We start from the raw sequence: 72,089 nt of genomic DNA on the forward strand, positions 1-72,089 counted from the left end.
ATATATTTTTTTGAAAGAAGGATGCGCATTAATAGACACATTAATTTTTTGAAAGAAGGACTCACATTAATATGAGCATTAATTTTTATTGAAAGGTAGGATAGACGCACGCATTAACTGTTTCTACCATTAGAATGAGAGTAAACCAGAGATGAAAACAGCCACCTATACCAAGAAGTTATCTCATAAAATGAGTTTTTGCCCCTTCCAAATAGATCCATGGTACAAGATATACACCCACCGATCACATATATAAGAAAAAATTCATGTTTTAGATCCATTCAATAAATGATGTATGTGATATTTATTGTAGAATCATTTATTAAATAAATCTAAAATATTAATTTTTGCTTATATTTATGACTAGAGGGTGTTTGTGCATGCTCCGATCAATATTATAAACAAAAATTTACATTCTATGTTCATTTAATAAATTATGTATGTGGTTTATAATATAGATCACATACATCATCAATTTATTAAATAAATTTAAAATATATATTTTTATTTATAATAGTGATCGGATGGTGTATAAGCTATAAATCGTACAAAGACATAATATAAGCTATAAATAAATATACAAGTAAAACTATACATACAAATATTTTTTTTCTTTCAAATCAATACAAATAAGTTACTATTATAACCCTCCAATCACTATTATAAATAAAAATTAATATTTTTTATTCATTCATTAAATGATATATATGGTCTATAATAAATATCATAGATATCAATAATTGAATGAATATATCTAAAATACTATATTTTTGCTTATAATTAATAGTGATTATATGGTGTATTAAAAAATGACATATATTGTACAAAGACACATGTATTAATTATAAATAAATATACATCTAGAATAAATAAATAGTCAAACAAAATAAATAAATATACATCTAGAATAAATATTGATTTATTAATTGAGAAAGAAAAAAGGAATAAAAATAAACTTTAAATAAAACTATGACATCATATTTTTTAGAGGTTTACAGTTCATATCCTCCATGATGAATATAAGTAAAAATATTCAACAAGTCTAATGTATTTGGTCCAAAATTTAGACCAAACACATTTGACTAAAAATCAATTGTAAATTTGGACCAAATATATGCATTGATTGTTTTTACCTTTAGAATGAGAGTAAAGCACAAATGAAAACAACCTATATCAATATGTTATCTCATAAAATGAGCATTGTTAGATAGATGAAATCACATTATCTATTGAAAATTCATACACACAATTGCAGTAGTTTTGATTCAAACTTCAGTCACAACATTCGACATGATAATTTCTAACACTTTTATCAATTGAACTAGGACATAAAATAAGTTTTTTAATAACCCCCAAAATAAGTTAAAACAACATATAAGATATCATAAAAAAAAAAATGAATGATTGTATAATGATAATTTTAGGGACATAAAATGTCCGATAAATGTAGTTCAATTCGTAGCTATCAACTATATTATTTGTATGAGTCGGTTTTCGAATCTTGAATTCTCCATTTCTCCACACATAAAGTGTGTGAATTTAGTCACTAAACAATTTAAAAAAAAAAATCTTAAACAATCAATGTGATGGAGAATAATCAATTTAAAAAATGATTTCAGCATTTTGCTAATTCCAACTATTTAAAAATCAATTTGGGATTTCAAGATCCGAAATGACCGAGAAACAAAACCAATTATACGTAATTATATAATAAAACTACATGCATCAAATCTAATATCTCAAATCAACCATGAGTTTAAGTAAATATCGAATAGATTGAAAGCATCAAAATTTGATTCTTGATTGATTGAAACACTTACTGATCAACTTAAATTATTGAATAATGAATATCAAAGTGTGAAAATTGAAAATTGAAGGAAAAAAAAAAAGAAGAAAAGTAAATCATAAAGGACAAACTTACCATCAGAGACATCATTTGAGCAGTAAATATCAAAATTTGTGACATCAGATCCTAAAATGGGTAATCTCCCTTGACGTGCATAAGATTTGAGACTTTTCTCAATAACATCACAAACAGCATCATCCTCATTCACCACCATTGTTAACGGTCCCGAGCTACCCACAATATTGATCGATATCAAGATCCTATTGATGTTGTTTTTGTTGTTGTTCTTCTTCTTCTTACTTTTCACCTCATCATCATCAATTCTCCAATTTTTGTTCTTGCACACCACAACTTTCTCAAGCTTGCGTAATTTATTCACCATATCTCGGCGTTTCTTAGTTGACATGGGAATAATGAAAATCATGTTTGTGTGTGTGATGATTGTTCACTAACCTATAGTTTATATAGTAGAATAGTGCATGAACATTGATAAAAAAAATAAGATGCACCTCCCCCTTTTCAGTTTAATTTTCCAAATATTTTTAATAGGGGAATTTAATAAATTTTGAAAAAAATAATCTTGTAATATTCTTCGCTCCCTTGTTTTAAAAGGAAAATTTATTGGATTTGAATATTTAATACAAAAGTAGGGGAAAATAAATTGTGGGATAAATGAAAGCTTTTATGCTACTCTCGCAGATTGAATTGTGCATGTGTCATCGTGAGCTTAACTCAGTTGGTAGGGACAATGCATAATATATGCAAGGTCAGAGTATAAACCACGGACACCACAAAAAAATTTGAAGTGTACATGTGCATTTTTTTTTAGTAAAGTGTACATGTACACTTGTTATATAAATTATTAAATTAACGATTATTTTTATGAAATAAAGAGTTATTTGTTGACTTTTATATTTTAAAAAATTATTTCATAAGCAAAAACATTATTTCATATTGTTTATAAGGATCATAATAATTATTTTTTCCATTTTATCAATGAAAATACTCGGTGTTCATTTTTTTTTACAAGAAACTCAATATTCATTATTATTAGCAATAAAAATTAAAAAAAATATTTCGTCAACACTTTTGATAAATAATAAGATTTAGGTATTGTATATATTTTTTAAAAAGTTATTTTTATATTATAAATGATAGAAACTATTTTTTTTTCTTCAAAACACAACACATTAAACTATTAATTTAAAGAAAACAATATACTCAAATTTTTTAGTCTACTATAAAAACTGTTAGATAACTTCGGAATTATCAAAGAGTTGTGTTATTTGAATAACTATTTTTATGATAACTTTTGGTACAACCATAAATTTATAAAGAAAATGAGGTATTTGATACAAAAACCAAAACAATATAATGAGAAAATAAAAACATAATGTAAGAATAAGATAAAAAATTGCCAGAATAATTATCAAAAAATGGTCGTACAACTATCATTTCTTTTATTAAATGAGTAATCTCATATCCTATTGTGATAGAATTCGTGACAAACTAAACTGCAACAACTTCTCAACAAAAAAAAAACAAAAACTAAAGGGAGTGTATTAGATTAGGATTTTAAAGGACAATTTTTGTTTAAAAAAGTCTTGAGGATTTTAAAAGACTTTGCAAGATTTTGATGACTTTGATGATTTTAAAAGACTATTAAGGATTTCAATGGATTTAATTCATAAGATTTTAAAGGATTTGAAATGATTTTATGGATTTTAAGAGATTTCAACAGATTTTATGAATTTTAAGAAATAATTGAAAAAAAATATCATAACACACTCTCTTTCACAAAATCTTAATAAAGACTCTTTTATTTATTTTATTTTATTTTTTACGGGAGAGCTAGAGCTAGAGAGAGAGAGAGAGAGAGAGAGTGAAGGAATCAGAGAGAGAGAGAGGTTTTTTACGGGAGAGCTAGAGAGATGTTTTTTACGAGAGAGAGAGAGAGAGAGAGAGAGAGAGAGAGGAGGAGAGAGAGAGATAGTAAAATCTTAAAAGAAAAAACAATCCTAAGAAATCTCATATTTTCATGAAAGACTTTTTCATGCTAAAATTTCACTAGAAAATCCCACAAAATCCATCAAAATCTGATTTATTAAACAATCCTTCGAAATTTGAATGATTTTGAATACCATTAGATTTTTTTTAAGTGATTAAGAGTCTTGATTGAATACCACAAGACTTTTTTTAAATGACAAAAAGAATCTTGATTGAATAACACAAGACTTTTTTTAAATTGAAAAGAGTCTTGATTGAATACCACAAGACTTTTTCATGATAAAAAAATCTTTTAAAATCCCTTAAAATCATGATCCAATACACCCTCCTAAATTGCAACAAGAATACACACTGAGTTTTTTCACAAAGAGAAGCCACACCATTTCTGATTTTATTTTTTTGTTGATGAAATAACGGGTCAAACATCCAATCACACGATCTTAATTTTTTACCAATTCGTACCATCACATTTGATTTTTTTTTTCTTTCGGGAACCATCGCATTTGATAATGATGAGCATTTTTCATATCAAACATGTGGTGCCATTTTTTTTAAGCAATGCGTGCGCTCAATTCTTTTTTACATAATGTTGGTTTTTTTTCTTTACGATGTTTTAATGTCATAACTCTAAGGGTATATATGGTTTAGAAGAGAAGTTGTGAAAAAAGAAATAGGTAAGAGAGAGTATGAAAGAAAGAGGTGAGAAATAGAGTAGATTTGAAGAACTGTTTGGTATAAGAGAAAGATAAAAGAAATAGAGAAGAGATAAGTTTTGATTATATCTAAAAGTACAAAAATAGCCATGTGATAAAAAATCCCATAAAAATAATTTAATTAATTTAATCACTTGAGATAATTTAGAATAATTTAAATAACTAGATTAATTTGACTACCTATTATATTACTTATTAATTATTAGTTTAAATAGTTTAGTTATTTTAATTATTAACTAATTTGACTAATTTAATGTGTAATAAAAAAATGAACTCACGTAGCTTCAAAAGAAAAAAATAACTCACGCCTTCGAGAAAAATATGAAAGGAACTCACACCTTGAAAAAGAAAATATGAAAGGAGAAAAAAGCTCCCTAAATAAAAAGGTAGGAAAAAAAGGAAGAAAAAAATGCTCAGTACTACCATTACCAATCAAATCACCCACCCTCGTAATTAAATAGGAGAAGTGTCTGGAATTAAAGTTTCAAGGGGGATGCAATCTTAAATTTTATGCAATTTTTGAGAAGTTTGAAACAAGGAAGAAGATAAGGGCAAATATGGAATTTTGAAAAATATACCCATTTCTCAACTATTTCTTCGCTCCTGTGAAGAGAAATAAAAAACATGTGGGTCCCACGTGTTTTAACTCTCTCCCCCCTATTTCTTTAGCTTTCAAACAAGAGAAATAACCAACTTCGCTTCAATCTCTCCCCTCAACTTCTCTCTTCCCTATTTCTTCTCTACCAAACACAGTGTAAACATGCAAAGGGCTTCATAAATCTCTCCCACATTCAATGTCTCTAGAGCAAAGAATACACTCTATGAATGAAGTTGTATGCAAAGGCTAAACCTCTGTCACAAAACTCCAATCACCAAATCACTTAGGTGAAACCTGCTACAGACGTCCTAAATTGTAACGTTGGTGCAACAATTTTCAACAACAACACCATGGCAAGTTATGGCATGTGCTTCCGAAATTCTATGGGACATTTTGTATTGGGGAAGTCAACGCACCTTTCATATGGTTTTGTTCTTGAAGCTGAAGTATTTTCAATGCTAGACTCAATTCGTACGCTCATCTCAACTGGTATGCACTCAGTTGTGTTTGAAACAGAGTGTAAAACCCTTGCTCACTCCATTAACTCTACACATGTCCACAACAACGAGTTTGGTGACATTGTATCTCAGTGCCATATGTCTTACTTAGCAATTCCAACTTTGCAGTGTCATACATTCAAAAACAAGTAAATAGAGTCGCTCACAATATACCTCGAGCATCCGTGTCACATACTATCCCGCATATCTTCTATAGTGTACCTCATGATGATATGTACTCTTTAATTATTAATGAAATACATTGATTTTGCTTTTACTAAAAAAAAATATATTACACATTTTGGGAGATATTCCTTCGCTTTAAACTTTCAATATTTGTTTTTTAAGTAGATATTAAATTTAACCAAAAAAATAAACAAACAAAACTAACATATTTATTCAAACAAAATTTCGACATTATCTTAAATGTGAGGACGCATGGCCATATATCTCCCATAATTCTTGCACAACAGATGGAGACCTTCATATTTGACTATGAAACTATCTATCATGAATCCATAACTGGCCAATAATTGATAGATTCAAATCAATCTCGACATATATTCTTGCAAACCTTCCACAATACACATCCATTGTTTGAATATCAACTTTAATTGGTTGATCTAATGTTTCTCCTAACACAAATAAAACACTCTCGCCGTAGTACTCCATACCGAGTTCGACCAGTAATAAGAATCCAAATCGATGTGCAGTCGATATTATCTACCGCTTAATCAAAATCTGGAGACCACAAAGCGCCAAATAATAATCAAATGTCATATAACAACGATATATAGTCCACCTGAAGGTTTCCAAATAACTTCAGTTTATCCATCAACTCAAAATAACCAATGGACTTACCCAAGAGCTTGATAATCACTGCCTCTTTGAAGCGGCTTTCATAACCCTTCTACGACCCATTCATCCAAGAAACACCTAGGTTTCAAATGATTACCATCAATTTTTTTTTTTTTTTTTAAGGAAGCAATCACCATCTTGTAATTTAATCTTAAAAATATTATTTTTTAAGGTTAATAGGTCTTTACCCCCCTGTAATATAGGTCATTTCCGGTTTTCCCCCCTGTAAAATATTTTTTTTGATTTACCCCCCTGTAATTATTTTTTGTTTTGATTTACCCCCCTAATAGGCCAAACAAAAACGAAAAATTCTTAAAAAATAAAATAAAATTGGTTTTTGTTTGGCTTATTAGGGGGTAAATCAAAACAAAACAAAATTACAGGGGGGTAAATCAAAAAAAATATTTTACAGGGGGAAAACCGGAAATGACCTATATTACAAGGGGGTAAATACCTATTAACCCTATTTTTTAATAGGTTCATCCTTTTCAACCTTGGAAGAAGAACTTGGCCTCTTATGAGTTTGTCACAAAAAGAGACACCATTTTGAGTAGTATTGTCCGATGGTTTTTGTTGATTTATTGAGAACTCAATAAACCTTAATAGAGCTCAAAAGATTTTTTTTTTCTTCTTTAAATAGGTGCACAAGATGTGTGACTGTTGCAAACTATGAGACTCATGATTAAATTAAAAAATAATTAAATGTTAATATTACAATACTCCAACCAATATATGACATATCATTAACGATCAATATTGTAATGAATTGATATCTTCATCACAGTTTTAAAAATTAGTCAAATATGTATCAACTTCTATATATATGAGGAACTTAATATTACAAAACTAAATTCTTACTTTTAAAAATCGTGATTGAACCTAACACTTATCATCAAATAGGAGGATGAGTAGTTCAGTTGAACTTAACATGCTAACATTTACCATTAAAAAAAGTTGTTACCAAAAAAATAAAAACTTCTTTTGGGAATCAAATTAACAACTTAAGTAAGTATTGAAAAATGTGAAATAAAAAACTTCTACAATTTAAAATGATAACCCATATTCAACTTTCTCATCTATATCGATTTTCATGCTATCCATTATTCTATACATACTTTAAATCCAAATTAAATTTTACCTTCATTAAACTAAGTTCAAAAGTTCAATGAATACCATGCAAAAGACCAATACATTTTCTTTCATAAACTTGGAGTCCAAAAGAGTTACAGTAAAATATAATTTTGAATAAACATCATCTCTCATCTAAAAAACCAGGGTTCGTTTATTATAGTTTTTTTTTTAATTATTTCAATAGTGTTTCATATTTTTGTTATAAATATCTTTTCAGAAAATTTTTCAAATGAAAAATTGGTTTAAACAACTTATCTTAAAAAGTAATTTCAAGTGTTTCATCTTTTTGCTACATCTTTTTTGGATGATAAAATTTTTACAAAAAAGAGAAGAAAATTTGAATAGCTTCTCATAAAAATCATATTTGAAACACATATTTTGAAAGAATATGCAATTTTTATCATGCCAATTATGCTAAATGGCTAACAATGAATGTCTAAGTTTCTGAATGTCAAACTTACCCTTTTTAACTTATACCAAATAAGTTCAAAACAACTTCTATTATTTCTGAGCAAGTTCCCATAAAAATCATTCTAAAAATACAAAGTTAAAATAATTATTTTTAAATCTATAACCCAATACCAAAGTTCATTCACCTAGCCTGATACATCCTTAAGAATAGTTCTTAAATAAGATCAAAATCTCTCTTATCATTGAGTTTCGCCAAAACTTGAAGTATTCTAATAAGTGTAAAAAATGGTCACATCAATGAAAATTGCTCTTTAGACAATCATTGTTTGCTCTCAACCATTCTAATCTGACAAAAATATCCCAAACGACAATTAACTATCATTCAACAGCAAACGATAGCTAACTTTCATTCACCTATGTACAATAGTCAGGAACCGTTGGAACTCAACATGTATATTAATGATAGTTAACTATCGTTCGTTCAGTGAGCACGAGAGCAAATTATAAGTGTCTAAAGAACAATTTTCTACATCGATTTAGTAAAAAATAAAATGGGCTTGTGACAAAGACTGACCCAAGAAATAACCCAGGCCCAAAAAAGACCCAACCAAACTCTTCTCACAGAACCCTGTAAAACCCTACGCGCGTTTCTGCAACGAATTATCGAAGCTTAAGAAGAAAACCATGGAATCTCCAATGAAGAAAACGAAGAAGATGAAGAAGAAAACACCAAAACAACACAGCATAACTGAAATCAAAACCCTAGGTCAAGAACTTCTCTCCTCTGCCTCACACATCAACAACCTCCCTCTCCTTCTCACCTTCATCTCCCCTTCTTCTCCACCTCACCACATCCTCGAATCGATTCTCTCTCTTCACTCCTTCTTCCTCCCTCTCCTCCCTCAACTCCCTTCCTCCGCCGCCACCAGCAGCAGTTCCTCCGCTGACTCCGATCAATCCGAATTCATTTACCTCACGTGGCTCCGTTCGAAATTCGATGAGTTTCTCAAATTGCTTATCGATGTTCTCGTTGCGGATGAATCCGATGAAACGATTAAGGAAGTTGTGCTTGATACGTTGATGGAGTTTGTTAAGGTTGCTAATGGTGGAGCGTTTCATTCTTCATTGTATAACAGAATTCTTCGTAGTATTGTAAGTTATTATTATTTATTTTAATTGTAATGCTAATTTTGTTTATTTTTGTGATATAGTTTGATTAATGTTGATTGTTTTTGACTAATTTGTTGGTTATTGATTTTTATTTTTTTTGTTGCAGATTCACTCCACTAGTAATGCTGAATTTTTGATTGATTTACTAATATCGAAGTATTTCAAGTATATTGATGTTCGGTATGATTATTATTCTTCCTTTGATTTTTTATATGCCAGCTGTTTCGTTTCTTTCATATGTTTTACATGATTTTATTTTTACCTAGAATTTGTATTTTGCTTAGCGCCTTTTATAAGTTCTTAGGATGAATTTGTCATCGTCAATGTTGTTAAATAGTGGTTATAGCTTAGTAAGGCTGTAGCGTAACGGAATTTGAACAAAATTACTATTGTTCCGCTATCCGTGATATGCTATTTAGTACTGTACAAAGTGTTGTTAAATGGAGGTGCTATAGCACTGTTGCATAAGGGAATTTGAATGAACAGCTATTTTCTGCAATTTGTGTTTGACAACACTGGTGGTTTTATTTCCCTATTTTACTTTTGTTTTGTGCATGTGTGTGTTGAGTTAATGAATTATGAGTCATGTCATATGCGGGGTTTATCTTTTTTACTGAATTAGTTTGTTACTTGGTGCAGTTATTTTACATTCATAAGCCTAGAAAAGCTCACAAGAAATCTGGATGGCAAAGATGCTTCAGGTGATTTTCATCCTTAGCTTGCTTTTCTTAATCTTTCAAGTTTTGACATGCAAAATTGCAGACAAGAAATTTATGTGTTCTTTTCAATTCCAAATATTTGGTTATTCTCATTGGATAACACGTTTCCTTATCATTGTTAGATGATAAAACTGCAAGCGCAGATGGCACCGATGAAAGTCAATTAAGCTCAAGGTTAGTAAGACTGTAGCCACTGGTTAATTTTATTCTTGCTCATGTCCTTTATAAAGAGATCAAGATGACCATAGCTGGTCGACTATAAGTAGTATTAAAAGGTTATGTTCTTTGGTCTTAAATGATCTGTATCTCATATTTTTATAGACAAAAATTACGTGCCATGTCATACAATATAGTATAAGCAATATGTTTAGCTTTGCAGCTCAATGTATAATGTAAGAAAACATCACTACCTTTTCTGCTAGGCAGACCTGGTCCTAGTTTTGAAACTAGATGTATAATTTTTTAGAAAATGTATTTATTTAGTTCTATTGATAACTTGTAAATGTATCTTTTGCAGTACCGAGTTCATCATCCACAATATGTACTACACCATATCACATATTCCCCCTCTTGAAAAATCAGACGATACATCTCATTTAGAAATGTGGAGTTTAACAGGTGACTGCTTACTTGTCACTTTTAGACTCGAAATTTTTTACAAAATTATATTTCATAATCAATTGGCGATCTTGACTTGATCCTTATGAGCTCTATATTTTATGCATGTAATGCACTATTTAGTATTTTGCTCTACTTTTCTTTAGGAAATTGCGTAAAATACTTCTGTTTAGATCAAGTAAGAAGTATTTTTGGAACCAATAAATGCCAGCTTTATAGCTTTGATCGATCCATATAACTGATCCCACTTAAACAGGCTTTTGGTTATTCTTGTTGTTCTAGGGAAAAATTGAAGTGTGCATTTATATTTTGTAATTTGGTTATAGCTTTGATCGATCCATATAACTGATCCCACTTAAACAGGCTTTTGGTTATTCTTGTTGTTCTAAGGAAAAATTGAAGTGTACATTTATATTTTGTAATTTGGTCATAGCTGATCCCAATGAAAGAGGCTTTTGGTTATTGTTGTTGTTCTAAGGAAAAATCAAAGTGTACATTTATATTTTGTAATTTGGTTAATTTTCCATAGAAAATGATCATAAAATGCTTTCTGTAAATGTGGATGCAGATGATAAGCAGCTTAAGTCCAAGAAACGTAACAATAATGTAAGTATTATCCCATACTCGTTAATATTTTGCTTCCCATTTTTTTTCCCATTAATGAGGACCTCTTATCCTTTGATTTCATTGTAATTTTCTTCTGTTAAATTTATCTGTTCTTACATAAAAAAACTTTTCATTTCAGAACTGCTGTAATTATCTGTCTGCACCTTCACTTTTCTATATCCATTACATCATTGTTATGCATACAGGTATTGTCTGCAGCCAGAATTGCGAAGAAGATGAAGTTAAAATTTACTAAAGCTTGGATTGCGTATCTTAGGTTGCCACTTCCATTGGATTTGTTCAAAGAGGTATTTTGCAAGTGTATGTGTTTGAAATATGGTTGCCATTATATTCTGGAAATTGATGTTCATGTTTTAATTATGCTATAAGATATAATATGTTTATTAATATGTTTTAATTGATGTTCATGTTTTAATTATGCTATGGTAATGGTAATATTTTATAGATATGCTATTTCTGGGTAGTGTAAGTTATGAACTGTATATCTAAGTATTTGTTTGGTTTGGGAAATTGTTCTGTGTTCATTTCCTATTTTAATATATGCTACCTTGTTTTCATTTCATTTCATTTCCTAATCAAATCTTTGAAAATAAGAAATCAAGTCAAATCAATGTGGCAATTTTGTCATTAAAAGTGTAAACAGGAATGAATGTATGAAAAATTTCTCAAGCTATTTCCACTTGAATACAACTGTACATACATGTATATATGTGGTTGTGTGAACAAGAGTCTTGATATAACATTTTGGTAGTAGTCCTGAAATGTGGACATCTTTTTGCTATTAAAGCCCCTGTCATGGCAGGGTTCAAGGGTCAAAGTTAAATCCATTGTCTATAGTAGGAAGCCTTATCTTGCATTTGCTAGACTTTTGCTTTAATGGCTCAAACCTGTGACCTTCTGGTCACACAATAGCAATTCCAACCATTGCACCAAGGCCCCCGTTCGACTTTTTTGTTTTAAACATAAATTATCGATAAGCATGTCAATAGACTCATTAGAACACTAACCGAACATTTCTCCACTTGGCGGGTTTGGCTACATGGATCAATCGATGTCGTAAATCCCCATCATGTATTTTGTCTAAGGATATACCATTTATCTTTTCTTCTTTCTTAACAATACACAAACTTTTTTCTTCTCTAAAGCCTTAAACAAACCCTCTGTAGACTTCATTATACATTTTTTTTCTTATTCAATGAAAATTATTTGTACTTCTTTTTTTCTTTTCATGTATCTTTTAATCAATCTTTATAGTAGGTATGTTACTTTTATAGCTGATCTCCATTACATAACACCAAATTGATTTTCTGTGATGTGTGGCTTCTTGTCTTAATCTCTGCCTAATCACACTCCCCCAGATTCGTTGTATCCCTTAAGTTCATTTTTTTTTAATTACAAAGAAGGCTTAACGCCCATCCCTTAAGTTCAATTTTATATAATGTGAAAAGTTTTGTATCTACTAGAAATCAATGGACTAACAAAGAACCCTTTGACTAGATTCATTTTATGAATGTTTGATATAAAGTGAATTCTATTTGTTTTAGGGGTGATTGTAAATTAACATTCTTGTTTTTATGTTCTGTTTAATATGAATGGAACTACATTATCATACTTATAAGTTTCTTCCCCTTTTTGATTTTGCATTTTCTTTTTTACTAGGTTCTTGTAAACCTTCACCAAGCAGTGATTCCTCATCTGTCCAATCCCATCATGTTATGGTAAACACCTGTGCTACAGAAATTGACATTTTATTATGGTAACTAGATTTTGAATCTGATGTGTTGCTTTTTTGTGTGCAGTGATTTCTTGACAAGGTCGTATGATGTAGGTGGTGTAGTCAGCGTGATGGCTCTTAATAGTCTTTTTATCCTAATGACCCAGCATGGATTGGAATACCCAAAATTTTATGAAAAACTCTATGCACTATTAGTTCCATCTATCTTCATGGCAAAACATCGTGCAAGGTTTTTCCAGGTAAAGCTTATAAAATGACTTTGTTACATGTAAAACTAACCAAAGGGGAATATCAAGCAAAAATAATGCCATCAGCTCAGTTATACAAAGATATGTTGCTTAGTTATTAAGTTATTATATTTTAAATGTAACATTAATATGCCAGTTTGGATAAAACGATTTAAGCATGCTGGCGTGCCAAATTTGTAGATGATTAAGTTTCAACAAGGCAACAAGAATAGGACTATAGTATAATTTGCACTTCTAGAACTCTGACTCAACACAGCATCGATAATATGAAACGGAAGAAGTATAAAACTTTTTTTTCAACAATGATCAGGTCCAATTAGAACCCATCAAGAATAAATCTGCTGTGAGTGATGCTGCGTGTTTTACATCTGCACTCCGCAACGAGTCTAGTTTGATTAGAGAGAAATTTTGAACATTGATGCTGCAAAATTAATTTATCAGTTAAATGATTAATCTGTTTGAATGTCATGTTTTTTGTTTGGGTGGGGGTTAAAAGAAAAACTATTCTATTTGGCGCATAGATGTATATGGAATACGATTGAGGGATCCTCTATTGCAATACAGAAAGAGCTAAGACAGTAAGCTGGCAAAAATCAAGGACACAACAGTACACCCTCTAATCTATGCGCCAAATAGAATAGTTTTTCTTTTAACCCAAACAAAAAACATGACACATTCAACAGTACACCCTCTAATCTCTTTTTTGCACACTAATAAACCTAGAGTACTCCTTTATCCAGTGTTCCTGATGGCCCATGAAAATACAGTAAAATCAAGATTGTATAATTATGTGACATAGGCCTAAATATAACCAAATATCATGATAAGATAATCTTGTTCTATATTGGAATAAGATAATGCGATACAGGATAGCCAGCCGATATTATACCTCTCTTCGCTAAGTGGACAAGGAAAACCCAAAGAAATAGTCAATTAGGCTAACTGAGTAGTTTCTGTAATGGGAAAACTAAAGCATTGAATGTTATTGAGTGATGATGAAAAGATATTCAAATGATAGAGTACTAGAGTGAATGTTACGAAAAATATTCCCCATATTATACCTCTCTTTTCAAAGTGGCAAGGAAACCCCAAATAAATAGTGAATTAGGCTAATTGAGTGGTTTCTGTCATGGAAAACCAAAGCATTGAATGTTATCGAGTGATGATGAAAAGATATTCAAATGAAAGAGTACTGGAGTGAATGTCACGAAAAATATTCACATATGCAAGTCTTTCATTTTCTGACAATATGCAATTTGCTTTTTGCAGCTTCTTGATTCTTGCCTAAAGTCACCCCTTCTTCCAGCTTACCTGGCTGCCTCATTTGCAAAGAAATTGAGTAGGCTGTTGCTTTCAGTTCCACCTTCTGGTGCATTGGTTATTACATCTCTGGTTCACAATATTTTGCGTAGACATCCTTCGATCAACTGTTTGGTGCATCGGGTAAAGATAGTCTTGTGTCTATATTTTGTTTTTGCAATCACTTCATTAGTAAATTTTGTTTCCTGGATTACTATATCTTGGATGTGCTAATTGAGATCACATGAATATATACGGAGTCAAGAGAACGGAGGACTGATCTTGAAATCATAATCTGTTGTTCTTTGTAAACTTTTCCATTTAGAAAATGATCTATGCTGTGTTCAGGAAATACTTTTCTATTCATCTTATTCAGTATCATTGCAGTAGCAGTTAAAGTAATACTTATTTACTACACTCAATGGATAATATAAATATTAAATAGTTGCATACTTGCATGTTTCTAATATGGCTGTATAGTGAATTATTGCCATTTTGTATCTATGTTTGGTAAGAGTAGACAGTAGAGAATTAGAAATGACAACATTAACGAGAGTTGGGGTAGCACCTATAGTAGAAAAGATGGTAGAAACTAGACTTAGGTGGTTTGGGCATGTAGAGAGAAGACCTGTGGATTATGGCCCCGTTTGGTATGAGCTTATTTTGAGCTTATGAAAAATAACTTATGTAAATAAATTAGCTTTTATTTTAATTTATAAGCTCCCACTTGCGAAAATCGTATCTTCATATACTATTTTGTCATAAACTACCTTAAAAACTTGTAAATAATACATAAAAACTTATTTATTTGCATAAGCTGTTTTATATAAGCTCTAAAATAAGCTAATCCAAACGGGCCCTATGTGGTAAAGAGAGTAGATCAGATTAGGTCAAATCACTAGATGTAGGGGAAGACCTAGAAAAACTATAAGAGAAGTTATTAAGAAGGATCTAGAGATTAATGAGTTGGAGAAAGACATGGTTTTTGATAGAACACTTTGGCGTTGTTTGATTCGTGTAGCCAACCCCACTTATTGGGATAAGGCTTGGTTGTTGTTTGCTGTATCTATGTTTCTCAAATTAGTTTTCTATTGGTAGAGCCAGGAGATTGATTTGATTCCTGGTTCAAGGATGGTCTAAGGTGGCTCACCTGTTGGATTGCAGATTTGTGTAGGCCAGACAAAAATCTGCAATATAATTATGGCATAGGAGGAAACATGGCGGATGTAATAGGCTCTGTGGCCTGTAGCAGCTGTAAATCTGGCGCAGAATCAGCACTGCCATAATCCATGGTGCCATGCCACCACGGCTGCAATTTGTCAACATTTACTATGATCAGAGAAATGCAGGGATTGGAAGAAAGATTTGTTAACTTAAATGGCCTACAAAATACTACTGTCCGATCTCTTGTATGGAAAGACATTAAACACATGAAGTTACAACTTCTTTTTTACTCTAGTGGTCATACTGTCCGATGTCACTTTTGGGTTCTGTTTGGGAACTTTTTAATTAGCAAACATCTGCTTCATTCTACATTTAGATACAATTTACAGAACTGCAATTGAAAACCAAATACAGGCGTTAGTTAGTTCCTTATTATCCCTAATCAAGTTGCATGTTTGCGATTGCGTTAAATTTCAAAAATTGTTGCCCTGGCAAATTTGTACGATGTATGTTGCTCTGATAACTGCCTTCTTTCTGTTTAATTGGAGAGCTAATTTCTGATATTTTAACAGGAAGAAGTTAATGAAGACAGTGAACATAGAACAGACGAAGAGACCAATTCTAACTTGGATAATGCTCATAATGTTGCAAAGCCCTGCCAGAAATCAGGCCTTGACCATTTTAACATTGAGGAATCTGATCCTATGAAGTCAGGCGCCATGAGTAAGCATCTCTTTTGTTGTCTATTGCCCAATATAACCTGAAGTCTGTTATTTTTCCTAAACCAGACCTGGAGAAAATTGGGAAACTGTATAATTGTGATTTTTTATCTCATTAATTTGTGTACTATACATACATATTGCATGAGGTAAGAGGAGCTAATTTTTACCATTTAGTTTTACATGTATTGTTAATGTTATATGGTCAAGGTCAGCTCTTTTTATGCTCTTGATATGCTCCCTTACATGAAAAATTAGATGAACAAATAAATTTTAAAATATATATTTTAAAATGCTTGAGTATCACATAAATTAGTTGCATTCATTTTTATTGTCAGGAAGGTTAAAAATATATAGGTTAACAGCTTCTTGTCACAAAATATATAGGTTAACTTTATCACATGACTATATTAATGAGTTAACCTTCCTATTCGTTTTTAAAATATATAGGTTAACTTTATCACATAAATTTTGCAAATTTTCCTCTTATTCCCAAAATTTTTGTTTGTTTCTTTCTTTTCAAATGACCCAAACACATGAGCCAAATAAGATGCAATGTCGATCTAACTTGCTCTGAGAATCCTCCTAAATAACCAAATTGTATACGGTGATCCAAGATGTATCCCGGGTTCACCGTGTCAAAACCTAACCAAGTGAATGCCTGCTCGGTTGGAACTTAATGATCATTATAAATTTAACATGCATGTATTTAATAGTGTAAATAAAATATGTATGCACCGCATGTCCTGTTCTATATTGCGTCTTATAGCTTACAATATTGGATCACATAGTATATCTCGAGTCAACTATTTTTGTTCCATATTTGTTTTGCTGATGAAGATTTCTTGATCAGGAAGCTCTCTTTGGGAAATTGATACTGCTCTTCACCACTACTGTCCTCCTGTCTCACGGTAAGTGATTTGATCTTTGGCGCATTGCTCCTTGTTTTCCTTTTCTTCATTGTTTTATTTAATCTTTGATTGTGGATCTTGACATAATACCTTAAACATTATATGCTTTTACTTGTGCTTTTAGGTTTGCTTTGTCTCTTGGGACTGATTTGACAGTCAGAGCAAAAACAAGTGAAGTTAATATTGGTGATTTTAGTGCTGGTTCTTATGCAACAATACTTGGAGCGGAGGTGAATTACCTTTATTTTTTTCGTCCTTTACAGTAATGTGCCTTATATTCCACCAAATTTGCATAATAAGAGAAAGGTTTAAAAAGTTCTTTTTCTTTGTTACAAGAAATATGTTTCTAATTTTTATAAAACTGGCAATGTTTTTCTTTTTTTCTTTCTAGTCCACACATTTGACATAAATAATGTGTTTTTAGCCGTTCACCGTGCCTTATTAATAACTAAAAACACAATTTTTGTACTCCATCCATCCCAAAATGTAAGCAAAAATGGGTCAACATAAGTTAGTGTATCTGGTACAAATTTTAAACCAAATACATTAACTTTTTTTGACCAATTTTTGCTTACATTTTGGGACGGATGGAGTATTTTGTATACTGTCAAATAACTTTTCTCCTTTCCTTCAAAAAAAAAGAAAATTTCTCCTTGTGGGACAAAAATCAAATTTCATGAATTGTATAGAGATGAAAAAAATATATTTAATCTTAAAAAGATAAGAGATGTTCATACTCATCCTTGCATCTTCTGGTGACGACATGCACCATTGCAGATTACACGGAGGGTGAAGCAGGTTCCTCTAGCATTCTACAAAACAACTCCATCCTCTCTCTTTTCAGAGAATGATTTTGCTGGTTGGACTTTCAAATGTGAAGAAAATTCTGAAACGATCATCGACAATAACGAGAATGGGGCTAAAGATTTATTGGACCAGGAACACAGTCCCGCTAAAAGACAACGAATTGAGTGTCAGTGAATCTGATTCATGTTTTGATCACCTGTGAAATTAATGTTTGTTCGGTAAAGATATGGTATTTGTATTTTATATTTTTCTTTTGGGAAAGAAAAAAGGCATGCCCCCGTTGAAAATTTTGATGTTCTTCAATTAAGCTGCAGATACTTGAGGTATATGGTAAATTTGGAAGTGTTTTTAGAGAAAAGAAGTAATACGTCTAGCGAAGGGTAGTTTATGTTGGAAGTTATACCTAAATCCATACTCCTGTTATAGTGATGACTATTGGAGCATAAGCATAACATATTATTTATTTATAGTTTATCTATGGGGGCGATAAGTGTTTACCCAAACTACCAGTTTTGTAGTCTTTACTCCTTATTAATTCTCCATGAGAAATTTTGAGTTTGTTGTCTTAGATTTTTTTATTTATATTGATTAAGAAGAAAAAAGACAATGAGAGAATATTTTGGATTGAAAGTAAGTACAAATATTTAGTGTCCTGTTTAGTATATTTACTTGTATTATACTAACAAGTCCCAACACTCAGGATGGTGAAAATCGTCGTGGATGTTTGTTGTACATAAACCACACGAGAACTCTTCTAACACTCCAAGACTTGGTTAAATAATATCAAGCGATCATGTGAACTATCAAAACTAGGGTTCTACCTCTAACATTTGTGATAACGTAAATCTGAATGTGTTTAGCTCTATGAAATATTGAAAGAGACAGTCGTTATGCATTGTATTTAATTATTACAAATGAGTACACCATGTAGGTAACCCCTTAAATCAAAACTGGTGAAGTAATTTTTCTAGTTCTATGTTCTCACAAATTGCTAATGTAATGACTTATTACACTTTTGAGTTTGACACTCATAATTCTTTCTTTTCTAGGTGATAAAATCGGCTCCAATGAATGTACAATACTTAAAAGATGATCTTTTAGAAGGAAAATCTATTCTATCAACATTTGAATATCGTACAACTCGTGCGCTCCTTTTCTTTATTTTAGAGAAGACATCATTTTAGAGCTATATCAATATACTTGCACACACAAATTTCTATTGTCCTTCAAACAGTGAGTTCAAATCAAATTTTAATTGTATATTGATTTAGGTTTTTATTTGAAAATGAATTTATTTTACTTGATCTGATTTCTATGATTGTAATTCTTGTTTTGTAGGGATAAAATTAAAACTCCATGCCTCTTTATGATTGAATGATCTTAATCCTTAAAAAAAAAAATGATTGAATGATCTTTATGTTGATCTTTTATTTTCTTTAACTAAGTGATTAGGGCACATAAATGGAGGTACGAGGGTACGTAAGTTGGCGAGCTATTCAGCCAATCTTAGATCAGGCTAATCCCCCTCTCTCTCACACACACAAAAAACCTATAACTTGGTTTCTATTAAGTTCTTCATTCTTGTGATAGCCTAACTTTTTTGTTTGTTTGTTGGCATAAGGCATTAGATAATTTGAAAATATTAAAGGAGATACATTCTAGAGTTTTAGAACATGATCCATTTAGTTTCCTAAAATTTTCTCCATAAAGGCTAACCGGACATTTTAAACCTGCACTTTTATAAGAATGTCTTTTGATAGAGTTTTGGATAGAAAATAGTTGTGCTTGTACTTCGAGAGGAGTCAGTGGTGGACAAAGTTAAACTCTTAGCTTGGAAGTGGTTTCAGGCTCTGTTGTCAGTAGCGGCCTAACGCGGCGCGATCGCTGCTGAAAACAGCCTAGCGCGTCAGAACGCGACCGCATCGCGCGTTAGGCAAAAGCGGCTGAAAACCGGGTTTCGCGGCCGCTTTTTGTTAGAGCGGGAGTGGGTCTAACGCGGCGCGTTTCCGGGTTGAAGCGAAATTACATAATTACCCCTCACTAAGTGACATTAGAAGGGTTAATTTTGTAATTTTCAAAGCCCTATTTCTTCACTTCATTCCATCGTACAGAGAACAGCCGCTTCTTCTCCTCTTCTCCCAATTCAATCGTACAACACAAAGTTTTTCTCCTCTTCTCCCAATTCAATCGTACAACACTATTAGGTTTTCACTTCATCTCTTCACTTCATTCCATCATCTCTTCACTTCATCTCTCAGCTGCTCAGATCTTTCACCTCATCCATCATTCCATATCTCAGCTGCTCATGATTATTGAATTCGAAGTTTTATTTCATGTTTAGTACTTTTGTTACTTTAAGCTTTAGAGGCTTAAAGTGTTTGCTACCTTGAATTTTATTAGTATTTCTTGCAAGTATGTCCTTATGTTTTGCCTAAGACATGTTTTATTTCAAATTATGAATTGAGTAATATTTAAGTTGTTTTAGTATTTCTTTTTCAACATTATAGTATTTTAGTATTAAATATATTAGTGTCCGCGTCATATAATAGTGTCCGCGTCGCGCCCGCATACCGCGCCGCGTCAATTTTTGGGGTGGCCGCGTCGCGCCGCGTTTCTGCTTTGACAACAGAGGTTTCAGGCTAAGTGCCCTGCTAGTTCCTCTCTATGAGTGGGAGGTGCAACCCGTCCCGTGTTTGAGTCGGTAGGGGTTTGTGGTGGTTGGATTTCCTGGGGTTGCCTCTGGGGTTGGTTGGGGTAGTATCCCCCCTTCCTTCTCGGTGTGGCTTTTGGGTTTTTCTTGTTGTTCTTTGTGCTTGCAGGTGTTTGCTGGGCTTGTGCTGCCGTTGCTTCTCGGCTTTTGTGCTCTCCTTTTTGTTTCTTTAGGTGTTTTTGGCTCCTTTTGGGGCTTTTCGTGGGTGTTTCTCAGGCCTCGCATGTGGGGTCTTGAGGTGCTCCTCTTGGTGGCGCTTTGGTGGAGTAGCGCTTGTTGACTCTCCATGTGTATATAGTTCTATCTTTTGTATTCGAATCTTCTTTATATATATATATATATATATATATATATATATATATATATATATATTTTGCCTTTAAAAAAAAAAAGTTGTGCTTGTACTCCATCTACAAGCAACCGTATAGAAAAGTGCATATATGCTCAATATTTGTACAACATATGTAATTTTTTTTTTTTTTTTTTTATAATTAAGTCTGGTTTAGTAAATTTTAATAAAACTTAGAAAACTTGAGGAATACATATAGTAAAAACTTGATGTCAAACAAGAAGTGTCCTTTCTATTTTTAGAATCTTGATCCTTATAGCTGATTTTTCTATCAACAAAAACACTTTTCTTCACTTCTATATGCTCAATACTTTTTTTTAATAAATATATATGCTCAATACGTGTACCATTATTGTCTAAGCAACTTATTACGACTTATCAAATTAAGTTTTATGATACGTGTTTACGCACAATATTTTTATTAGACTTTTTTTTGGGTGAGATTCTTATTAAATTTTTATTATATGAATCCAGGAATTTCTCTCCAGAGTGACAACTGACATATGATTGAAATCATATAGAGTGATAGTGTTGTGTTGTTTCAATTTAATCATGTTGTCACAAGACAAATACTTTTGAATGAAGCAAAAATCTCAATAAGTCTAACGAACATCAACGAAAAAATGATCTTCAATTTAATTTCTTGCAATGCAACATGGTCCCAGTGTTTCTTCTGAAACAGTCCTTTTCACTAGAAATAGTCGACAAATTTCTCACCCATATAAAATCAAATGTCTTGAAAGTAATTGCAAGCATTGTCAACATCCCACATGTAGCATAACTTGATTATTTTATTTTCAATTTATTTTAAAACGCAACAAGTTACTTTGTACTTGTTTATAAAACTACAAATAGAATTAAAAGGTTCTCCCCAACGAGTATCTCTAATTAGTTTTAAAGTACATTGATCTTACGATTTAGTTAGCGTATGTTCGGCATTTTAAAATAAACATGAGGGTAATTTTGTCAAAGTAATTAATACTGTAATAACTCATCTCCCTCGAAAAAAACTTCAATTTGTGGGGAGCAAAAAATCGAGGAATTTGACTCACATTCCCTCCCCTCCCCTCATAAACCAAACATAAAATATACTCTCTCTCCTCCTCTTCCCTCCAAAAAACCCAAACCAACAAACCTTTAGAGTGGAGAGTGCTTCTATTATTTATTTTTTGATAAATGGAACAATGTTTTGCTACAACCTACAACATTATTGTGAGCAAGCTCTCTACCCATTTTCTAAGAAGAGTTGTAGAAAGCACACTCAATCATTTGCTAGAAAGCTAGATTAAAACTAATATACATTATCCATGGCTAATGCAGTTATGATTATGATACATGAAATCAAAGTAAAAAAACAACTAATTGCAACGACGAACACACCTTATAGTGTGGGCAGGCAAGTGCTCCCACTTAGTTCTGATATTTTTTTCTTGGTTCAAGTTAATGGATAAGAAGTTGGAGGTTCTTAGTTTAAATATGGACGAATAAGAAAAAATTAATCTAACAACTAATTACTAACATTTAACATTCAAAAACAAAAGTGTGAGGATATGCCACAATAGTTAATGCATCAAAACCGCAAAACTATATTTAAATATATTTTTTGTTATTTATTTTGAATTTTAAATGAATTTTTTTAAGTTAATGTAGTCTTCAAATGCATTTTTGTCCATAAAATTACAAACAAATGTTAAGTTATATATCTTTTCTATGTCGGACTTGAGCTTCTTTTAACAACAAATAACACACTTTGAAGATTGTTTATAATTTGGGTAAATTTCACTAACCGTCCTCAAAGGTCTTCTAAAATAAATAGATAACTCATTTAAAAAATTTAAAGCCAAATAGCTATAAGGACGTAATCCTTTTGGTCTAAATGAATAGATTAATCCCTAAAAAAAAAATCTATTTGGTCTATTTCCCAGGGTTTTTCCGTACTTTTTAATTCCTCTATCTCTACGTGGACAATTCATATTTTTTTTTTTAATAACTGTCGTACCAAAGACGAAAATCAACACCTTGTATATATGCTTCAATTTTGAAATTTGAGGAAAAATTGTTCCTTCTTCATTTGAAGGATTAACCTAAAATAGTAAAATTCAATGTATCTCTGTACACCAGATGAGGTAAAAGAACGTGGGAAACGTTTGCTTGTAACAACAAAATAATGTTGCCTTCATCTCATTAAAACATTTGTCTTTTTTAAGCTAAAATAATTTATCAAATTATCAATCATTTAGGCAGTAATAAAGTCGATTGTTTGTACATATGATGTTAATGTTATGTGGGACATGTAATGTAATGTTAGACTCTAGACAGTAATGGATGGACGTGAGTGTGCCTGCATGGCTGCATGCTTTTGGTTGGAGGGTCCGGGTCGATTTTCGATCACTGTTGAACAAAGTGCAAGGACAGTTGGATAAATGTCACTCACTCATCACATGATTGACGTGTAAGAAATAGAAATTACGAACACGTGAACCAATATAAGGAAAGGAGTTAATATTATTTGGGTCGTGTTAACAAATATCTAAAGTACATTGTTTAACGAATATTTAAAATAAAACTTTGTCTTCAAAATATAAATCAAAGTTATAATTACATGATTTTGTGTGTAAAAATTATTTTATTTGAATCCTTAAACAATGTCCTTATGATATTTGGTAACATTTTTTTTATTATTATTTTAAGGATCTTGCTAACCAATATGTAAAGATATTGATTAAGGATTCCTTTAACAATTGTTCCTTAGTAATGCGTAAAAATCGTGTGGTCAAATTTCTAAAATTGCAAAAAAAAAAAAACTATTTTCAATATTAAATTTACTTTTTTTTCTTCTTCTTAAAGGGACATTAACTAGCATAATTCTCATATATAAATGAACACATTTTTTTTTTTTTTTTTTACAATATGAACACTTTTTTTTTTTTTTATCATTTATTCAACATTTTTTTTTATCAAATAGTCTATTAATGTTTAACATTTGTTCAACACTCTTTATCACTCTCTTTATATCACATCATTATATATCAATCACATGACTCTTTTTTATTCACTCCCTCTCTTTATATATGCACACACTCATGTTAGTATATATGAAATAACTTTGAGAAAATCATCATATATTAATAGATTCATAATTACTTTTCTGGTTACATTTTCTTTTTTCTTTGGTTATAGATTAAAAAGAAACAATTAGTGAACAACCAATTTGGTCAATATATTTGTAAGTTATTCTTAAATTAATCTATAACTTTATTAATATTTTAAAATAATCACTGTTTTTATCAAAAGTTTTTTCAATTAGATCACTAAATCTATGTTTTTGTCACCAGACGAGCTACACACTTATTAATTGAGAAACTTTTAACAAAAATAGAGACTATTTTAAAATATATCAAAAGTATTTTAATTAAATCTCTGTCTCTATGTTTTTGTCACATGATGAAATACTTAATTGAATTTTTTTTGACAAAGACAATAATTATTTTGAAATAATAATAAAATTAAAGATCAACTTAAAAATTACTTACAAAGACATGTATCAGCACAGCGGTTTACTCAAGAAACAATCCACCATGTTGACATTATTTTTTTTTGTTTTGTTTGTATATGATGTCATGTGGGTTGGGGTCAGTGCAGAGGTAGAATGCGTTACATAGACAACAAAAATATGGCAATGCTCATTTCAAGAACATTAATTACACGTATGGTCTTTTTAAAATAGAGCACTGTGCATGACGTAGTATAAAAAGTGATCAACCGTCTAAAAAAAATCTTTATCATTATCATATAAATAAACAAATGTTTTTGTTTTAAATCAATTGAATAATTAATATATCTAATTAATAATATAAGTCAGATACGTACTTCCTCCGTCTTTAAATATAAGTAAAATTGAATTTTTAGATTCATTTATTTAATGATGTTTGTGGTTCATAGTAAGTAATATAGACCACATACAACAATGAATTTAAAAAGTCAATTTTGCTTATATTAAAAAACTACTAAACAAACTTGAGTTTCCATCAATTACTAGGAAATAGGTTATGAAATTCGTAAATAGCAATAATTATGTTAAGAAATCAATAATTTTTAACATTTTGAAAAATGTATTTAATTGTTAAAAAATTGACAAACTAGTTCTTAACCGTTAAAAACCAACAAATTAGTTTTTAACGTTAAAGAAGTTAGTCTCTTAACTGTTAAAAATTTAATCTCTTCAAAAATCAACAAATTAGTCTCTTATGCCTTAAAAATTTAGTCTCTTAAAAAGTTGACAAATTAGTTTTTAACCGTTAAAAATTAACTAAATAACAGTCCACAAACAAGGAAAATACATAATTTAGTCTCTAAACCATCATAAAAATCAACAAATTAGTTCTTAACCGTTAAAAAATGTAGTAGTAGTTGTTTTTGCACATTTGAAAACAAATTATTCCCCAAACAACAATTTATCACGATTCATCAACAACAAATTTTAAATGTTTAAGAACTAATTTGTTAATTTTGATGACATCAACAAAAATGCGTTCAATACAAAATTTCTACTCATTTGTTAAAAAATTGACAAACTAGTTCTTAACCTTTCAAAATCTACAAATTAGTTTTTAACCGTTAAAAAAGTTAGCCTCTTAACCGTTAAAAATTTAGTCTCTTAAAAAATTGACAAATTAGTCTCTTAATCGTTAAAAATTTAGTCTCTTATAAATAGTTGACAAATTAGTTCTTAACCGTTAAAAATCAACTAAATAGTGCACGAATAAGGAAAATACACAATTTAGTCTCTAAACCATCATAAAAATCAACAAATTAGTTCTTAAGCGTTAAAAAAGGCAAATTCTATGGTACACCCACTATATTTGAGTGTACCGGTACACTCACTCTTTAAATTCATAGTTAAATGAGTTATTTTTTGAAAAAAAATATTATTTTTTTTATCATTTATAATTATAATAACTAAATCTTATTCATCAAAAGTGTCAACGAAATAATTTTTTATTTTTTTAGATTTTTATCACTCATAATTGAGAACATTCATTATTTTTTACGGTAATATGTAAAAAAAGTTACTATGATTCTTATAAATAATTAAATGATGTTTTTTCTTATAAAATGTTGTTCTATAAAATATAAATATTGACAAATAATTATTTACTACATAAAAAATGATCATTCATTTATAAAATTAAGAAGCAGGAGTACCGATACACCTCATTTTGTGAGTGTACCATAGAAGTTCCCGTTAAAAAATGTATTAGTTGTTTTTGTTGCATCTTTGAAAACAAATGATTCCCCAAACAATAATTTATCACAATTCATCAACAACAAATTTTAAACGTTTAAGAACTAATTTGTTGATTTTGATGACGGTCTATGACAAAATTTCTTGAGACATTTGTTAAGAAACTATATAAGAAAACATAATATAAATAGTCTATTCAATACCTTGAAGTTTTTAAAATTGATATTTTCCACATGAAAATTTTCTTTTATTTCTTTTTTTTTTCCCTTAGCAATCGTGCACTTGTTAGCAAGATCCAAAAAATAAATACGTGAGATAACTTCTTTTAAGTTACATGAAATAAATTGTAAGATCCATTTTGAGATGTTATGGAATTCATCATTAAAATAAAAATTAAATGAGTTGCTTTAAACTAACGGAACTTTATAAAATGAAGGATTTTGCTAACGAATATCCTAAGAACACCATTTTAAAATTTTAAGTTATGAAATTATTCATTTAAAAAATCAAACTTTTTAATTTTCAATGAATCAAATACATTTTTATAAAAGTGTTCTTAAAACAATCGATAGCATTTCCATAAAATGAATTATACTAAGCACACAGTCTCTAACTAAAACAATAATCTTAATAGATTGATATTTAAATAGATCCAACTAAATTTACATGAAACTTATTTAATTTAGTGGGATCCATTTAAATTCACTTAAACAATCTTAACATTTTACTCCATTAAAGGCATTCTAAAATTTATTTGCAGGCTTATAGGTGAAAAACTAATTAAAGACCCCAGAGGAATTATTGATATCACAAAGGTTGAAATCCCAAAAGGAATCACTGGCAGTGGAGCCATTAGTAAAAAATTCCTCCACATTCGAAAACTCCAAAGTGAAATTCTCCTCTTGTAATAAAGAGCAAGAGCCATTTTTCTCATTATTTCTTTCTTCATCCACATTTAACAAACTCTCCCACCACATAGTAGAAAGTGGGACATTACCAACACATGGTTGTGCATCACCTATATTTGGGAGTGTTGTCTTATCACACTCTCTTGGAACATTGCCATCTTCACTTGAAATCACTAGTTTTGTTGCACTACCATCACTCACAAAATTACGTTTCTTCTTCAACCATAGTGAATGAGTTGAAAAAGTTCGAGGTCGAGGCTTGATAACTTCATGAGATTTGATCATGCTTTCTTTAGATTTCTCTTTTTCTTCATTTTCTTCTTTTCTTGGAATCACTTTCTTGCGCAAATTTGTGTGCCAATAATTCTTCACATCATTAGCTGTTCTACCCGGAAGCCTCGCAGCAATCAATGACCATCTATACATATATATTATAAATAGTTAAGAAATTCAAGCATCTAGCATTTATGCCATACCGTGTTGATATTTGCAAGCATATGTGAAAATACTACTATTTGCTTGCATAATTAATTAATTCTAGATTACATATACACTAGATCTAAATTAACAAAGATATCCCCTCCCCTAATATGCACAAATAACAATTTAATTATAACTTGCACTGATAACATACCTGTTCCCCAAGAGTTTGTGTAGCCTTAGAATCATATCAATTTCATCATGGGAGAAACTTTCTCTATTGATTGCAGGGTTTAAATAATTCACCCACCTCAATCTACAACTTTTCCGGCATCTATTCAAACCTGCGCATATAGTTTAATAAATTTTGACATAAGTTAATTAGTTTTAACTATAGAATAAAAAAGTAGATAGTTCTATAGAATAAATAAGCTAGGTGGATATAGAGTTGTATAATGTTCGTATTAACAAATCAATTAAATAAATACAAGTACCTGCTCTTTTAGGAACTAAATGCCATTTCCCTTCACCATATTTTTGAATACAGTCCTTGAGTAGATTGTCCTCCTCATATGTCCATGCACCTTTTCTCAAACCTCTGGTCTTTTCCATATGCACTTGCTATTTAGACACTTTCCTTATTTGTCCACAGAAAAATAAAGGCATAATCTCTTGCCCTCATAATATATATTATGTATACATGTGCTTTAAAAGGAAGTGTGCGTGAGAGAGAGACAAAGAAATTGTCTTATTATTACTTAGAGACAAAGAAATTGTCTTATTATACTTACTTTACCCAAAAAAGAAAGAAACAAAAAGAGGGTAATTTCCTCACAAAATAAAGAGGAAATTTGAAAATTTTGACTTGTGTTAGTAAAAAAGGCTGAGATATTGTGTTTCTGCAAGAAAAATTTGATTGTGGTGGTTTTTAAGGAAAATAAAATTGTGGAAATTTGAAATGGAGTTGTTTTTTTTATTTTTTTTAAACTTATCCAGGGTTTTTGTTAAATAACACCAAGAAATAAATTGCAACTTGAGAGAAATAAAAAATGTTTTTTTAGTGTTTAATATTGTTTCTACCGTTGTAAATTGTTTCTTCTATTGTTGTGGATTTTTCATATTTTAATGAGATTTATCTGATTATTTAAAGGAGAATGCTAATGAGTGCCTCCCTTGTTTGACTGCTATCTATAATAGAAAAACCAAAGCATTGAATGCAATCGAGTGATGATGAAAAGATATTCAAATGACAGAGTATTAGAGTAAAAAAGTTACGAAAAATATTCACATATGCAAGTCCTTCATTTTCTGGCAATATGCAATTTGCTTTTTGCAGCTTCTTGATTTTTGCCTAAAGTCACCCCTTCTCCCAGCTTACCTTGCTGCCTCATTTGCAAAGAAATTGAGTAGGCTGTTGCTCTCAGTTCCACCTTCTGGTGCATTGGTTATTACATCTCCGGTTCACAATATTTTGCGTAGACATCCTTCGATCAAACTGTTTGGTGCACCGGGTAAATTAAGATATTCTATTTTCTATATTTTGTTTTTGCAATTACTTCAATAGTAAAATTTGTTTCCTGGATTACTTTATCATTGGAAATGTTAATGGAGATCACATGAAAATATATGGAGTTGAGATAACGGAGGAGTACTGATCTTGAAATCATAATCTGTTGGTCACTATAAACTTTTCCATTTAGAAAATGATATATGTTGTGTTGAGGAAATACTTTTCAATTCATCTTATATTTAGAATTATTGCAGTTTAAAGTAATACTTATTTATTACACTCAATAGATAGTATAAATATTAAATAGTTGCATACTTGCGTGTTTGTGTATTTTGAATTGTTTCCATTTTGTATCTATGTTTCTCAAATTAGTTTTCTATTGATAGAGCCAGGAGATTGATTGGATCCTGGTTCAAGGATGGTCGTCTAATGTGGTTTTACTTTGAAACTCAGAGCTGGTCTGATAGTATATATGATAAGGTTTTCCAATGTTGGATTGCAGATTTGTGTAGGCCAAAAAAAATCTACTATATATTTATGAGAGGAAGAAACATGGCATAGCAGATATAATAGGCTTTGTGGCCTATGCCAGCTGGCAGCCTGGCACATAATCAATGTTGTGAAGAAAATTCTCCCCGATAGTAATTTTGATGGACTAATTTAGCTTCTTAAAAAAACTTCATCCTCTCTCTTTTAGAATGATTTTGCTGATGGACGTTTAAATGTGAAGAAAATTCTGGAACAATCATCGATAATAACAAGAATGAGTGTCTAATTCATGTATGACCACCTCTTAAATTATAATGCTTGTCTGTTCGGTAAAAATATGTTACTCGTATTTTATATTTTTCTCTTGGGAACCAAAAAATGCTTGCTCCCGATGAAAATTTTGTAAAGCTTTGTTTACGAGTTTGGAGGGAAAGGGAGGGGAGTGGTTTGAAAAAAAAAAAAAAAGGAAGGAAGAAATAGATGACATTGAGAGGGGAATTACTTTGGGGGGGGGGGGGGGGGGGGGGGGGGAGTTTAGAGGGTTTATATGAATTCTTCAAATTTAATCTACGTAAATATAATATTCTAAAAATTTAAAATATATTAATTATAAGCATTAATTTTTCATTTTCTAAAAAATTACTCTATAAAAAAATGTGAAAGATTTTACCATTTTCTTCTATATTTCCGACCCTCCAAAGTGTCTTCCCTTCCCATCCCCTCCCCTCCAAACTCCCAAAAAAAGCCTAAGGATTTTTTGCGGCTTTCAGTTTTTTTCGATTGGTTTGCCGTTTAATTTTCGATCGGTTAGAATTTGAACACCCCTACAGTGAACAGTTCTGAAGCATAATAAGCATAACATTTTATATTTATTCATAGTCTATCTATAGGGGCGATAAGTGTTTACTTAAACTACCAATTTTGCGTCCTCGTGAGCTTAACTTCATTGGTAGGGACAATACATAATATTAGCGAGATTCAAGATTCAAACCCGTTGAACAGAAAAAACTACCAGTTTTGCATTGTTTACTGTTTGTCCGGCCATGGGAAATTGTGAGGTGTTGTCTTAGATTTTTCTTATTTTATATTGTTAAGTAAGAAGAAAAAGGACAGACCAATGCATTTTTTGGATTGAAAATAATACCAGTATTAACTTTGTCCGGTTCAGTATATTTACTTGTAGGCTCAGGCTAGTGTGGGAGACCAAATCAGGTCTCTCACGATAGGAAGGGAGAAAATACCTGCAATTGCAGGTCACCATTAGTTTTAATAGTTTTATATTATTTTTGCTATTTATACTTTTGACCCACCTAAGTTAATTATAAATATTCCACTCGAGTTTTTTTATTTATGAAATTGGCATGTCCCTTTTTTTTTTTTGTTATTATTATTTAAAAAACAAAATAAGTTACTACCATTAATTATTATTTTCTTTCTTCTTTATTCTCTCCTTGTTCTGATTTCCCTGCATCTCTTTCGAGCACCATCATCACAACAATAGTGCTCATGGCACTGGTAAAAACTATTTTTTCTGATATTCATCCTTGTTACTACATGACCAACATCACCATCCCACAAGTTACTACCACCACCATCATCGGTATCATCAATATTCATTAAACAACAACAACCACCGCAACAAGTCAATTTTTTTTATTTAAATAACCATTTATAAATTAAAAGAGCTTTATTTCCCATGACTGAGGTTGGGTATTTTGTTGGAAAACAAAAATATTTCAGTTTTGAGTGTTTAAAGATGCAGAAAATTGCTTGAAATCACAAGGAATTGTTATTTGATTCATGATTCTAGGTTAAAATTGAGATTTCTAAAATGGCATAAAGTTATAGCTTTTTTATTCCGGGTCGCGAGGATTTTCGACTGGGTCGTTTTGACCCTTCTTGAGGTTGAAGATGCAGTAGTAAAAACAAATAAAAAAAATAACTCATACAACGCAGGCAATGGGTATCGAACCGACGACAATTTTTTTCATCAACAGAAACTAATCAAACCAACTGTACCATTAATTCCGTAAAAGGTTAAGCAATAAAAGATTCATATGATTAATTCAATATATTAATTAAGCAATAAAGGAGTCCTATGATTAATGCAATATATTACATCAAATGCTCGCAGCTATACACCATCCGGTAACTATTATAAGCAATAATTCATATTTTAGGTTCATTTAATAATTGTTGTATGTGGTATTTAATAAAGACCATATACATTATTTATTAAATTAAATGAATTTAAAATGTAAATTTTTGCTTATAATAGTGACCTAAGGGTGTGTGTGTGATATTAAAAATTTATACAAAAGATTTCGACCAAGTTGACTACTTTTCTGAAGGAATAGTTTGTCGGATTAACTTATATGAAATATTTAGATTGCCGAAATTTTAATTCTTACTTCGTTCTTAATTTATTTAGATCATATCAAACTAACCGTTAGTTAATTAAGTCCGTCTTGATCGTCGGAGGAATGTCATTTTTAACTAGGTTTCTAAAGTGAAAGTTTGTCAGATTGACTTGTGCCAAAAGAAAAAAAATTTACAAAGTGCTTAAAATTAGATTATTTTTACAAGATATGAAATAAATGTGAATTTCCAAGCGCTTAAAATTTAAAATTCATATAAAATTCATCCCTTTTAAAAAAAAATTAAACTATTGCAGGAGATAATTTTATAATGTATTAAATAAGAGTTCAAAAAATAATTTTAAATTTTGAATGATACACATGAGTTTGCTAAATATGCAGGGATAAAAAATGCAGGGTCTCAATTTACATTAAGTTTACGGATTAAATATGAATTGATTTGAAATCAATTGGTATCAATAAAAATGCTTGGCACAGTTGGTGTAAATTGGATACTTTGATGATTAAGGTTGCCTGTTCGATACTTTTGTTGCATCATTGTCTTTTTATTAATTTTTTTACCTGCATCTTCAACCTCTAGACGGGTCGAAACGACCCGGTTTATGATCCGGAAGAGAAAACCATAACTTTAAGCCATTTTAACACCAAAAACTCAATTTTAACCTAGACTCACGAACCAAATACCATTTCTTTGTGATTTCAAGCAATTTTCTGCATCTTTAAACACTAAAAATTGAAATAATTTTGATTAGTTTCAACAAAACCCAACTTCAGTTATGGATAAAAACCCTCTTGATTTAAAAATGGTTCTGGAAATAAAAAATTGATTTATTGCCGTTGTTGTTGTTATGAATACTAGATATCAGAAAAATATTTTTTAAGTTGTTGTTGTTCTTCAATGAATACTAGATATCAGCAAAATATTTTTTAATGGTGCCATGAACACTGGTGTTGGGTGTAAAGAACTCATGATGCTGGACATGTTGGTAGTAAGGATGGTAATGGGAAGGAAACCAGAAAAAGGAGAGAGGATAAAGAAGAAAGAAAAGAGTGGTCAAGAAATTGTGTGTGAAAAGATTACCATGACCATTGATCATGTCTCACGTTATATTTTGTTAAGTCTAATTTTTTTTTTTAAGTTGTTAAATAAATTTATCTGTAAAATAAAGGTTATAAATAATAATAAAAAAAGAGTTATATCACGTTTACTTTAAATATTTAAGACCGGAGGTATTTATAAATATTATATCCATTAGGGCAAGTTGTGTAATTCTCAAATTTTAGTTATGGGTAAAATCACATGCAAAATAGTACAATTTGCAATTCACCTACTAGGTACTGTAGCAACAGGTCCCTGGTAAGCAATCTGGACCGCATGTTAGTTTTGAGGCACATCCAACGGTTTAAACACGGTCACTCATGGTGAGAGACCTGATTTGGTCTCCCACGCTAGAAGCCGCCTTACTTGTAGGTGGTGTTTAATATGGGGTAGTAGAGTTTTTTTCCCACCATGTAAAAGTTGATTATGTCCATTAGATTAAATGAAGAATATAGTATTATCATGGACTCTTAACACAAGATATTTTCACACTCTTCTCTCTTCTCTATCCCCACTCTCCACCGTAAACAACATCAAACCAACCTCTTTCTCAAATCAAAAATATTTTTTTTCCCTTTCCTTTCTTTTTTCCAAAATCATTTACTAAAAGAAATAAAAGTTAACAATCTTATATTCCGCTCACTAACAGTTAAGCTTTTTTGACTTAAGATCCATTTCCATAATTATTCTCATTTCTTCAAATTTATTTTCAATTTTCCTTTTTATGTTTTCTTAATTTACTTGATGATCTCTGTCTTTGAATTGGTGATTTAATTTGATTTCATTCATTGCTTTGTGCTTATGCTATGAAATGTGGATGATGATGATGGTGGGTACCTGCAAATTAGAAGACAACAATACACCAATAAATAACACATTTACACATAAGGATTAATTCAACAATGATACATCTTAAAGAATAACCCATTTTACAACAAAAAAAAAAGAATGATCTTTACTGGAAAAAAAGGAGGATTGTGATGTTGCTCGTGGTGGGTGGCATGGAGGAGAGACAAAGTGAGAAAATATATTATGTGGGCAGACTATAATATGATTGGTGTTCCTTTTTATCTAATAGTTTTAAGGGTTAAATATGTTTTTGATCCCTATAAATATACCAACTTTTCGTTTTAGTCCCTCTAAAATTTTCCTTCAACTTTTAGTCTCTATAAAATTTTCAATCACTACTTTAAGTCCCTATTTTTAAGTAAATTTTTATATTTTTTAATGAAATTGACCAGAAATTTATGGAATATTGTAAAAAACACTCACAAAAAAAATTAGAATTCTTTAACAAAACATGAATTAAATGAGTTTTTTACCGTCAAAAATATAAAAATTCATATTTAATTCATGTTTTGGTAAAAAATTCTAAATTTTTTTGGGAGCGATCCTTATAATATTATAAATGTTTCTGAAAAATATTTTTTAAAAATATGAATTCTACATATGATTTTACTTTAAATGATGGACCAAAAATAAAGATTGAAAATTTATAGGGACTAAAAGTTGAAGGAAAATTTTAGAGGGACTAAAACGAAAAGTTGGTATATTTATAGGGACCAAAAACATATTTAACCTTAGTTTTAAAGAAACTTTCCCATGATGGGAAAAAACTCTACTATCCCATGTTAAACGCCACCTTACTTGTATTATACTCAACAAACAATATTTTGTTTAAATCATTTCGAAAACTCTTTCAAGATAGTGAAAATCCTCGTGTAGGTAGCTTTTTGTTTATATATTAAGTATACGAGAAATCTTCTAACACTTAAAGACTTGGTTAAATAATATCAAACGATCATTCAAACTATAAAAACTAGGGTAGTACCTTTCTTCAAAAAAATAATAAAAAAACTAGAGTAGTACCTCTAACATTTGTGACAATGTAACAATCTATCTCAATGTGTTCTCATAAAACATCGAAATAGACATAGTCACTATGCATTGTAGTTTAAGAATCAAAATTGAGTCTATGTAGCCGTAGGCACCCCCTCAAATCATTTAATCATTCTAGTTTTTTTTTTTTTTTTTTAGCAAAAAAAGGAAACATTCTAGTTGTATATATGAGCTCACAAAGTTGCTAATGTGATGACGTATTGTACTCTTGGGCATTGCATCATTTTTTTTTTTTTGATTCATTCTTTCTTTTCTAGGTGATGAAATTGTCTCCAAAGAAAATAAAATACTTAAAATATGATCTGTTAGAAGGAAAATATATTCCGTTAGCATCTGAATATCCTAGAATTCAAGTGTGCTCCTTTTCTTTATTATGGGTAGTGATACATAAATCATCTTAGGTGGCATATACCACTTGTACATCCATATATAATTGTGACATGTGTCCATGTGATCTCTACACACACAAGAAACTCATCTTTTGTGTCTCTCAAACACTCTCAGATAAAAGTGGTACAATATGTATATAGAGAAAAGGGAGTTCATGAAACATTATCCAATATTTATAGATAGGACTTATTTAGAGCTACATCAATATACTTACAAAATTATATAGCATTCGATTGTCAACATTGCTTTAAAATCAATTTTAACTATATATCTTAACTATAGCATTCTTATAACTCTTGTTAGCATATAAAAAACTTGATAAGAGTCAGAGTAGAATATTTTAATAGAAATTAGAAAACTTGATGAATGTATATGGAAAAAACTTGATGTCAAACAAGAAGTTAATTCAGTTTCTAGAATCTTTATCGTTAGATGATATTTCTATCAACAAAAACACGTTTCTTCACTTATGCTCAATATTAGAGTATAGTTAGTGATTAAACCATAGTTAGTTAATATGTAAATTATGGTTGGTTAGTTGGTTAGGTATTTAAGAGTTACTAAGACTAACCCACCTCTATTAATAGCTCTCACCATTGTATTCTCTTGTTATCTTTTATCAAATCTAATTCATTCTGTTATGAGTCTTTGAGTATCTCCAACATGAATACTCACTCTTTCTTGCGGATCACTATGACCTTTACCCTTGGGATTTCATGATTCATAACATGGTATTAGAGCGATACCTAGGGATGAAGATGAAAAATATGATGATGTAGCTTCTCCGATTAAGGAACCTTCAGCTTCTCACGATCCCATTGTTTTTGGCAGTTTCGAGTCTCCAATTACTCTGATTTCTAATCCTTTAATCAAACCAGAATTTGATGGATTCTCCATCAAAATTGGGGAAATTTCATGTGTTCTTATTACTTCTTCCAGTAATATTGTTTATGATGATGATTTTGTGTTCGCTATGCACAAAGACGAGAAATTGCAGTTTCTTGAACCAAACATGAAGATCTGCGACTATGTTTTCAATGTCTCTGAAGCATCGGAAAAATTATTCATTCACACACTTCCGGTGAAATTGTGTGGCAGCGAACACCGTCGTGAGGCCGTTCGTCATTCACCACAACAACACATTGTATTCACATTCAACAATCATCCCCTGTTTTTCAAGTTTCATGACGAATCAATAGTCGATTTCAATCCCGGCGGAAGAAATGGTTCGTGTTCGTTGCTCTCCGTCTTTGATGTTCTATGTCTCACCTCTTTCCGTCTGTGGTGGATGTCTTGGGACAAAGGGAGAAAAATGGTTATTCACGGTGGCACTTTTTTGACACAGGTTTCACCTTTTCTGATTAACACCATACCAAGCCTTATGCTTTATCGCGATCATCTCCTTCAGTTTTTCAACAAGGTGATTGTGTTTTCTGCTTGAGATTCCTTGTTTATCAATTTTGATTCCGAATCTCAAAATATCAAGGAAATAATAATGCATGATTTTAGGTTCTCTTTCTTCATTTCAGTTCCATATCAGAGATCATCCATTGTGTTTACGGAAGCATTTTTCAATTCGTACATTGATTCGTTTCCCATAATTTACTGAAAAGCACGTTTTGACAAAGCTGTTTTGGGTTAGACGCGTTTTTGGTCATGAACACGTAATCAATTTAAAGAGTCGTGTTTTGGCAAATGCTATTTTTTGGTTCAGTATTTTTGGATAGTTATGCTTGTGTTGCAGAATCGATTTTCTAGATAAGCCGTGTCTTGAAGAAGCGTGTTTGCAGAAAGCCTATATGGCTTAGAAAAGCATGTTTGCAATAAGTTTTTATGTTTGAAGAAAGTGCATTCCAGTAGCGCGTTTCAGAATAAGCTATTTTTGTAAAGCGCGTTTGGAATAAGCTGTTTTGCAAAAGCATTTATTAAGTGGTTGATTACAGAAGTTAGGGATCAAGAAGGAGAAGAAAACGAAATTGATTCAGACTTCTCATAAGAATTCTCAAAATCCTTGGTTTTCTCACTGATGGGCTTGGCCTTCGGCTTCATGAAGATTGGGGTTGTGTTATAAAATTGTTTTACTTAGTTTACCCTGCATTTACTTAGTTCACAATATAGTGAATAATTTGTCATTTTCATTGTGTTTCAAACTCAAATTGGTGAATTTCCCCATTTTGAGTTTGAGGGGACTATTAGAGTATAATGATTAAACCATAGTTAGTTAATAAGTAAACTATGGATAATTGGTTAGTTAGGTAGTTAAGAGTCAATTAGACTAACTTGCCCTTATAAATAGCTCTCACTATTGTACTATTTTGTTATCTTTTATCAAATCTAATTCACTCTATTATGAGTCTCTATGGGTATCTCCCACATGAATACTCTTGGAGAAATGGTAACTGAGCACACAAAAACAAAACACAATACATACACTGAGTTACTGTTGTTTTATACCCTTCAACCCATCTATCTCGGCCATCCCTCTTTATATCCTTGTCATCCTCTATCACACTCGTTACCACCCACGCCGTCCACACTCTATCTTACAACCACCGGTGACGTCCTCACCGACGTCATTTCACCGGTATGAAGAGAAGATGAAGGGAAGGCGGTGTTTTCGTCTCCGACGTCGTATTTTCTCGATCTGGTCCTTACCGACATCGTCACTTACAGGTCTGCAAATAAGATGAATGGAAGGAGGTCGTCACCGGTGTTGCAGCGGTGATCTAAACGGTCATCTGCGGTGTAAAGGAAAATAGTTCTGAACGAACTCATGGTGGTGAGGGTGATGGTGAGGACGACGGTGCGGGAGGGCGGTGGTGGTGGGGAGGACGGTTGTGTGAGCAAGATGGGATGAGGGGATTTACAAAAGTACCCCTGTTTTATAGTTGAAATGTCAAAATTGTCTATGATATTGTATTTGTATCAAATATTTTATCTAATTATCATTACTCATACTCTTATACACTCTTTCTTATCGATCACTATGACTTTTATCCTTAGATTTCCATGATTCATAACACTCATTAATTTTTTTAACGAATACATATGCTCAATAGTCAATACGTGTACATTTATTGTTTAAACACTTATTACAATTTATTACCTTAAGTTTTATGACATGTGTTTACACAGACATTCTTAGACTTTTGTTACGTGAATCCAGGGATTTCTCATAAGAATGACAGCTGACAAATGATTGAAATCATATAATGTGGTCCTACTGTGTTTCAATCAAGTTGCGCAAGACAAGTAGTTTTGAACGAAGCAAAAATCTCTATCTATAAGTCCATTGAACGTCAACTAAAAATGGATCTTCAAATCCTTCAGAAAAAAAAAAAAGGATCTTCAATTTAATGTCTAGCCATGCAATATGGTCCTAGTGTTTTTTCCGAAACGGTCCTTTTCACAAGAAATAGTCCCCCAGACAACTCTTGCGGATATACAAACAATAATTTGATGTCTTTTAAACAATAATTGATGATATTTTTACCTCAAGAAATTGATGATATTTTTACATGTTTTTAATTTGTTTTTGAGTGCACATTGCTCAAATTTTCAAGTTGTATAAATGTGTTTGATATCCTCATTTAATGAACTAACTTTTATGATAAAATTTAAGTCTATTTAACATGATATTATATTATATGTTAAACGTGAGGACATACAATTGTTTGAAGTCTCATATAACTTAAATTATGAAGCTATTAGATGTATAAACGTATTTGACACTCTCACTCTTTGAACTAACTTTTTTTAAATAAATTTCAAATCTATTTATCAAATTAATTAGTATCCATTGTTTAATCGACACATGTTGGGTAAGAATTGCTCAAATTTCATGTCCCATTCAATGCCCAAAATTTCCAATGTACTTTTGTTTCCATTTTTCTCCCATCAAACGAAAACGTCATTTTCATGTCATTTCACCTCCTTCCATGCTCCATGGAACACTCTCAATCTCCCATTTCTTCTGCTCATGGAAATTCTGGCTGAACTAACATTTATGGAAGCTGTTAGTTCATGTTTTCTAACAACCGAATGGATCATGTAGTTAACAGTAAATTTTATTGTTTGATGTGGGAAGACTTTTTACGATAACGAATTGAAAGATGTACTAGGGTTTGATATTCACGTCAGTCGTCAGTATATCATTCACGAAATAGTTCGGATAATTCATTAAAATAAATTACAAGTGAAGAAGGAGGCGCTTGCGAACTTTCTGACTGACCCCTAGATAGAAGATCGACACTTAAGCCTGCAAATGTTATGGTGTACGGATGGGTTGGAGGAAAACATGCATGTGTGGACTTGACTGAGGTTTCACCACTTGTGGGTTTAGGGGTCGGGGCTTTTACGGTAGGACAGGCAGGCCTAAAAGCTGCGTCAAGCAAAGTGGCCAAACATGACAAAACGTGTTATGACAATCAACATGCTTTTGTACCATTTGCTTTTGACACTTTCGGCTTCTTAGCATCAGAGACTGTTGACCTTCTACATAGTGTCCAAAGGGTATGCATAACAATGTTATGTCTCATAGGTTCATGAATGTTCTGTTTACGATTTGGTTTTTCCATCCAAAAAGATCTAGCGGCGCAGCTTGTTGCCTGCTTGCCTCCTATTCATGTGTAAGTAATATTGATATACCAATTAAAACATTTATAAATCAAATATACAAATTATATTTATTATATATATAAAAAAATAGTTGTAATAAACGTAAAATTGATCATCAAAAGATAAATTACATGACTTTTGTTAAACTATTGGTATATGATCATGGATGAAGTCTAAAATTAATAGTTTTTCTTACGATTACTATTGATTGAACATTCAAAAATTAAGAGTGAAAGCTACTAGTCATTACTGATTATGCAACAAATACAAAAAAGTGTATTTGTACCATGATCAGAGTAACTCCTTAACAAGAAAATTCTTGAAATTTTAAGAACCATTGTGAAAAGATTTTTGGCAATCAACATCGTCTGAGCTATTAATTATATCCTAAGACGTGGTTCCTTTATAAAATGCAAAAAGTGCTAAAAATACTATTTTATTAAATAAAACATTATTGAAAATACTATAAAATATTGGGTTGTCAATCAACATAAAATCAACCATCTTTTTTTTTTCTTCAAGAAGCTTTAGTCCACTCAAATTGACGGGTGAAGATCCTCTCCAAATTGACACTGAAAAGAATCGATCTTGAGAATGAACACTCACAGATCCCAAATCAATACCACTGAACCAACTCAAGTTGATTATCAACCATATTAATATAGACCATGCTAACAAGTGTCTTAAAAATACTTTGTTAAGAAGTCAATTAAAAGAAAATATATTGTTAGAATATATTTATTTATTTTTTTGACAGAAAAAAGTATATTCATTTATTCCACTAGAAAATATATTTATTTATTTTTGAATAACAAATGTTAGTTGTTGGATGTTAGATTAATTATTTATTTATTTATTATTTAATTATTTGGAGATTTCACCGATTTGATCTCCAATACATTTCTTATTTTTATTTTTTAATTTGATGAATCGTAAAACGTAAAACATTGATGCACATTACTAATTTTGATTGTTCGTACATGATGTCATGTGGGATGGGTCATAACATGTACGATAGGGCTGGACAAGAATCCAAAACCCGACCGTAACCCGAAAAACCGAGTTGAAAAATGGATAAACGGTTGGGTTTGAACGGGTCGGCGGGTTATCGGGTGAACAATCACGGTTTTGTGTGAGTATAAATGGACGGTCTCGGATATCAAAAACCAATCCATTGAAATCCGAAACCCGACCGCTAGCAATGCCCATTGTATACATATCTGATTTTTTCAGAGACGTGACATGAAAACAGTGTCTTAAGACCCACACTTTGAAAAAAAGTAACAATATCTTCTTGGAAAGCGTATCAATAGTTCATTACAGCAGCAAGTAACCAACTTACTAATTATTCTTATTTTAATTTTTTGTATGATCTTGTAAAATGAAAATACTCACTCATTCTTGCCAATTGTTCATTAGTTCCTCCATTTTAAAATAAGTGTCTCTTTAGCCAAAAATATTTATTTTAAAATAAATGTCACTTTACATTTTTAATATCACTTTAATTTTTTTCTTCCAATTTTACCTTCCTCAACTTTTTTCTCACACAATTTTCAATGCAACTTTAAGCTTATTATTTTTTTATAAAATAAGGGCAGTTAGTAAAAGTGTTACGTCTAATGATTATTTCATTGCATTCTTTAATATATGTGTAATTGGCTAAAACGACACTTATTTTAAAACGGAAGGAGTATTTTCTCTCACCGTCTCTAAAATTAATTTCTTTATGTAATTGTAAACTAAACCCTTTAAGATTGAGACCTTGCTTCTCCCTTCTTCTCTCTCAAGACAAACCACCCACGTCCCCACCTGCCTTACTTTTCTTATATCTTTTATTATGATTCATGAGACTATGAGATTCACTTCCTCATACTATTGTAGTACCAATCACACTGTTTGAATTTATTTTCGATTTTGCATCTCTTTGTTATCTCTTCATATGTTGTGCAACAGCAATCTTCTCTCTTCATCTCTTTTTTACTCTCTGTCAATTTTTATTATCTTTTCTTCTGTGATGGATTTTTGGTTACAAATAATAATGAAGATAATGACTCAATGAAGTATCCGAAGTAACCCACCCAACATAACCGTCACCCGTCGAAACCGAAATCCGAAAAAAACCGAAGCTGCTAACGGACGAAAATGGGTCTGGAAAGCTCAACCGTGGGTTTGAACGGATTGGCATTTTCGGTCCGTTGCCGACCGAAACCGACCGTTTGTCCACCCCTAATGTACGAAGTGAAAAGATGTGATTCAATTCAAGGGGATAGATGACAAAAGGAGGGTAATGCTCATTTCAGGAACATTAATTGCACGTATACTTTATAAAACACAACGTTATAAATGAAGAATGAATTCTGCAGAGGTCTGTTTGGTAAGGCCAACAAATTAACTTATAGCGGATAATGGATAGTTTATAAATTTATATGTCTAAAAAAATTCTGTTTGGGAATAGTTTTTTACCACGAGCTTATAATTTATTTTACAAGTTTATAAGTTATTTTTCAGACGTTATTCGAAGTAGCGTTTGAGTCTGTAGCTTATAACTTATTGCTTTTTCTTTCACTTTTACCCTTACTATTTTAATCAAAATCCATATTTACCCTTTATAATATTTAATTACGTAGAAACAAAGGTTTACATTTAATTAAACTTCATATTTTAAAGTGGCTAATAAATTAATATCGTAGTTGTGTTTTCCTTAAAAAAAAAAAAAGAGCCTATATGGGGCAGGGGTAATTGTACTAAAATAAAATGAAAATAACTTAAAAAAGTTTTTTTTTATATTATTTTACATTAATTATACTAAAATAAAATGAAAATAAATACTGAAATATAAAATAAAAGATATTCTAAATAATATATAAAAAGATATATTAAATTAATAAATTTAAATTATTAAATTGTAAATACTTAAATATTAATGGATGTTAATTTTTTTATGAAATAAAAATGTCATTTTGCGTCATTTTACATTTATCAGCTAATTAAACCACTAATTTTACCAAACACTTCAACTAGCTTATCAACTATAAGTCATCATTCATCGACTATAAACTATAAATTATCAACTACCAGTCATCCGCTATAAACTATCAGCTAGCTTATCAACTATCCGCTATTTTTACCAAGCAGAGCGTGTATGTAAATTACACATGAGAGTGCACCAAAAAATAAAAATTACACACGAGAAAAAAATATGATCTATTCATTAAGGGAAATACATGAATAATTTTGATGGAGTGAATTTTAACGGTTAGAGATTACACTTTAATATGTAAATAATTTCCTGAAAACAACATTTTCTCTGATCACTGAAATAAATAAAAAAATATTTCAATTTTTAATCAACATTATAAATAAAATTTAACCAATTTTGACCTATTTAATTATGTCATTTCTAATATAAACTTCATTCAATTAAAACCATTCAGTTTGAGCAGTTGAACAAGATTTTCCACTAAAAATAAAAAGGACAGTTTAGTAAAATAATTGCGTTGAACTAAATTTCTAAATAATTGTGAAGATAGTTTTTTTTTGACAAAGATAGTTCTTTTTTTTTGTTATTTACAACTGTTATTTCTTTTGTTTATGTAAAATTTGACATATGTATTCTTTCATTCAACTATTTAGTCCCTTGATCATAGGGGTTGTTTGATGATCAACATAGAGAGACAATATATGATATATATATATATATATATATATATATATATATGGGTTTGCTAGAACAAACTCACTAGTTTTTATGTGGTTGTGTTTTAACAAGCTACACCTTAAGGTGTATTTAACTACTTTTTAGTTATAACATGCTAAAACATAACTTCTAAAAAATAAGTGGGTGTATTCTAGCAAATGCCTATAGGAGTTGCTAACATACACCCACTTATATTTTAGAAGGTGTGTTTTAGCTACATTCACCATAAGGTGTATTTAACAACTTTTTAGTTATATCTTTGTTAAAACACACCTTAATAAAAACTAGTGGGTGTATCCTAACAAATCCCATATATATATATATATATATATATATATATATATATATATATATATATATATATATATATTATATCTTGCTATAATATTTTGTTTGATGCAACAATAAAATTGGATAAATTATTTATTTTCTCAATCATATCTTGTTTGTCAAAAAAAATAATCCTATCATGTTAGTCCTTTGTAATTTTTATCTAAGTTTAGGTTTGATTTGTCAAAACAAAATCAGATCTATTTTTTGGAAATATTAGAAACACCGTAAAAACTCCCCATATCTATCTTTGCGGAAATATAAATTTTCATTGATATATATTTTTTGTTTTCTACAACTAACAGCCGTTAGGCTTAAAGTAAATACTCTCTCCGTCTCAAAATATAAATAAATTTTACTTTTTAGGTTTATTCAATTAATGATGTATGTATGGACCACGTACATCATTAATTGAATGAATGGACCACATACATCATTAATTGAATGAACCTAAAAAGTAAAATTTGCTTATATTTTGAAACGGAGGGAGTATAAGTTATACGTTTTATTTTTTTGTTGTTGTGGAAATGTAAGTTTTCGTTGGTTTCAGAAAATCACAAGTATGGGTTCAGAGTATAGTGGTTTGTTTCATATAAATTGAAAATCGTTTTTAATTTAGTGAGATGTAGATTGGTGTGCGACTAGGAGAAAAATCTAGACTTATCATTTTTGATGCGGAAAGCGAATCGTCCTAGCTTTATTTATTTTTATCATTTTTGGTGGTTGAATCCTTTATCTTGTTTGGGAATTTACCTGTATTAGGGGTCTTGGCACTTTGCCCCATTTTTTGTTTTATTACCTTCTTATTCCGATGTAAATTAATACTCTTTCAACTGATTTTTTTTTTTGCACTTCTTATACTGATTTTTTTACAGGTTTTCAGTAATATATTTCATGGTTAGTTTGCTTTGTTATAACTTGAAAACAACAAACATTTATATTTTTAGTTTTAATCAAAATCAAAATTTAAAAAAAAAATACCGTTCATAATTTTCAAAAGTTAACGCAAAAAAAAAAAGAGCGGAAAGTGATCATTAGTAATCCATAAACAATGAAATTAAAATACATAAATGTTTATCATCTGTGCATCAAACACACATGATAAATGTTTATCCTTTCATGTTCTCATCCAACTCAATTACCATACCTTCAAATGAGTTCCTAAAGTGATCATGAGTAGTCCATAAACATTAAAATTAAATACATAAATTTAGTCCCTACACTATCATGAAAGTCAACAAATTAGCTCTTAAATGTTAAAATTTTGTTGTTGTTGCCATCTTTGAAATCAAATTATTCTCCAAGCAATGATTCATCACGATTCATCAAATTAAAATATAAACATGTGAGATATATAACTCATTTTAAGATATGCATGGAATAATTGTAGGATCCATTTTGAGATGTTATGAAATTCATCATTAAAGTAAAAATTAAAAGAGATGCTTTAAACTAAATGACTTTATTAAAAGAATTATGCTAGCAACATAATCTCTAGCACACTGTTTTTAACACATTAAAATTTAAATAGATCCCACTAAATATAAGTATGAAACTTTAAAGTATATAATTTAGTTGGATCCATTTAAATTCTCTTAAACAATCTTAACTTTTATACGCCATTAGAACTAATTAAAGACCCCAAAGAAATTGAAATCATAAAGATTGGAATCCCAATCGGAATCACTGACCGTGGGACCATTATTAAAAAAATCCTCCACATTTGAAAACTCCAAAGTGAAATTCTCCTTTGGTAATAAAGAGGAAGAATCAATTTTCTCATTGCTTCTTTCTTCATCCATGTTCAACAAACTCTCCCACCATGTTGTAGATGATGGGTCATTGCCAACACATGTTTGTGCATCACCAACATTTGGGAGTGTAGTCTTGTCACACTCTCTTGGAATATTAACATCTTCTCTTGAAGCCATTAGTGTTGTTGGAAGACTATGATTCTTCTTCAACCATGGTGAATGACTTGAAGAAGAATCAATGAGATTTGGGAGTGTAGTCTTGTCACACTCTCTTGGAACATTGCCATCTTCACTTGAAATCACTAGTTTTGTTGCACTACCATTACTCACGAAATTATGTTTCTTCTTCAACCATAGTGAATGAGTTGAAAAAGTTCGAGGTCGAGGCTTGATAACTTCATGAGATTTGATCATGCTTTCTTTAGATTTCTCTTTTTCTTCCTTTTCTTCTTTTCTTGGAATCACTTTTTTGCGCAAATTTGTGTGCCAATAATTCTTCACATCATTAGCTGTCCTACCCGGAAGCCTTGCAGCAATCAAAGACCATCTATACATACATACATACATATATTATACTCTTACTTAGGTCACCAAAAGTTTAACTTGATAGGTAACCAAAACAAAATTAACTTGATAGCTTACTTGTTCCCTAGAAGTTTGTGTAACCTTAGAATCATATCAATTTCATCCTCGGCGAAACTTTCTCTGTTGATTGCGGGGTTTAAATAATTCAACCACCTCAATCTACAACTTTTCCGACACCTATTCAAACCTGTATATATGTAACAAATTTTGACAAACTATACATAATATGATTAAGCATGGTTTCTCATGAGTTACTTCTAGCTAAATACAAATACCTGTTCGTTTAGGAACTAAATGCCATTTTCCTTCACCATACTTGTGGATGCAAGCCTTGAGTAGATTATCTTCCTCATATGTCCATGCACCTTTTCTCAAACCTCTAGCCTTCTCCATATGCACTTTCCTTATTTGTCCACAGAAAAATATAGGCATAATCTCTCTATAACCCGCATGATATATATGTGTGCGCTTTAGAAGAAAGTGTGGGTGAGAGAGACACACACAAATATACCGTCTTATTATTTACCAGAAAAGGAAAGAGACAAAAAGAGGGTAACCCACAATTGATCCTATTATATTCACGTTCGAATAGTCTTGTTTCCCATACTCAAATTCTTTTAAAAAAATAGGCTAAATTGCATTTATGGTCCCTTAACTATTTAGGTAGTATCGTTTTGGTCCTTTAACTAAAATTCGGTTTATTTTGGTCCCTTAACTTCTCTCTGTTACACATTTTGGTCCTTTCCGTTAGTTTTAATTCAAAAACGTTAGTTCTAAATCACTTTTTTGGCCAAATATTTTGAGGTCTAAAGTCCTAAATTGGCTTTTGGGCTGACCTAGGGTGTACTCATTTATCCTATGTAGGCACCTTATAAATTTGACATATGAGGAAGGAGTTTGAATTATATTCGCTTGAAATTTTCGGCTGCTACTTAAACCTTGAGAAGATGTTCAGATATGATGATCTGAAGTTTGTATCAAAATAAATTTGATACAAGAAGAGATTGGTTTAATGTGTTTGCTTCTGAACTATCAAATATAAAGTTAAGGGATAAAGAAGATGACACAAATATATTATATAGGTTCACCCTAACTAGGCTAGTATGGTCTCCACTAACTGTGAGATTTTCCAATATGGTGTCTGAGATACCCTCTCAGATTCTGCACACTTTCTCTTATTTTCTAGTCTAACCAACCTTACAAATTTTGGGCAGCCTCTTCAGACTTTAGCTGCTACACAATCCACCTTTATACCCTAAAGAGGATTAGTGAAGCTTTACAATTGATGACTCAATTGTTCTTGTGATCTTGATCTTACAATAGATCAAGAGTTGTGTTATATGTACAACCAAAATTGAACAACTAATGCAACACCCTTTGATAATGTGAGAAGCACGCAAATCAAAATCATTAAAAATATATTAAAAAATTGCAAAAGAGTTGTTGGTTGTACCAAAATGATGTTCATATATCATTACTCATAGATCAATTTGATCTTATAATAAACTTTCTCTTTCTCTTTCATTTCCCCCATCTCTCTCTCTCTCTCTCTCTCTCTCTCTCTCTCTCTCTATATATATATATATATATATATATATATATATATATAGACACACACCTATCTATGTTCAATCGATCACACTAAGATGAATATGAACTTTTGTTCTCTAAGTTCAACCTGATCAGACCCAGGTGAATCTGAACTTTTTAAATACACTAAAAGGACATTTCAAAGATATAATGGAGACTTTGGTGTATATGTGATTTGTATCTAATGTTTGAGAAGTGAATCTCAAGTTTGAAGACGAATTTAATATTTTTCAAGCAATTTATACTTGTATGTTTTTTATCTTTTTGAGATCTTGTGATTATCTGACAGAAAAGGTTTTTGATGAGATACTGCTTTGTTGATAGTTGTGTTCTTGTTTGAATAATACTGCCATATATAGAGCTTCAATCTTGGTGAGCAAGCTAGGAACTTGCAGTTAGAAACTAACCGTTATTTTGTCGTTTTTTGCTCTGCCTTGTTGACCAAGAAAAACATGAAACTAGTTGTTGTGCACCACTTCTTAGCTTTTGATCTTCTTGTGTACCTTTGATTCTATTTATGTCATCATTGTTTTTTGGTTTCTTGTGAAATTCTCATTCTTAAATCCTTTTTGATCAGCTTCTAATATTTGGGTTTTGAATCTCATGTATCCCTTGACTTGCAATTATGATCTACTTAATTTGCAATCTCGAGTATAGTTGATCTTCATTCCTTTCTTCAAAAGTTTTGATCCTAACTTTTGAGATGAGAAATCTGTCTGAGGAGAATTAATTATGAATTTTCTTGTTTAATTAGTTGTTCTAAAGTGCATCTGATACACCTTAAAGTTCAACATTGCTTGATAATCATGGTTAATGGTAGTTTGTAAACAACTGATGAGTCATTTAATATCTATTTTTATATGTTATTTAGTTTAGTTTTAAATTTATTTTATTTTATATTAGTATTATTTCTTTTTTGAGATAGTTTACTACAAATTGCATTTTATTATATTTCAGGAACGAATATTGGATGGATTGAGTCTTGGAGCAAAAGAAAGGGACTTGGAGCTGATTTAGTACGAAAATACGAAGATTCAGAGACAAAAATATGTCTCCCCAAAGTCAGAAGCTTGGCACGGCCCGTGCTAGCATTGGCACGGCAGTGCCACCCTCCAGAGTCACTTTTGCTGTTTTTGCTTAGATTTTAAGCTACTCTATTTTAGCCCGTAGTTTCTTGTGGAACATTCCAGTAATGTAATTGCTTAGATTTTAAGTCGAATGTATGCTATAAATAGAGTAGCTATCCATCACAAATATTCATCTTTTCTTGGAATTCAATAAGTGACAATTGTCTTTCTAATAAAAATTCTTTTCTTTTCTTTTACTTTCTTGTCATTTACTTTTATGCTTTCTCTCTTCTTCCCCATGTCTACGATGAACATGAGTGAGTAGACTTCTCTTTGTCTTGGGATTGTTGGATAAGTCTAAATGACATAATCCTAATCAAGCCAAGCTCTAAGCGTTAATCTTATGTAACCCTAATTTCTTATCTAAATTCACCGCTTTAACATGGATCAACCATTATCAAACTGTGGAAACGAAAGTGGAGGGTTTGATAATTGTTTATCCATTATCTCAAATATCAATTCATAAAACGAAAGTGGAGCTTTGATATTCGAACAAGTGAATTTAGACAAGGATTGCAAAGGCAGCGAAATAGTCTTTGCAATCTTTGAGACACATAGTTTCGATCTTCAAGGGAACTAATAATGATCAAGTCAGCGAAATAGGCTTGGTTGTTAGAGGAACCAAAATCTAATAGTAATCAAGTCAGCGAAATAGGCTTGGTTGCTAGAGGAACAAAAGAGAAATTGTCTTGAGAAATTAGGTCTAACATAAAGTTATAAGCTTATAGTTTGGTTTGTGAAGGACTTGTTATTTAGATGAACCAATGATCCCAAGGCTCCTTTTATTATATTATCTTTCAATCGCTTGAAAACCCCAACTTACAACTCGTTTCTCTTCTAATCATCATCAAAGGTTAATTGAATTAAACTACTCCCTGTCGGAACGATACTCTTTTCATACTACTTCAGTAAGACCGTGTACTTGCGATTTTATCTCATCAACAACACTCACACTCCTAAATCGAACGAGACACATTTTTATGAAGAAAGAAACCAGGAAGGGGTTGCACTCATTACACACAATACCTCAAAAGGTAATGTGAACTGCGAAGTATAGTTGAGTTGGAATGGAATATTAACATTATGTGCGAAACAAACCTACGAGTTCCCTTAGCCTCAACAAATATTATTTTTACTCTATGATAGATGATGTAAGTTTAGTTGGTGGACGCTATATATTTTTTTTAATAACAAATGTTATGTTATTTATTATGTTCATTTCTCTTTCCTTTTAGTAAAAAACGTCAAGCTTTTTATTTTTTATTTTTTATTATTTATTTTTATTTTATAAAATGTCAAACTTTGGCCGAGTGTCGGTGTCTAGAAATGGGAACCTTATTTTTAGCGGTTATAACCGTTATTTCCTTCTGGGGCTATATTTTAACAATGCACTTTTTTAGATTTGGTGTTCAGACTTTAGCTTGTACATTTTTCAGAGTACTGTTTGTACTCAACAGAAGAAACGATTACTGTCTGTTACATTAAAAATATGTAGAAATAATATTTCTTTCAAGACATTTTTCTTTTGCTAATGTAATGATGTGTCACAAATCATTTTCGTTTTTAAAATTTTTGTGGGACGTGTTCTTCCTTGAACCACACCCCCCTTTAGATTTTCACTTGACTTGGAAATTTGGCCCATGATTACGAATGTTGTGATTGTGTCTCTTTTGTTTGTTTCACGAAATAATAGAAGTGCTCAAGCTCAGAGGAGAAGAAAACGAATACTACTTTTTCCTTATTTTGTCTCATTAATTTGGCTACAATCAGAAACAAACACAAATGCTATGTTTCAATGCAGAAATGGCCTCAGGCGCACGTCTACTTGAAAAATTAGGGATATTTTCTGTTATAAGGACTTATTGTCTTTTTTAATTATTGTCAAATATGAAAATGTTTATTTTTAATTGACACCGGAAAGAGAACCGAACCTGCGGCGTTGTTGTTAGTAGTAGCATTTCCGTTAAATTAATTCTCACTATCTTTTTTTTTTTTTTTTTGAGATAAAGGGACACATCCGATATATATAAGAATCATACACATAACTGTAAGGTCCAAAATCAAACTTGAATGAACGTGTTCAACCTAATAATATCTCAATGTAATTTAAAGAATTGACTGCATTTAGCGCTCCAATGTATCCCATGAACTAAATCATTTGGACTAGCTATGAAATCAAGGGGTCGTTTGTTTGGGAATTTTTTTGAGAAAAAAATCTACATTTCAAACCAAAAAATCACTTTTATCATTTTAATAATATTTGTTTTAGATTAAAAAGGTTGTTTAGAAAATCTTTCTTAACCTTGAAGTATAACTAATTAACTACACCTGCCCTTTAGATTTTCGTTGATGTGGTTGATTATGTATCCTTTGTTTGTTTGCAAAATAATACTAGAGGTTCTCAAGTTCAGGTGAGGAAAAAAACGATTGCATTGGTTTTTCCTTATCTTGTCCCACTCACTTAGCTGCATTGAGAAAAACAAAGAAAATTAAAAGGAAAAATTGGAGAAAAAAAGGACAAATCATTAAAACGTCAATTTATCATTTGACTTTTCCTGCAAATTGATCAATTCTTTTTTTAATGGTCGTGTTGTGTCTATCAAACACTTATTTCTTCACGTGCTCAAATTTTGTTTCCATAACCAATTTTGTGTCCATAACCAATTATTCAGCCCCGTCCATAACCAATTTTGTGTCTATCAAACACTTATTTATTTATTTTATTTTTTTTGCGTTAATCCAACCACCGGTTCTTAAGGGAAAGGGCTCCAATAATTCGGAGTTCGACCGTGAGGTAAGAGTAATCTGACCAATAATTGTTTAACCTAAAACCAAACTCAGGTTTTCACAAACGATTCGTCTTTGATGAAGCTCATTTACCACTTGAGCTCAATTGCTTGGTTTATGATTTCTTGTTTTACAAGTAATAGTGAGAATGAATGAAATTGAAAGGAAGAAGAAGGGAATTTGGAATAAGGAGGTTAGAGAAGAATGAGAGAGTTTTTTTTTTTGCAAGTTTGTTATTTGTTGGTTGATAAAAATATAACAATACAACTATATATATACACCTAACTTATAATTAGGTAACTAACTCACAAAGTTAAAAACTAACTAATGTGACAAACTTATCACTTCTACCTCCACACCAATATGATTATGGATTAGTCATTTAATACAACCCCTTTAATCCATAATCTTACAAGCTTATGAGACCTAACTTGTCCCTTAAGTATAATTGTTTATCCTATCCCTTCTATCTCCACACCAATCTAAGTCAGAATAGCCTACTAGATCAGCTTTTGTCTCTTTGTTCTCAGTGGGAAATAACAATCCTAACTTCATAGTCCCTTTTATGTATTTGAGGATCCTCTTAGCTGCAATAAGATGAGATTTTCACGGATCACTGGTGAAGCACGGGTTTGAATAACGTATTTTTTAAAAATTTAGTTTCGAATGAAAAATCTTATAAATTATAGAAAATTATCGTTCTTTATAAATGTAAAAGTCAAAGCTGCGTAAACCAAAATTTTGCAACAGAGAGTCTAAAGCACTACATAAAAAATAACATAACAACTATTGTAATCTCTTATTCCTTAAAGTTAACCCGAACGCAAAATTTTGCCCTAGATTTAACCTAACTTCTTTGCTTAATTTTACTGTATTAACCCTATTTAATTTAATCAAAATGTTAACGTTAATTGTTAGGGAAATCAAAATAAACAAATCGCTCCTAATTTTTCTCCTTAATTTTACTAAACAAATTATATTAACCCTAGATTTAATTTATGCAAAATGTCATCTCTTATTTTTAAATGTTAACTCGTGACGCAATATTAACCCTAGATTTAACCTAATTTTTTCGTGTGACTTTACTATATTAACCCTAGATTTAATTTATGCAAAATGTCATCTCTTATTTCTAAATGTTAATCCTTGACGCAATATTAACCCTAGATTTAACCTATTTTTTCGCGTGACTTTACTATATTAACCCTAGATTTAATTTATGCAAAATATCATCTCTAATTTTAACCTAATTTTTCCCTCCACACTTTTGCATTTAATGTTTATCTAAAGTAAAATAAAATGATGTTCCCAATTATATGCTGTTTTTTTGGAAAGGAATAACCGTTAACCCGTTTCGCTATACTTAACCTAATCCCTTACTTATAAATGTTAACCCGTCTTTCTATACTTAACCTATTTTATTTCTTAAAGTTAACCCGAACGTAAAATTTTTCCATAGATTAAACCTAACTTCTTTGCTTAATTTTACTGTATTAACCCTATTTAAATAACCATGTTTAATTTAATCAAAATGTAAACGTTAATTGTTAGGGAAATCAAAATAAACAAATCGCTCCTAATTTTTCTCTTTAATTTTACTAAACAAATTATATTAACCTTATATTTAATTTATGCAAAATGGCATCTCTTATTTCTAAATATTAACCCGTGACGCAATATTAACCCTAGATTTAACCTAATTTTTTCGTGACTTTACTATATTAACCCTAGATTTAATTTATGCAAAATGACATCTCTTATTTCTAAATGTTAACCTGTGACGCAATATTAACCCTAGATTTAACCTATTTTTTCGCGTGACTTTACTATATTAACTCTAGATTTAATTTATGCAAAATGTCAGCTCTAATTTTAACCTAATTTTTCCTCCACACTTTTACATTTAATGTTTATCTAAGGTAAAATAATAACCTTAGATAATCACGGCATAAAAAAAATTCTTCGAAAGAAAAGATGTTAAAACGACGGAACATTGTGATTCATCATAAAATATGTATGAGCTGATTTAGAGATCATATAATCAGTTTATGAGATTAGGAATTGAGATAATATTTAGGATGAAAACAATTGGAACAAAAAAGGAACCAATGATGTGTGAATTATGATTACATATTATCCAAAATTATAAAAAAGAGTGTTGTTGTTGCAGAGTTACCAAAAAATGATTGATACCCATATTTACATTAGATGAAATCAAACAAAGAAGTAGCATATGTGATTGAAGATAATCTTGTCTAGGATTAGAGTTAAGGTGATCTGTTGAAATTGCGAATCATGAACACCAAATCTTTATTTGGGAACGACTTGAACGTGCATATTTTTAGGTGGCTTCTCTAGATAAAAAATTAGCTTATCACCTACCTCTAACATATGTTCTCGGCAAAAGTTGAATCATTGACCGCCTAAGTATTTTTTGTAACTTGCTCTCTTTGCCGTTATCAAGCGACACTTATACCTTTTTTGAGTTTGTTTGTCGATGAGTGTGATTTTTTTTCCCTGTTCCTTTTAGAAATGTCCTTGATATCTCATTTGGGAAGTGCTAGGTACAAAACAAATTGCAGTGTTAATTAGATGTTATATATATATAAGTACATTTCTAAAAATTTTACCAAAGCATTATAAAGATTTGTTGTGGGAAAAGAACATGTTCTATTTTGTTCAAGAGATTTGGAAAACAACATTATAATTAACTTGAAACTAATTGGAATTAATGAAGGAACCAACAATGTGCAGATTAACGTTACATAATAGTTAGGTTTATAAAAAAGACTGCAAGTGTCATAGACTAACCAAAAAGGGATTTTTGCCAATATTTACATCAGACAAAATGAAAAGAACAAATGGCATCCCAAAGTCAAGATAGTTTACGATTACAGTCCAAAGCGATGCATCAAAATAGTAGAAGTTAAAATAAAACAAAAAACACAGCTCTTCGTCTTTCCTCTGCACACGCTTCTCATATATCATCCAACTTCTCGATGCTTACTGCTTTTGTTAAAAGATTTCAATAGCCACCTAAATCACATACCCCAATTGAATGTTTTTTTCTATTTTCCATTTTCGTGACCCGTTTCTTATCAATTGATTAAATTTTTTAAAAAAGGTTAATTTAAGTTGGATTTGAGCAATAGTAGAACTAAACTATAATTTCACTCTTAACCAAATCAGCTTGTGATTATTTGTTAGTTTTCTACGAAATTACTCTAACTAATTGGAATTTCTCTCCCAAAGCTATCATAATCTTTCTTTTCTTTGACAAAATCTTATTATGTTTTCTTTCTACAATTTTGAAGAAAAGACATCTACACCTTTTTTGAAGAAAAGACATCTACAATTTTACTTTTATTAAAATCAAAATTTTATAAAAATAATCATATGCATTATGCAACACCAAAAAAAAATTATACGCAGTAGCGTAACAAAAAACCAGACACACATAAAGTATTACTCTAAACACTAATGTGTGTGTGTGTGTATTTGTGAGGTTCAAGAAAGAAAATAAAAATATTTGGTATCATTAAATGACAGCGTGAATAAAAATATTTGTGAGGTTGTGATGATTAAACGATATTGAAATTAAATATATAAATGATAAAAAGATAATAAAATTCCTTTGAAAAAAATGTAATAAAATTAAATGGGACCTCCTTAAAAAAAATTAAATGCAACGGTTAAAAAAAATTAAATGGAAGAAAAAAACATATTGAAATATAATATTAAAAAAATAAAAGAAAAGGTTCCCAACTTGAATTGAAGAGAGATACTTGTGAAATAAATTGTCGAGAAGTAGTTTTTTGAAGTAGCATTCAACAATTTTGGCCAAAGCTCATTCCATTCAAATTTATGCATTAAAAAAAGTATATTTTTTTAGTAAGTATTTAATTGATATTGTATTTGGTCTAACTTCTTCTTAAAAATGTAAAGAAGTTGAAAAAAAATATCGGATCAAACGATATCTTATTCGCCCACAACGGCAGTGTAGAAGTTTTTAAAAATAGTTAAAAATAAAAAATTGTAAAATAGTTAAAAGTTTTTAAAAATATAAAAATTTAAAATTGGTTAAAAAATATGGTGAGGTAGCACCAACCAAGCAACACTAAAAAAATTATATGCATAAGCGTAAAAAAAAAAAACAGACAGACGGATATAAAATATTAATCTAAACGTTAATGTGTGTGTGTATATTCGCGAGGTTGAAGAAAGGAAATAAAAATATTTGAAATCATTAAATGACAGCATGAATAAAAATATTTGTGAGGTTGAGATGATTAAACAATATTGAAATTAAATATTTAAGTGATAAAAAGATAATAAATCTTCTTTGAAAAAAATATAAAATTAAATGGAACCTCCTTAAAAAATTAAATGGAACGGTTGAAAAAAATAAAGTTAAATGGAAGAAAAAAAACATATTGAAATATAATATTAAAAAATAAAGAAAAGATTTCCAGCGTGAGTTGAAAAGAGGTGTTTGTGAAATAAATTGTCGAGAAGTAGTTTTTTAAAGTAACATTCAACAGCTTCTAATCAAAGCTCATTCCATTCAATTTTATGCGTTCAAAAAATGTTCTTTTTTTAGTAAGTACTTAATTGATATTGTGTTTGGCCTAATTTCTCCTTAAAAATGTAGAGAAGTTTGAAAAAAGTCGGGTCAAACGATACCTTAATCTCCCACAACGGCAATGTAGAAGCAACTGAATTTGGGAAAAAAAATTAAAAAATAGTTAAAAATATAAAAATTGGAAAATAATTAAAAGTTATTAAAAATATAAAAATTAAAAAATAATTAAAAAAAATTGGTTAGGATATTTGTGAGGTTGGGATGATTAAACGATATTGAAATTAAATATATAAGTGATAAAAAGATAATACAATTTCTTTGAAAAAAAGATTAAATTAAATGGAACCTCTTATAAAATTAAATTGAATGGTTGAAAAAAATAAAGTTAAATGGAAGAAAAAATATATTGAAATATAATATTAAAAAATAAAGAAAAGGTTCCCAGCGTGAGTTGAAAAGAGGTGTTTGTGAAATAAATTGTCGAGAAGTAGTTTTTTAAAGTAACATTCAACGGCTTCTGGTCAAAGCTCATTCCATTCAATTTTATGCGTTCAAAAAATGTTCTTTTTTTAGTAAGTACTTAATTGATATTGTGTTTGACCTAACTTTTCCTCAAAAATGTTGAGAAGTTTGAAAAAAGTCGGGTCAAACGATACCTTAATTTCCCATAACGGCAATGTAAAAGCAACTGAATTTGGGAGAAAAAAAATTTAAAAATAGTTAAAAATATAAAAATTGGAAAATAATTTTTTTTATATTTTTTTTTTGAAAACACGGTATCCGATCCAAGAATCGACTAATCCGAGGGGACCAATCCCACCGCCCACTTGTGGGGGTCCCGTTTAAAGCCAGAGCTCTCTGTATGGACTTAGCCCACCGAAATTGGCACCAGAGGGAATCGAACTTGAGACCTCTGGAGGAGCAAACTCCAAGATCCCAAGCCAACCACTAGGCCAACCCAAATGGGTTAAATTGAAAAATAATTAAAAGTTATTAAAAATAGAAAAATTAGAAAATAATTAAAAAAATTGGTTAGGAGCAAAAATGGAAATTCATAGGCCAACATTAAAAAAAAAAACTCAACCAATTACTAATTTACCAAATTGCCCTTTATAGGGGTAAAATGGTAAATTCAAGGGACATTAATTTTAATATAAGTATATAGAATTCATGTATCTATTGATGATACTTACTGCAAAATAATTTTTTAATTCTCGACGAGTGTTTGCTTAGGTGCTCTGTGTTATTCTTGATTTATGTATTATTTCTAGGCCACACTTTCATATCATAAGATATGATATGTATCTGAATTCAATCTTTTTAATAAGTGTAGTTTTTTCCCTTAAAAGAGAGGAGTTCTATTATACACCCCTTTCGTTTATGAGAAAGCCAAAGTGTACACTCTTGAGGCGATTAAACCATTTAAATAAAAGACTTCTTGTAATCTAGAGGAGGGGAGAGAATAGATTTTGCACGAAAATCAAAATTGCTTAGCAAGAATCAGATATTTAACAAAGTAGATTTTTCTCTGGAAAAAAAAATTATACAAAAGATACAATTTTTTTGTTGATGTACAAAAAACAATTTTTTCTCTATATGAAATCGCTAATTTTCTGCACCCTTTTGAAAAGCAAGAATTTTTAGGAATAGTTCTAAGTGTTTAACGGTGTAAAAGTTTTCTCAATAATAGAAAGAAAAAAAAAAATTAGATTCAATTGTTAAATTAAATTGTTTAAATTAAAGAGTTTAGGGTTTGAGAAGATTACACCAAGATTTATACTGATGTAGTTACTTTTCCCCTGCTCATGGCCTAGCTCAATTCTATGACAATGTGTGATAGAGTTTATTCCATTATTCATTATTTTGTATGAATGTATGATTATAAGATATTTCCTTGAGTCTATGTTTATAACCTATTTTGAATCAATCGTCGTGGTAATCAAGAAAGCCCACAAATTTGGATCCACATAATTTGGTTTTGCTCTTCAACTTGAGTAGCTAAGCTACAACCTCAACTTTTTAAGCATTTAAACTCCTTGAATTTTCCTTTAATTGATTTGAGATTTTATCACTGCTAGCTTGAAGAGTCTTCAACCTAAAAACCCCATAATCCCCTTCTAAGGTGAAAAGAGCCAAAATCCTTTTCCTTCAATATTTAATAATTTTCTTCAATCCCCTTTAATTCATATGTTTGAACACTCATTGGTACAAAGAAATTATATGTCAATCCCATACAAATTTGACTCACATAGAAGGATCTAAGAGTCTGCGATATAACTTTTTGATGAATGTTTTGAGAGAAAAATGAAGGTTAGACCTCAATGAACGAGTGAATGAGGTTTATAATAGAAGAGGAATGGAAAAATTCAATTATAATGGCATTAAAACATAAAAAGTTGCGCTCATGCTTAGGATCATAATAGTGATTGGGAGTTTGGAGGGGAGGGGAGGGTTTTGGAAAAAAGCAAGGAGCAAGTGGAAGAAATAGAAGACATTGAAAGGAGAGCGCTATGGAAGTTAATTTTTTACTCATAATAAAAAATCCCCCTTATTTGGGGGAACTCAAAAATTGTATTGGGGGGGGGGGGGGGGGTTATGGAGGGTTTATATGAATTTTTTCAAATTCAATCTATGTTGTTATAATATTCTTAAAATTAAAAGTATATTAATCATAAGTATTAGTTTATCATTCTCTAAAAAACTGTTCTTTCAAAAAATGTGAATTTTTTGTCCATTTTTCTATATATTTCCAACCCCTCAAAGCCCTCTCATCCCTTCCCCTCCAAACTCCCAAACAAAGCCTACATGTTTAATCAAATCATAGATCTCTGATTGACATTCATAAACCAATTTTTTTTGGTCAAGTAGCCTAGTGGCTAGAGCTCACACAATTAAATTGTGGAGAAGTGGAGTGTCTGGGGTTCGAACCCCAGCCCCTGCATATAATATGCAATATCCCTACCAACTGAACTAAGCTCACGGGGATAAACCAATTTTAACTGGGTGATTCAAATCACCTTAAGTATGACATGAGTCAATATTTTCACCAATATGATTCAAATCAACCTTTATGGCGATTCAAACAACCTCTCGCATCATTTGAATCACCCTTCCAAATATAATTCAAATTATGAAATCCAAAATGACGTAAAAAATTATTTCAATGCATGTTTGAAAAGAAAAAAGAATCGCAAATGTCAAAATGACTTAAAAACTTATTTTAATGCATGTTTGAAAAACAATTTTCTTTTATCATAAGACTCTTCGTTTTTCGTTAGGCTTAAGGAGGCATATTTCCTAGTGTTATATCCATAGTGTGTCCATGGATTTTAGTTGAACCGTATAACATATTCAACCAAACCAACTCAAATTGTTTATTTTTTATTTTTTATTTTGGAACCTGTTCAACTCTAATTTCAATTGGAACCAACTTGGTTAAACCGAAGTGGCTTAGTTAGGGTTCCATGTTTATCATTCTAAATTCACAAACACTACTAAAAAAACAAAAATTAGTGAGGGAAATTTTGTGAGGGAAAACGTGAAATCCCTCTCTAATTCCGTCACTAAATTTTGCGACCATGAAATTTGTGAGGAATTTCATTTTTTCCGTCACTAATTTCCCTCGCTAATTTTGCTTTTTTTAGTAGTGAAAGTCGACTAGCTCAAACAAATAGAGATGTTTTATTTTAGTTTTTGTAAAATTAATTTAAAACTTTTATGTGTTTTCTAGAAGTGTTTTATTTTAGTTCAAGTGTTAAAATCTTTAACACTTTGTTTGGTTGTGAAGAGAGAAATAGGTGAGAGAGAGTAAGAGAAGAGAGAAATAAGTAAGAAATAGAGTAGATTTGATGGATTGTTTGTTAGAAGAGAAATATAGAAGAAATAGAGAAGAAAGAAATGTTGATTACTTTTGAAAGTACTAAAATACCCCAAATTAAAAATTATTTTTTTATAACACTAAATTAAAAATCCTTCAATCAACATACACTAATTTATTTATGTATGTTAATTTATTTATTAAACTACAAACTATTTTTTTTTAATTTGATTAGATTAATTATTTTTAGTTTTTGGACAGGGTTTAAATAATTTAGTTGTGGTAAAAAAAAAAAAAAAGTTAACGAAATCAACTCATAAATCCATTTCTAATGTTGGTCTATCTACGAACTATCACTTGGGTATCCAGTAATTTAGAAATCCTTCACGTACAGTGCCGAGAGATTATAGAAGGAACAACAGGATTAAATAGGAACAAGGGTAAATAATTAGATATAATATTTCAATACAAGGGTAATAAAGGAATAACAAGATTAAAAGCCTTCTCTCCCCACTTTCTTCCCTATTGTGAGGAGACATAAAAAGGTGGTGGGTCCCACTACTTTTTAATCTCTCTTCCCTATTTCTCTTCATTTCAAACAAGAGAAATTTGGTCTCTCTTCCCTCTTTCTCTCTTCTCTCTTTCTCTCTTCGTTATTTCTCTTCAACCAAACAGACCGTAAGGGTATAATTGATATGATCCATGTGTTGAAACTTTCATGAAATAAAATGTGATTTAATTAAATAGAATTGTTAATTTTTTTAAAATCATGTCATATATATGACCCAACCTAAACTCGCACACTCATCACCAAATTGAATTGGTTCATTTTAACAAGAAAAATAGAGATTATGGTTCAACCTAAACTTAACAAATTTGACTAGACCAGAAAATAAATTTGACTAGACCACCAGAAAATAAATTTGACCAAAATCGACTCAATCCGACCAGTTAACCCAAATTCTACTACAACTTGGGATGCACTTTTGGGCATGATTGCCAGCAAAAAAGCATAAATTTTAATTTTGATAGTCATACCAGTACACTTTTCATTCATACCTCCATATATTTTCTTCCAAAAATGGTTCACATTTTTATCTTCTTTTCAAATATAGTCTACTTTATATAAAAAACAATGGTTTCACCGTTTATAGATTTAAAATCATAAATAGGTATATAGTTAGCCTTTTATACCCTAAAATACATCAAATTACATTTGTTTCATTTTTTTTTTTTACAAACAAAATATAATTGTTACATATAATCATAACAAATTGTAAAATGATGTATTTTTACACTATATTAAATTTTAAATTTATAACGTAAGTACAGTAGAAACTCTTTAAATTAATACTCGGTAAATTAATAAACTCTCTAAAATAATAAATTTGTCCGATTCCGACTTGGGTCAGTGTAAAAAATTGAATAATTCGATAAAATAATAAGATAATAATTTTTTGGAAGATCCCTTTATAATTTTCGGTCCCAAGAAAATCATAAATTAATAATTCATAGAAACTGAAAAAAAAATATATTACACTTCGTGAGTGAGATATGGTTTGAATACTTTTAACACATTCATGTAATTTATATATGCCAAACTTGCTTAAGAATACATTGAACATTCCACTTGTTTACATTTACTATACACTTCAAAAGTCAAAAGTCATATTTCCAATGAATATGAATACAATATTTATTAATTTACATTGAGTCTCAAGATTTGGTGCAACGTAATTCTAAGAGACATAGACTAATTTGCCTTTTTGTTTGGTATGTATAGTATAATTACTTAAAAACTCTTTAAATTAATAATTATTAATTTATCTCTAAATTAATAACTCTCTAAATTAATAAATTTCTCCAATCCCAACATTATTAATTTATAGAGTTTCTACTGTACGTATGTATTGTTTGAAATTTATGCTTAGTCTTTTATACCATAAATACATAAAATTATGGTTTTTGAATATAATTATAACAAATGATGTAAGAAAAATGTAACATGTCTTCTAGGGCGCATGTTAGAGAAACTTAAAATATAAACATTGTTATATACAGGGGTGTCCTTGAGGGGGTGCAAACAGCTCAAATGAGCTGGGCCTCCCTCAAGGATGGGCCTTAAAAAAATATTAAAGTCCAGTAAATAAGTAATAAAAACAACTAGCGTGATTAATGAGTTTGCTGAACTGGCGTAGTGGTTTAAAAGCAAGTTGGGATTCCATGGGTCTTGGGTTCAAAACTCTTCACCTATAATTTTCCTTTTTTCTTCTTTTCTTTTCCTTTTTAATTCTTTAATTAATATTTTTACTAATCAAAACATAATATAATTTTTTTTCTTCTTCTTTTGTTAGAACACATCTTGTAATTTTTTGTCCACAATTATTGTATAAGGTAGTTAAACTCTAACAACAAATATTATAAATTTTTCATTTGAAAGAACAAACATAATAATTATTCTTTAAAAAACAGTATAAACCTTTTATTATCGGCTTTGTACAAACTAAGGAAAAATATAACATAGAAAATCAATATAGATATTCGCTTAAATTGTAGTTTTATATTATTGATTAGAATATTGATCTTTTATGTGTTAGTTACAATAAAGGCTTTTATTTTTTATCTTTACGGTTCTTATGTTAAATTTAAATAGATAATTGCTCTTTTAAAAATTTACGTTTTTATTTTATTAAGGGCCTATTTTAACATGAGAGCCGAGCCTCCGAATACTTAGGGACGGCCCTGGTTATATATGTCTTGCATTTGTCTTCATCTTTTATGCGCGACTACATATTATTTTAAATTTACCTTCTTCACACTTCTTGCATAAAATTTCAAATCCTGTTACTCTTATTTCTTAACCTAAAATACGAACCTATTAAAAGGATAGAACTCATTGACTTATAATCTTCACTATTTTATGTGATGCCAGAATCCTAACAATTCCTCTTCAATATTGAATGCTCTATTTGGAAAAGAAAAAGACAAAGAAAAGATGATATTATTTTAAAAAATAATATAATTCCATTCGAAACCCTCCAATGTTGTAAAGGAACCTCACCTCCTCTTATGGTATATGGATAATTTAAACCCAATTAACAATAACAGTTTCAAATCATATTCATCATATTCATATATCTATACAAACTACAACGTAAACATATTTCATCGCACTTTAGATTCCATAAACCATTGGACATGACTACATTTGTTGATGTTAAACACAACCCAAATAAATAATTATTGGGCAAAGAATGATGACAGAGTTGAAACAATGCAGATAGAAAATAATCAGAGATAGGTATAAAAATATTGCAGTCTTTGGAGTCTAGTAAGTTCATATATAATAACTAAAAGCCTAATAGGTAGATAAATATTATGGTTTTTTTTTTTTTGGAGGAAAATATTATGGTTATATAACAATAATAAAATATCCATGTGGTTCTAAGTTCTAACAAGTGAAAGCAATGAAGATAAATTAATATTTTTTGTAAATTAAGGCATATAAGCACACCTCAAACAGTGTTATGTGAATTGTAACACTCTTAGGTTTAATGTTTAACATATTTTGGCCATAACAGTAGTAGCCAAAGCCAAACATGAAACATTTCTTTCAGCTTCTTAGAGGTACATGCAACACTATGTGTGTGTATATATATCAAGAAAAGCAGAGAATGCTGAAATGCACAATTTTTGGATTCAGAAAATTTTAAAACAGAACTGTAGATTGCTACTCCCTCAAGTCTCAATTATAAGCCAATTTTTTAGTTTGTAAGTAGTTCATTCAATGAATGATGTATGTTGTCTATAACCACTTACATCATTAAACTACATACATCATTTATTGAATGAACCTAAAATTAAAAATTTGTTTATAATTGAGACATGACGGAGTACTTTAAAAAAGTGATACTCAACAAACTATAAAATAGAGAATGAAGTGATACTCAATTTTATTTTATTTTAACATCCATTTTTCTATCTAATACTAGACGAGGCTCTTACCACATTTGATATATAACAATATAAACGAAGGTATTTCAAGCTCAACAGTTAAAATAACAAAAGTGATCACATAAGATCTAAATAAAAAAGCGGTTTTCATATCAACAAAAAAAAAAAGAAAAAAAAAAGAAAAAAGAGCTATAATATAACCATAAGATAACTAGTATACAAATAAGATGGGCAATATTATTGTCTAAGTGAGTTTCTTTAACTCATGCATCATTCAACTGAGTCAAATAGATAGCTAAAATATAAAATGTCTGAAATGACTTTCTATCATGCAAACCCAAATAGAAAAGCCTTCAAAAATTGAAAAATAAAATAAAAAGCAAAACAGGTTCAAAAACACCAGCCCCAGAAAAGTAAGTTTTAAGGCAACATGTAAAGTAAACAATTATTCATCTTCACTTTCGTCGTCATCATCATCATCATCTTCATAAATGTTCAGAGCTGTCTTCTTACAGATTGGACAAACATTCTTCTCCTCCAACCATTGTTTGATGCAGTTAAGATGATATATGTGATTGCAATCAAGTCTCCCAATACACTCCCCATCAATAAAATCTTCCTAATAAACATAAAACAAGAGGGGTTATGACACTTGAATATGCTCAAGTATTAGGATTTTAATATTTAGTTCATCCAATCCTTACAAAATCAGTTGGTTAGAATAGAGGTGCCACTTTTTATAAAAAAAAAATTATTTATTTATTTTCAATGTGGGACTTTGATTTTCTTAATATCGTGTTCCCTAAAGAGTTTTATATGCTATATTAGAAGAAAAAAAAATGAACCAGGAACTAAATTAGCTACATACAAATTAATGTGATATCAAATTTTGAGGTAATATAAACGATATTTCAAGTCCCGTGAGCATAGCTCAGTTGGTAGGACAATGCATTATTATATGCAGGGGCTGGGGTTCGAATCTCAGACACCCCACTTATTCACCTTATAAGATGAATTCTAGCCACTAGGCTACCTGACCGGAAAAAAAAACAATATTTCAAAAATAAAGAAACAAGTAGATTAATCCTTCACCTGACATATGGTGCAAGTTTGATTCATTGTGCTTGTTTCCTCAGTATTAGGCTGGTAAGTTTCTTGCTGGATGTACATGAGAATTTCCTCCTCTTCCAGCCCCACCTCATTCATCTGTACGTTAATTAAATTTATCATTTTCAATTGAATATGATCATGTATTGCCGTTTCAAAAAAAAAAAAAAAAAAGAATATGATCATGTATAATAATATTTAAGCTAAACTCTAGCTACATGTTTATACAATTGGGCAAACAATATGAAGGAAAAAAAAAAAGTATTAATTATACATTAATAGTTACAAAGCTTTAAAAAAAAAAAAAAAAATCAAAATTTTTACCTCGTCTTGCCAATCCTCTGAATTAGTTATCCAATCTATGTGCTCTTGAGAGTGAAGTGGCCGATTTTGAGTGACCCAGTAATCAAGCTGTGTGACATATATTTGTAAAGTACATGAAAGTAATGTGATGAATTCAAAATGGTACATATCAAGATGATTTAATTTATTGGGAATGTTTATTCTGCTGCAGCTGCTAGTTAATCCAACGTTATAGTAAAACAATCACAAAGTAGTATTCAATCTTTTACCTAAATAATTAATCTAAAAATTTGGGTTAAACATAACTCAAATATCTTATGTATTTAATGTAGAATTTTAGCACACCTCCTCACACCAATGATTATACATCTGGATGTGACATGGTGGTACAATAGTGATGGTCGAATACGTGGGAGATACATAGTGATCACAGAAGAGTTCTTTACAAAATTAGGATATAAACTGAGCACTATGTATCTACCACTTATAAACATTTTGTTAAACTATATTTCGCTAATTATTTTTTACACAATATCTCACTACTCTAACAACTTTATATCAACAAAACACACTTATCATCATTTCCAATTCATTGCAATATTAAATTTCCACATGCATACTAACACATAATATATAACCACAAATTAAATTACTATCACTTATTAATTTTGACTAAAGTTTACTTGATGGTAAATAAATCTAAAATATTTGAAAATGAAGCACATTATTTAATTGTGAATTCATTTATTTTAGTCTTCAACCAAAGTTAATATTACAAGTAATTAAGAAAGTATATATATATATAGCTGGGGATATTGCATTTTATATGTACGAGCCGGGGTTCGAACCCCGGACACTTCACTTCTCGAAAATTAAATTGTGTGAGCTCTACCCATCAAACTACTTTATAAAAAAAAAAAAGAGAAAGAAAGTATATATACCTCAAAGAAGTCCAGGTTGTTGTTATTATCACCATTTTGGCTAAAACTTGTGCCTTGAGAAGAAGAACTTGTTGCTTCTCTTGTTGCTGCATAGGGATATAGAAATGATGCAGGACCACCAGGAGAGCTATTAATTTCAGACATAGTAGTAGTACTACTTAGTCCTGCTTCTACATCAACATCTTCATCCATGATGAAATGATCCCAAAATGTTGTTGTAGGTAAAGAAGACATGTTATTGACATTGTCTTGATAAGGATGAAAAGGAGGAGGAAGAGTGCGTCTTCTGCTAAACCTTTCATCAATTTGTGAACCTTGATTAGAAGTTTCACCTCTAGTGAATGGATCAGGCGATCTACTTCTCTTGAATGATGAATTAGCCTGACACAACTCATCATTCCTAGCACCAGTAGTAGTGGTGTTAATTTCATCGTTGAATGACGAAACAGAATTAGCATTACTACTATTTCCTACAACATCTCCACTTCTTTGATAATCGGATTCTACAACAGGTGCAACTTCAATTTGTCCTCCAATAGTCGGATATAAGGAGGATAATGACATATTATCTCTAGCCGAGATGGACGACACACTTCTCGGTCCTCCATTGATAAATTGAGAAGTGCTGTTGCCTTCTAAAACATTGTGAGTAGTAGTAGGAACGATGCTAATATTTGACCCAAAAAGTCTAAAATATATTGGGCTCCTTTCTTCATTATGACGATTTCCTAAACGATATTGGTTGGCCATAGATTGCAACTTCTTACCTGCATGCACACCATAACAGCAACCATATATCAATACTACCATGGACATATGATGCTATCATAACACTCACAATGATATCTAGACTCCAATCGTAATGTGATAAAATGAACAAATTCGAATGTAGATGATTGTGCTATTGTTGGAGTGTAAACATAGTTAAAATGCTAGTAACATATAATGATGTCATTGCGCTCTATTCTTTTGCTTAAAAAAAATATAATCATATGAGATTTAGTGTGTTGAACACTAATATATGACACTACATATATTCGTTTTCTAAAAAATTGTATTATTATTGTTAATTCCCTATACACATATAATAGATCTGAAAGAGTATAACAGTCCGTTCGGATTGGTTTATTTTTTATATTATTAAATATAACTTATGTAAATAAATAAATTTTTATATTACTTCATAAGTTTTTACTAATGAAAATTGTATATTCATAAACTACCTTGACAAGTTTATGAATATAGTACATAAAAGCTTATTGATTTGCATAAACTCAAAAATAAGTAAATCTAAACGGGACCTAAGAGTAGGTGAAATAAAATTTTGAACATATAAAACTTATATGTAAATTTAAGAATATTAAATTTATTTTCACAAAGTAACCCATTTTCTAAAACATCAAAATCACACACAAAAAATAATTTGATAGACAAAACATTTATCAGCCAATCAATAAGTTGATCAAAAAATCAAACAGGAAGATAGTTCAAATCACATGCTCATATAAACAAGATTAAAAAAAAAAACATAGTACAAATCAAACCCAACCTTGATTATATACCTAAATAGATGAGTAGGTACAAGAATCGATGGATGTTAAAAACCAAAAGCTGGTGATTACAACTGTTTAATATCACACTGATGGTTTCTCTATAGCATGAAGGGAAAAAAGGACACTGTTGAGAGCTTCAATTTATAGAGATTTTGTTTTTACAGTCTCTAGCGATGCCGATATATTATTTTTAATTTATGTCTAAATTTTTTATAGAAATTCAACTTTATGGAAACGACCGTAAATGGTTGACTGTTGACTAGTATTTTGTCACAATACATCCTCTCGCGTTACTTTTTAATATCTACCTACATTTATTGTTATTTTTGTCACAATGCATCCCCTCGCGTTACCTTTTAATCTCTACCTACATTTATTTCTCTGGCGATTTTAGGAGAGAAAATATATTGTTCACTTATCACCTTCTAAAAGTTTTCTTCATAATTAGCTTTTCTTCACCAACCTGCTTGAATTTATGGTATATAATACAGATTGATAATATTCTATGTTTTGGATATATACTTAAGAAAATTCTGAAATAAAATAGAATGTGATAGCATCCGATTCATTGTTTATCCTCGTATTTATTCAAATATTGTTACAAAAAAGTGTATTGTTTTGTTTTATTCCATCATCATAAAATAAAATAAAAAGATTTCAGTTACATACTATCATTGCTACCTCTGATTTCTGCTAATTTCGCATTTTTGCGGTAATACCATGTTAACTATTAAACAGGCTTTGTGATGGTTTCGCAAGATTTTCCTTCGCGATAAATAGCATAAATTAATATTTGAAACCATAGACTATAATGTATATGTCTTGTTCCATTCTGTTTCACTTATTTTATTCGGTTACATACTACTCATGCATGAAACTATTTTTCCGTTTCACTTATTTTATTCGGTTACATACTACTCATGCATGAAACTATTTTTATTGAAAAATAAAAATTTATAATAAAAGACCATAGTATGTAGAAATTCAACATAAACTCGCAACTAATAAAGATCCAAAAGAGAATCGAAATCACAAAGGTTGGAATTCCAAAGGGAGTCATCAACATCTAAAAACTCCATATTAAAGTTCTCCTCTTGTATTGAAGAGCCTGAGCCAATTTTCTCACTGCCTACTTGTTCACCCAAGTCCCATAAATTGTCCGACGACAATGCACACGGTATTGGAACATTATCTATACTTGGTTGTGAAGCAGAAGCACAGTCTCTACCATTTTGATATGTAACCATAGTCTCTCGATTATCGCGATCTTTGGAAACATTGCCATCTTTATTCGAAGCCAGCATTGGTTGTGACACAAAATTAACATGTTTCGTGGAAACATTGCCATCTTTATTGGAAGCCAGCATCGGTTGTGACACAAAATTAACATGTTTCCTATTCAACCTTGATGAATGAGTTGAAAAAATTCAAGGTTGGGGTTTAATAACTTCATGAGCTTTCATTGTTTCCTTAGGTTTCTCTTTTTCTTTCTTTTCTTTTGTTTCTGAAACAACCTTCTTCCGCAAATGTGTGTGCCAAAAGTTTTTCACATCATTAGCAGTTCTACCAGGAAGCCTTGCAGCAATCAATGACCATCTATATTATATGTATATGTAAGCAATTAAATAGCTGAAATATTATCTAAGCAAGAAGAATATTAAATATAAGAACTTAGATATGTTTGCATAAATATCATGACTAACTCTAGCTAGCAGCTATAGCATACACAAACAAATTTGAATTTTGGCTCGGAAGCTTACCTATTCCCTAGAAGTTTGTGTAACCTTAGGATCATATCAACTTCCATCCTCAGCAAAGCTTTCCCTTTTGATGTTGGGGCATAAATAATTTACCCACCTCAATCTACAACTTTTTCGACATCTATTCAATCCTGCCAAGTGTAACAAATATAGTTTCACAATATATACATGTGGAAATGAAATTATGCAAATGGTTGATTAAAATTTGGGAACTTCTACGGTACATCTCACAAATTGGAGATTAAAACTTACACGTACATCCAATAAAGTCATGCCAAATAGATCATTTTGAAGATACTTTAGGAACTAACTTAAAGGCATGGTATGCAAATATTTACACCGTTAGCGTATACAAATTAAATCCCTGCTTTTAGATATTTGTTCAAATTTAATGAAATAGAGTTTCTAACTTGATTAACTAGTGCTTTTGTACTACTAGGAAAAGCAAAATTAGGGAGGAAAATTAATGAGGGAAAAAATAAAATCCCTCACAAATTCCTTGGTCGCAAAATTTAGTGACGGAATTAGAGAGGGGTTTCATGTTTTTTCTCTATAAATTTCCCCCACTAATTTTTGTTTTTTTACTAGTGTTTTGCTATTGAATTTATCAATTAACCTTTTTTATTTTATTGATTTTTGGTAATTAGTGGCTCTCGTCCATGATTTCCATTTGATTTATATTGACACAATGACCTGCTTTTTCTTTTTCTAGTTTTTTTTTTTTTAAATAGAATAGAAGTTGTTGCTAAGTTTCTAAACTTAATTTTTTTTAGGCTTAAATATGTCTTTCGTCCCTACAAATATAGGCCATTTGATTTTTCGTCCCTGAAATTACTAATCCTTTCAATCTGTCCTTGCAAATATTAATCATTTGACTTTTGGTTCTAATTAGGTTTTTTTGCTGAGGTGGGATGTCATTAGCGACGTGGTGTCCATGTGGCAAGTGATGATTGGGCGAGGTGGTTTGCTTAAATAGGTCTTTCATCCCTGCAAATATAGGTCATTTGAATTTTCGTCCCTGAAGTTACTAATCAGATGTAATTAGGACCAAAAGTCAAATGATTAATATTTGCAGGGGCAGATTGGAAGGATTAGTAACTTCAGGGACAAAAATTCAAATGACCTATATTTGCAGGGACGAAAGACCTATTTAAGCCTTTTTTTTTAAGTAGATTAATGCAAGTAAAAAAATAGATTAATGCAATATTCGATATTATTTATTAAAAAAACAAATAATAGATTAATGTAATAATAATATCGTAATATTAATTAAAAATAAATAGTTATTAAAAATTATATATTCAGTTCAACTTTAAAAAAAGGAATTCAAAATTCAATCAATTTTAAATATGAACACCTCTAAACCCGAGTGGTGCGATCAGTTTTCTGTTTTTTTTGGAGAGGATCAATTTTCAGTTTTTTTTTGTCAAGAAGTTTAGTGGCTAGAGCTCACACAATTAATTGTGGAGAACTGGGGTGTCAGGGTTCGAACCCCGACCCCTGCATATAATATGCAATATCCCTACCAACTGAGTTAAGCTCCCGGGGATAGTTTTTATTTGAACTATTTTGGACATCCGTACCATGGCATAAAGTTTGTCAAAAGAAAAAATAATTTTCAAGATATTTAGAAAAGAAAATTTTGCATTGTGAATTTTCATTTGCTTCTATATAATTGTTCAACTTAATTCATTATAGGAGAACTACACAGTTGAATAAGAAAAGAAAATTATGCATGGTTGATTTTCATTTCCTTCTATACAGTTGTTCAACTTAATTAATTATGGGAAGGACAAATACACAGTTAAATAAGCAACATTAATCATATTTACCTTTATATCAACAAAAACAAGAATTTTTTTTATATAATCTCATAAAAATAAGAAATAAAAATCATATATACCTGCTCTTTGAGAAACTAAATGCCATTTTCCTTCACCATACTTCTGTATACAAGCCTTGAGTAGCTTGTCTTCCTCATATGTCCATGCACCTTTTCTCAAACTTCTAGTCTTCTCCATATGCAGCTTTCCTTGTATACGCTATCCATATACAAAATATAGGCATCATATTTTTATCTTGATATATGTTTTTGAGAGGAAAGGTTGAG

The 72,089-nt window shown here is 30.5% G+C and overlaps 5 protein-coding genes across 6 annotated transcripts in view; 1 reads left to right on the forward strand and 4 right to left on the reverse strand.

Moving 5' to 3' along the window:
- The window catches only part of LOC11432615 (uncharacterized protein At4g22758), a 3,143-nt gene extending 752 nt beyond the window's left edge, over positions 1-2,391 (reverse strand). Inside the window, exon 1 of the mRNA XM_003616280.4 lies at positions 1,922-2,391. Coding sequence (XP_003616328.3) covers positions 1,922-2,270 — 349 coding nt within the window. The 5' untranslated portion in view covers positions 2,271-2,391. The remainder of the gene's footprint in view (positions 1-1,921) is intronic.
- Positions 2,392-8,693: 6,302 nt separating this feature from the next.
- LOC11435382 (protein NUCLEOLAR COMPLEX ASSOCIATED 4) lies at positions 8,694-18,740 on the forward strand. 2 transcript variants are annotated; one of them, XM_024784592.2, is made up of 14 exons: positions 8,694-9,213; positions 9,338-9,411; positions 9,871-9,932; positions 10,073-10,124; positions 10,468-10,568; positions 11,125-11,174; positions 11,381-11,482; positions 12,855-12,913; positions 12,995-13,169; positions 14,448-14,621; positions 16,214-16,364; positions 17,214-17,271; positions 17,396-17,501; positions 18,049-18,740. In XM_024784592.2, exons 1-14 carry the CDS (start codon positions 8,746-8,748, stop codon positions 18,250-18,252), a joined length of 1,836 nt encoding a protein of 611 aa, XP_024640360.1. In that variant the 5' UTR covers positions 8,694-8,745; the 3' UTR covers positions 18,253-18,740. The 2 variants fall into 2 exon arrangements, with proteins under 2 accessions (XP_024640360.1, XP_003616331.1); XM_003616283.4 differs by having other exon boundaries at positions 11,137-11,174.
- Positions 18,741-26,992: 8,252 nt separating this feature from the next.
- On the reverse strand, positions 26,993-28,407 carry LOC11432112 (transcription factor MYB1). The gene is made up of 3 exons (XM_003616285.3): positions 28,205-28,407; positions 27,925-28,054; positions 26,993-27,708 (listed from the first exon to the last, which is right to left on the reverse strand). Exons 1-3 carry the CDS (start codon positions 28,320-28,322, stop codon positions 27,159-27,161), a joined length of 798 nt encoding a protein of 265 aa, XP_003616333.1. The 5' UTR covers positions 28,323-28,407; the 3' UTR covers positions 26,993-27,158.
- Positions 28,408-45,565: 17,158 nt separating this feature from the next.
- Positions 45,566-46,446, reverse strand: LOC11436461 (transcription factor MYB1). The gene has a single exon (XM_003616291.4). It carries the CDS (start codon positions 46,438-46,440, stop codon positions 45,748-45,750), a length of 693 nt encoding a protein of 230 aa, XP_003616339.3. The 5' UTR covers positions 46,441-46,446; the 3' UTR covers positions 45,566-45,747.
- A 23,200-nt stretch (positions 46,447-69,646) lies between these two features.
- Positions 69,647-72,000, reverse strand: LOC11430111 (transcription factor MYB114). Its single transcript, XM_024784970.2, is given in 4 exon segments — positions 69,647-69,815; positions 69,980-70,023; positions 70,025-70,110; positions 71,883-72,000. Coding segments are annotated over 4 exon segments (417 nt in total).
- Between the last annotated feature and the right edge of the window lie 89 nt (positions 72,001-72,089).

This window comes from Medicago truncatula, chromosome 5 (genome assembly GCF_003473485.1).
Source record: "Medicago truncatula cultivar Jemalong A17 chromosome 5, MtrunA17r5.0-ANR, whole genome shotgun sequence".
NCBI classification, from domain to species: Eukaryota; Viridiplantae; Streptophyta; class Magnoliopsida; order Fabales; family Fabaceae; genus Medicago; species Medicago truncatula.

Coding starts and splice junctions, on each gene's coding strand:
- LOC11435382 (XM_024784592.2), top strand. CDS start 8,746: ATGGAATCTCCAATGAAGAAAACGAAGAAGATGAAGAAGAAAACACCA. Junction 11,175..11,380: donor CCAAGAAACGTAACAATAAT/GTAAGTATTATC, acceptor TTATGCATACAG/GTATTGTCTGCAGCCAGAAT. Junction 14,622..16,213: donor TCAACTGTTTGGTGCATCGG/GTAAAGATAGTC, acceptor ATATTTTAACAG/GAAGAAGTTAATGAAGACAG.
- LOC11432112 (XM_003616285.3), bottom strand. CDS start 28,322: ATGGAAAAGACCAGAGGTTTGAGAAAAGGTGCATGGACATATGAGGAG. Junction 28,055..28,204: donor TTTAGTTCCTAAAAGAGCAG/GTACTTGTATTT, acceptor CTATATGCGCAG/GTTTGAATAGATGCCGGAAA. Junction 27,709..27,924: donor CACAAACTCTTGGGGAACAG/GTATGTTATCAG, acceptor ATATATGTATAG/ATGGTCATTGATTGCTGCGA.
- LOC11436461 (XM_003616291.4), bottom strand. CDS start 46,440: ATGTATGTATGTATGTATAGATGGTCTTTGATTGCTGCAAGGCTTCCG.